The 72089-nt window shown below is 36.3% G+C and overlaps 1 pseudogene; it reads left to right on the top strand.

Annotated features, from left to right (window-relative positions):
* Window positions 1-11539: 11539 nt before the first annotated feature.
* On the top strand, window positions 11540-35638 carry LOC119039048 (general vesicular transport factor p115-like; annotated as a pseudogene).
* Window positions 35639-72089: the final 36451 nt, after the last annotated feature.

Raw genomic sequence — 72089 nt, forward strand, 5'->3', positions numbered from 1 at the left:
CCATGGGGGGGTTATAGCTTCTGAAACCAGGCAGGGCAGTTCTCAACATACTTATAGTAAAATGATTTCAATAAATGTTTATTAAATCATTTATATATGCAGTAATATGTAGTAATAATGCAAACCAACCAAGGTTTGCATATTGCATTCAGCTATTAGATCTTTTTTAGTCTTTTCATCTAGAATAATACTCGACCATTTGTTCTTTTTTGGTTTTGGCCATAACTAATTTTTTGGTTTTATTATATATTAAAAATCTATGAGAGAAAATTACTTCAAAATGACACACATACTGTATTTTTTCAGATACTGGCCATGTTTTCCATTAACTTTCGGTAAACTATTAACTCTAAATTGATATTTAGAGGCTTGATAAAATTCAAGTTAATTCATGGCAAGAATAATTCTTAGGTAAATGCTTGAAGGCATTTTATTGCTTTACTTTAAAAAGCACACAATTTGAGGTTGATGTGTGAATTAATAATGCTATGTTTGATTATTTGGTTTACTTTGATAATTTGGTTTAATTCAAAGATTTTTAATTTATTGAGATAGATTTTTGTAACTTTATTTTTCTGAGAAAATCATTTAATTAATCAAACTTATTTTAAAAATACAGATATAGTTATGTTTCATTAATCTATGTGTCTGTTTTTATGCCAGTACCTGGATGCATTGATTACCGTGGTCTCACAGTATATTTTGATATCAGGTAATGTGATTCCTCCAATTTTGTTCTTTCTCAGGATTACTTTTGCTATGTGGGGCCTTTTGTGGTTCCATTAAAATTTTGGAAATATTTGTTCTAGTTCTTTGAAATGCATCATTGGAATTTGGATAGGAATTGCGTTGAAAATATAGTTGCTTTGGGTAGCATGAATATTTTAGTGATGCTAATTCTTCTTATTCATGAACACAGTATGTGCTTCCACTCATTTGTATTTTATTCAATTTCTTTCTTTATTATCATAATTTCCTGAGCACAGATATTTTATATCCTTGGTTAGATTCATTCCTAGCTATTTATTCTTTTTGAAGCAACTGTGAATGGGATTGTTTTTTTAATGTTTCTTTCTGATAGTTCATTAAGACTACAAAAAAATTATAGACCAATATCCCTGATGAAAATAGTTGCTAAAATCCTCAACAAAATAATAGCAAACCAAATACAGCAATACATAAAAAAGATCACACACCATGATCAAGTGGGAGTTATTCCAGGAATGCAAGGTTGGTACAACACTCACAAATCAATAAATGCATATAGCACATTGACAAAATAAAGGATAAACAAACACATGATCATAGCAATAGATGTAGAAAAAATTGATAAAATGCAGCATCTATTTATAATCAAAACTCTCAGCAAAGTGGAAATATAAGGAACATATCTAAAAATAGTAAAGGCCATATAAAACAAATCTACTACCAGCCTCATACTCAACAAACAAAAACTACAAGTGTTTCCCTTAAGATAAGGAACAAGAAGAGAAGGGTGTCTGCTTTTTACTTTTCTTACTCAACCTAGTACTGGTAGTCCTAGCCACAGCATTCAGACAAAAATGAATAAAAACATCCAAATTGCAAAGAAGGAAGTAAAATTATATTTGCAGATGACATGGTACTGTATATAGAGGATCCTTAAGGTAATAAAACAGAATATAGAGCCTACCTCTAGTCCACTACCTCCTCTGCCAACAGAGGAGGCAAGCATACACAAGGGGCTAACCATAGTTTATTTAATAAATGGTGTTGGGGAATTGGACAAATACATGCAGAAAGATGAAGCTAGACCATCTTCTTATGCCATACACACAAATAATTTCAAGATGAATTAAAGACACAACTATTAGACCTGATACCATAAAAATCTTAGAAGAAAGCAAGGCAGCAAAATCTTGATCAAGGCTTTTAGCAATATTTTATCTGACATATCACTTCAGGCAAGGGAACAAAAGAAAAAAACAAATGGGACCACATTGAACTAATTTTTTTGCACAGCAAAGCAAACCATCAACAAAATAAAAGCACAACCCACAGAATGGGAGAACATATTCGCCAATACATCTGATAAGGGGTTAACTTACAAATTTCATGAACAACTTACAAAACTCAACACCAAAAAAACAAACAATCCAATTAAGAAATGGGCAAAGTACTTAAATAGACAGCTCTCCAAAGAGGACATACAGATGACCAATACACATATGAAAAGATGCTCAACATCCCTAAAAATTAGAGAAATGCAAATGAAAACCAAAATAAGATGTCACCTCACACATGTCAGAGTGGCTATCATCAATAAATCAGCAAACAAGTGCTAGTGAGGATGTGGAGAAAAGGGAACCTTTTTTCACATTTGATGGGAATGCAGATTGGTGCAGCCTCTGTGGAAAACAGAATGGAGATACCTCAAAATTTAAAAACAGAGCTGCTTTTTGAACCAGTGATCCCACTGCCAAGAATATATCTAAAGAAATCCAAAACACTAATTCAATGAACATAAGCACCCCCGTGTTCATTGCAGCAGTATTTACAATCACCAAGATATGGAAGCAGCCCAATTGTCCATCAGTATTTGAGTGAGTAAAACAACTATGGGACATTTACACAAATGGAATACTACTCAGCCACAAAAAAGAAGAAAAACTTACCCTTTGCAACAGTGTGAATGAACCAGGAGAACATTATGGTAAGTGAAGTAAGTCAGTCAGAGAAAGATAAATAACACATGATTTCACTTACATGTGGAATCTAATGAACAAACTAAACTAACAAGCAACATAGAGATAGACTCATAGATACAGAACAGGCTAACCATTATAGAGGGTTAAGGAATGGAGGGATTGAGGAAAAAGGAAAAAGGATTCATGGACATGGTCAACAATGTGATGAATGCAGGCAGGAAGAGGGTATAAGGTGGATAAGTGGTAATGCAAAACACACAATAAAAAACTAGAAGAAATACATGCATAGTTATTCACATTTGTGTAATAAATAACTTAAATATCTCATGTCTCGTTAGCTAATACTTCCTTGCCATGTCTAATTTGGTATTTCGGGGGTATTTTCTTTTTTGTTAATTAGGTTCACAATTATTTTACTTGGATAAATATCTTTCAGAAAAATCATTTATAACTAATTATTTCCAGTATTTCCACTAATTAATTTTTGTTTTATCTTTGTTACTTTTTCTTTCTGCTTTCTTTCAGTTTATTATGTTTTATGTTTTATACATTTTCATGTTGAGACTTCAGTTTAATCATCTTTATACTATTATATATTTACATATAAATATTTAAAGTTATCTTAACCTGGCCTGGCCCAGGCATAGGTTTAAAACATCCATTACACTAAAAGTTCATGGGTTCTATTCCTAATCAAGGCACATACCTAAGTTACTGGTTTGATCCCCATTTGAGGCGCACTTGGGAGAAAACTGATAAATATTTCTCCATTACATTGATGTTTCTCTCTTCCCCTACCCTCTCAAATCAATAAACATATCCTCAAATAAGGTATTAAAAAGAGTTTTCCTATCTCATTGATAATAATTTTAATTAAAACCCATAGGTGTTAAATATTCAGTGATTTTATTATTAGTGTGCTTTAGAAATTCTGCAATTTGGTTAATTTTAGAATTTGTCCCAAGGATTATATGATACAGTAATAAAATTTTCAATGAAGTTATTTAATAAAATACTTTAATTATCATAAATTACTTTAAGCAATATAATTTTAGACAAACATTTTCTAGAATAGAATTACATTAACAAAAAAAGTTGTGATGATAGTACAGAGAATCTCTATATATACAACACACAGTCCCCCCATTTTTAACATCTTTCATTGCATAGTGCATCTGTTTCAATTAAGGCAGCAATATTAATACATTTATTAGACTTTAAGTATTTCTCACTCTAAAATATTTACAATGCTATCTTTTTTTCTTCCTAGAAAATTAGGTACTTTTATTAGCATAGGAAAGGTAATCAATATTTTACCAGTATGTTCCTTCTCTCCATAATGAGACAGGAAATATTTTCCTACGTTCAAAGGAAAATGAAAATCAAGGATGTTCCCTAAATAAGTCAGACCCCCTATTTGGAAAATAGATCATCAATGTGCTTTTTTTTAAGGAATGAACGTATCTATATGTAACAAGTCTCTGATGACATAAATTGAGGCAGTCCTGCTTCACTAAATATAAAATTTAGGAAACCTTTAAAATATGAGAAAATATAAGCAATAAATATAGGAATGACAAATGCTTGAAATTTCTCAAATTTTTTTCAATTATTTATCTTGGATTTTTTGTGTGTTTGTGAAGAGTTCTTGAATATGAGACTCCAAAACCTGTAAGCCTTTTGTTCTGTTACCTGTTTGGCTATTTACCCATATGATAGAATATGACAAAAAAGTTTTTCTTCTAGACATACTTAACTTTGTTGGATATTCACAGAACATAATTTTCTTTTCTCTATGGGCAGCAATGTGAGCCTTCTTATCAGAATTCTACCAGATCACAAGGCCTTACTTTAAGTAAAATGTATTTGCTTCCCCTGCTTCTCTATCAAGTTTAATTATGCCAACACTATGGAACGAAACTAGACTTGTAGACTCCCTAGGAGACTCCTAGACTCCATAGAAAAATGTTCTAAATATTCTTGTGGAAATATTTAGACAACAGTAAAACATCTTTAAAAAATAATTAGAAACTCTTTCTACCTAAGAAGAGTTTACTAAGTGTGCTATATGCCTATCCCTGTTCCTCGTACTATATAGTAATTAAAAATATTTCTGACTTGAACACTTTGCCTTTGAGTACTTTCAATATTTATACAAAAGAAATAAAATATCCAGATATGTGTTTCAGATTATAAACATTAAGAGCACCAGAAAGGGCCCTGGCTGGTATAGCTCAATGGATTGAGCACAGGCCTGTGAACCACACAATCGAGGTTCGATTCCCAGTCAGGGCACATGCCTGGGTTGCAGGCCAGTTCCCAGCAGGGGACTCATGAGAGGCAACCACACATTGATATTTCTCTCCTTCTCTCCTTCCCTTCCTCTCTAAAGATAAATAAATAAAATCTTTTTAAAAAGTTTTAAAAAAGAACAACAGAAAGGAACATAATTAGAAAACAATCATTAAAAACATGGACTCTCATCAGTTGTCAGTCACTGCATACATCATATGATTAAAACAATGTAATAAACTTGAGAGAGACACCAATACTATTTACTATATAATAATTTGGATTTAAATATATTGTATAATTGAGGTATAACATATGAGCTTTGGGAAATGGATTAAAAAATCAGTGTAAAATTTAAATTTTTACAGGCTTGTAGGAGAAATGCAACTATGACAGATGAGTACGATTTTGATTGTTGAAAAAAATAAGAAGTGACATATAGAGATTAAAATGACATGGCTTAAGGGTTTAAGATGCCACTAGGGGACTGTTTTATGGTAATAGTTTGCTACAACTAAAACTTTAGGAAAGTTATACATGATAAAGTATATTGAATATAGACTGCAGCACTCATCATTGTAGTCTGAATGAATATTAAATTAAGTATACCTTAAACTAAAGTATACAGACCCATTTTGATAGTGTTATTTTGATTTGTTTTTCCAGAAAATTAAAATTAGAAGCCAGCTCTGAAAATAGTATAAAACATAAACTGGAGAGACAAGAGTCAATGGACACCATGCTAATCTGTTACTCATACATACGTTTTTTGTACAATACTTAAAGTGTTTAAGGAAGTGCTAATTTCTTGATATCCTAATAAGTGCTATATTAGATGGAAACAAAATGAGATAGATTATAAGGATATTGAGGATTACATAACAAAATAAATAACATTTGTGTGCTCAAGTAAATTTGGTTGAAATACTTAGCTCCAAAAAGTTAGCAAAATTCTTCACTAGAATATAAATTAGAGTATATGTATTTTTCAAATTGAGATTATTTCCCTGGCAGGTGTGCTTTAGTTGGTTGAAGTATCATCCCTCTTTATCAAAGTTATGAGAAAAATGTCTTTGGGTGAAGAGTTCAAAAAAATTCAAAAGAAGATTATTTTATGCAGAATTCCTGAAATGTTTATGTTTCCAAATATATTTTTGGAAAAGCAATTCAAGGAAATAATCATATGAAGCTTCTGTCCTACCTTTTACACAACTCTAGCATATCACAAGGAGCTATCTTAATTCCTCTGAATTTTCAGAAACTTCAGCAGTCACTTTGCTTTAACTCTCAAGACCTTCTCCACAGTCTGAGAAATTCTACTCTATTTATGTCATTTACTGACTTATCTGCAAAAACTAGGAGCTACTGTTGCCTACAAATTGTTGGTGGTGTAAAAACATATTGAGTATGATAGAATAGAGAATCCATTAAATTCCTTCTCACTCAAAGTGGGTTTATGTGTGTCTCTTCCTTATTTTTTCTTTTATTACAATATACTTGACATTAAATGTACTGAACACATTTATTGCATATAATTTGATTAATTTGGGCATGTGAAAACATTTCATGTAATCAGCACCACAATGAAAGTATTAAATATATTCAGCACATCCCCCAATTTCCTTCTGCCCCCACCATTTGTAGTAAGAACACTTGACAAAAAATCTGAAGTACACAATACTGTATGGTTAATTGTAGGCATCATATTCTATATCATATTTCCAGGAGTTAATTCACCTAACACAACTAAAATTAACACCTATTGAGAAATAACTACCCATTTCTCTCTCCCCTATCTCAAGGCAACCACTGTGGTATTTATTTCTACTTTATGAGCTTGATTATTTCAAATACCTCATGTAAGTGACATTATACACTATTTGTCCTCTGTTACTGGTTTATTTCCCTTAGCATAATATCTTCAAGGTTCATCCATGTTATTACAAATGGCCAAATTTTCTTATTTTGTTAAGGCTGAGAAGTATCCATAGTATCTATATGTCACATTTTTTATCCACTCATTTGTTGATGAAAATTTGTGTTATTTCCATATCTTGGCTATTGTTTAAAATCCTGGCAAGAAATATTCAAAGTGGTGAAAAACAAGGACCCACAACCTAGATTACTCTATCCAGCAAAGTTATCATTTAGAATGGAAGGGCAGATAAAGTGCTTACTAGACAAGGTAAAGCTAAAGGAGTTCATCATCACTAAGCCATTATTATAAATTAAAAGTACATATATTAAATTGCCTTATTTAAGAAAATTTTAAAGGGATTTATCTAAGAAGAAGATTAAAACTATGAACATTAAAATAGCAACAAGTTCACAACTATCAATAACTGAGTCTGAAAAATAAACTAAGCAAAGAGCCAGAACAGAAACAGAATCATAGATATGGAGATCACTTGTAGGGTTATCAGCTGGGAGGAGGAAAGGGGAGAAGGGGGAGAAAAGGTACAGGGATTAAAAAGCATAAACTGGTATATACAAAATAGACAGGGGGATATTAAGAATATAGGAAATGGAAAGGCCAAAGAACTTGTATGCATGGCCCATGGACATGAAATAAGGGGGAGGAATTGCAGGAGAGAATGGGGGTACCAGGTAGATGGGAGCAAAGGGGGAAAGATTGGGGCAACTGTAATAACATAATCAGTAAAATATATTAAGAAAAAATATATTGTGAATATTAATTAAAAACACCACGATAAACTTGAGAGTGCTAATTTCTCTTCAATATTCTGATTTCAATTATTCTGTATATATACACAGAAGTGGGAATCAGAACAAATTGAAACCCTTGTACTTTTGGTGGGAATGTAAAATGGTGCAACAACTATGGAAAACAGTATGTAGGTTCCTTAAAACATTAAATTTAGAACTGTCATATGTCCCTCTCTTATTGATGAACACTAAATATGGCAAAGGAAACAAGAGGAAAAAATAACAAGGACAGAGGGCATTAAGAAAAAAATAGAGTAATTGGATAATTACACAGATCAACATGTGTGAAGCAGAGTCCAAAATTTGAAGAGCATAATAAGTATGAGGGAGCTAAAACATTATCCATACAAATTGAATGATAGAGATGATGTATTGAAAGATTACTCTTCTTGTCCTACAATGCCCTAAATATCCAATATTTCTTTCCTCTCTGTATCACTGCATATAGTCCCCTGTGCTAAACAAATCTGACCTATTGGGGCAAATTTGTAAGTAAGAATCACCTTTTCCAGAATACTGCATCAATGAATATGATTCCTGTTTTTGTGTACTATAATTTACCATAAAGAGAATTTGATCAACTGGCTGGGATAAACTAGATAACCCTTGGATGAGTAAATGTTTTATGAATGAATGTTCATTAGGAAATGCACATAAGCCAAAATACAGTTGCTTTGACATTTTTTCAAAGTCAAAGTTATGACTTTGGAATCAGAGTTACTAATGTTTTACTTAGGTTATAAAAAGCATATATTATTTATTTACTTACAAATATTTATTTTATTTGTATCTGAGTTTGAATATCTTCACATATTCTGAGGAAGAGTTCTATTTTTCTACTCACACAAGCTACATTGGAGTACAGAAAAATCAGCTCCAGTAAGTCACTCTGGGGGGAGAAATTGTGCTCATTATAATTCACCCATACTGGGCTTTTCACTCTCTAAAGAATCTTAACTGAATGTTAAATTTGAGAAAGTGGAATGAGTTTTTGAAAAACAAAATTATCTTAAAAGCAGACAGAATTAATGCTTCAGGGACACACAGAGGATAATATGAAACAATGTGGCAAAAATGTCAATGGCAGGGTGAAAGAGCAGAACACTGGTGTAGGGGAAATGGAGGCAGTCAGGCTCCCTCACCAGCAGATAAGCAGTATTCCCATACCCATGAGAATGGGTCTGCATGTGCAGAATCATACTTTGTTATAATGTCTTTGCACCCTGCCAGCTTTGTGTGCATTTAGTATATAAGGGAATTTGGACTTCCTGCTGTGCAACACAGGATTTGCAGTATGCGTGGATCACCCCACCCTTGAATAAAGGCATGTCAGGCATTCCCATGCCCCATGGTTTTTTTTCCCACTTGCCAGAATCCCAGCTCATAGTGATACCCCTCCCTGGTCGTAGAGGATGAGGACAGAGAGGTGGAATGGAGTTCCCTGTCAGCCTGTCTGGTACTGCTATAGAAAATGAAGTCCTAGCAGCCCCTGGCACCTGGGGAAGATCTGGCTGTCCCCACCCAGACAGTTGAACATACAACCTATTGTCCTTATAAGGCTGAATGAACTGATTGATCTCCTGAATCGGTTCCACCAGTCACTGGGGGGGGAGGGGGGGGCTTAGCAGAATGGCTCTTACACCTTTGGGATTTTGGGGTGGATAGCATCATGCATACTGATAATGAGATGGAAAAGTTAGCTTCCACCATGACTCACCTCTCACTGCACCAACAGCTGCAGAATAGCTGGAAGCATGGACAGGAGCAGAGATCAAATTCTCTGTTGGAGTGGGTCATGGCAGATATTCATACAATCTGGGCAGATGCAGGAGAGTGCCAGGCACTGTGAGAAAATGACAGTCATTTGAGGACTTAGTGAAAACTCTGTGGGAGTTGGGCATGAACCAAGCTATGTTCAATCGCAATACCCAGGGCCCTGAAGATGAATGCTTTATGGCAGGGATTAAGGATCCAATGTTGCAACATACCCCTACCACCTCTTTTGGGCCCCTATGTAGGTGGTGGCATTAATGACATCACCACAGTGGTGGCAAGTATGAGGGCGGAAAAGACTAGCTGACAGCAAAAAGGAGTGTGGATAGTGGCCTGCACTTCCTCTGTCTCTCAATCAGCTCCCCTCTGGGGGTGACCAAGATACAGATGTGGTCAGACCTTTTACTGGCTGGAGTAGCTCCCACTAAGATTGATAGGAAGCCAAACACTTACTTATTTGAACTTTGGAAACACTTGATGGCTGACCAATGTTTCCTGTGGCCCCAGAAGAAGAAGGAGGTGAAGAGGAAGCCTGGGGAAGAGACTGAAGAGGTCTGTCGAGTCCAGTTGGAAGACCACCTGGCTGTACCAACCTCCTGAGAAGAGGGAGGATATTCTTTGGATATTTCAATAGGGAGATGGCTGAAGCACCTGTCAACAGGGGACAGATGGGGACCAGAGGCTGCATGGGAATTGGCTATCCATTGGTCCCCTACAAATTTCCAGAAGGTCCTGGCTCTAGCTGAAACAGGAGCTAAGTGTATCCTCCTACATGGAAACCCTGAGAAGTTTCCAGGGCCTGAGACCTCTATTGATGGTTATGGGGAGGCATAGTGTAAAGATGAAGGCTTTGCACATCTCTCTGTGTATCAGGCGTTTGCTCCATGTGCCATGAGTATACTGTTTATGTATCCCCTATTCCTAAGTATATCCTGGGTATTGATGTACTCCAAGGACTATGGCTATACGCCACTGCAGGAAAGTTCGGCCTGAGGGTGTGAGTAGTAAAAGTGATTCTGTTGGGATATATAGAGCAATCTCCTATTCAGTTGATGCCTTCATGATGGGTAATAGCCGTGAAGCAATATCAGTTACCTAAGGGACATGAAAAAAATTACAGCAAATATAGGAGAGTTGGAAAAAGTGGGGATAATTAGGACTACCTAACACCCTCATATAGCCAGTGAGAAAGCCAGATGGCACAGGGAGAATGATGCTAGATTACCAGGATCTCAATAAGGTCATTCCTCCAATACATGCAGCAGTCCACTATGGTGGACTTGATGGACCAGTTAACCAGTGAGCAGGGAACTGACCACTTTGTAGGTGACCTAGTAAATGCCTTTTTCTCCATTGATATTGCTCCAGAGAGTCAAGATCAGTTTGCCTTCACATGGGAGAGCTGACACTGGGCCTTTACAGTGCTCCCTCAAGGGTACTAGCAAAGCCCGACCATCTCTCATGGGATTGTGATGGAAGACCTGGCTAAGTGGCCATGTGTGGAGGTGACTTTGCCCGCAAGTCCCCTCATCTGCCACAGATGAAAATAACACTACAAAGACATGATCTGTTTGGGGAGGACAGGTGGCCAGTCTCTCAAAGGAGAAAGGCCAAGAGCCCCTTCCTCAATGGCTTAAATTGGGTCTACACCACCTCCCCCATCACAGGTTTTCAGGCTTAAGTGGATTAGAGCCAGGAAACGCTTCTTCCACAGGACATGGGGACTGTGGCTATGTCAAAATAGCCAGGGGGTAGGAGTCCATTGCTCCCTCTTTGTTGCAGCCCCCTGAGTCCTTCCATTATGGCCTCCCAAGTGATTGGGTCTGGCTTAGGTTGCCCCTCCTCTGAGGAGTCATACCAGTCTCTGACTATTCGACCATGCATTGGGGGCAGGGGAGTGAGCAGAGGCAGCATTTGTTACCAGAGACAAGCTTTGTCTCCTTGTGGCTCACATTTCAGAGGTCGTTCACTCATCCATAGCCATGGTAGGCAGTTACAAACCAGGCAGAGCAGTTCCCAACAGCAATGACCTGCAAAAGTGTGTCTTTTCCATTATATTGATGACATTCCTGAAACCAGACAGAGAGGTTCCCAACAGCCATGACCTGCAAAAGTGTCTTTACCATTATATTGATGACATTTTACTAACCAGTGATTCTCTTGAAGAGTTAGAGAAAGCAGTGGTGCAAGTGTCGTCACACCTGAAGTCATGTGGCTGGGCAGTCAATGAAGCCAAGCTGCAAGGGCTTGGGTTCTCTGTCAGATTCTTGGAGATTGTCTGGTCAGGTAAGACAAAAGTCATCCTTGATGTGGTGATAGATAAAATTCAGGCATATCAGAGCCCTACCACTGTGAAACAGCTCCAGACATCTTGGGACCTGCTGGGTTATTTGAGAGTGTCCCTGCCCCACCTTGCTCAAGTTATCCACCCCTTGTATGCTTTGATAAGAAAAGGAATGAACTGGAACTGGACCTCGACCTTGGAATAAGCATTCCAAAGAGTGAAGGGCATCATTAAATGTGCTTTACATGCTCTGGATCCTGCCAGATCTGTGAGCTAGATGTGCATGTAGCACAGGAAGGCTTTGGGTGGGGTCTGTGCCAGTGATCAGAACTGCTACGTCAACCTCTGGGTTTATAGTACTCCCTGATTGAAAAGCAGCTGCCTGCAGTGTATGCTGCCCCGTTGGCCATGAAGGCTATACCAGGGACTACCCCAATGAGAGTAAGGACCACTTATTCCATTGAAAGCCTCGCAGTGGGAGAGTTCAGATGTCCGTGTTGGCTAAGTGGGGCACTTATCTGCAACAAAGGAGTACTCCATCAACTAGCCCCCTACAGGCTGACTTGCAGGAATTGCTGGGTAATGTTACCTATGTAGATAAAAAAATCTACTGCTCCTGCTCTTATAGCCCCCTCCATGAACGGCAAGCACCTATTCCCTTAGACGCATGGTATACTGATCTGTCCAGCAGGGGTCAGCTTGCCATGTGAACTGCTGTGGCCAGTCAGCTAGAAACAGATACTACCTGGTTTAACATTGGAGTAGGTCAGAGTAGCCACTGGGCATAACTTCAAGTTTCATGGTTAATGGCTGCCAGTGAAGTACTGCCCCTGATGATTTGCACAGAGAGTTGGGCAGTGTGCCAGGGGCTAACATTATGGATCTGCACGCGGCATGCAAATAAATGGATGGTTATGCATAGGTCATTATGGTGGTAGGCCTTGTGGCAAGACCTCTGGGAATTAGACCACCAGAAACAAATAACTATGTATCATGTGACTGGCCATGAACCCCTTACTTCCCTTGGGAATGATGAGGCTGACACTCTAGCCAAGGTGTGCTGGCCAGAAATGGTGCCTGTCAGACTATAAGGAACAGAAGTTGCCTAGCAGCTGTACCATCATTTCTTACATGCTGGACAGAAGACCTTGTGGTCCACTGTAAAAACTTGGGGATTACATGTTACCTTAGCAGAGGTACAGGAAGTGTGTGAGACCTGTGTTGTCTGCTCGTGAGAGCATCTCTGAAGGCCTGTGGGAACTACTGGGCAAGTGGTATAGGGGTGGGGGTGTACCTCTGACCTGGTTGCAGGTTGACATAATTGGACCCTCACCTAGTTCAGAGGGGTGTAAGTATGCAATCACATGTGCGGATATGGCTACTGGACATTTAGCTTCTTACCCCGCATGGCACAGAGATCAGAAAGTGGTAATCACTGCACTGGAGCACTTATTCGCTGCTTATGGGCCACCCTTGATCATTGAAAGTGATCAGGGGATGCATCTTACAGGGGCCTTGTGCCACCAATGGGCCTGAGACCTACAGTTGACTGGAAGTTTCATGTGGCCTATCACCCCCAAGCTGCCAGGATGATCAAACAGTACAAAGGTCTCTTAAAGCTGGGCCTGTGAGCCTCAGCTGCCACCCCTACACTGGGGGTTTAGACAAAATGCTGTGGACTCTCCTATGAACTCTTAATGAGAGGAATCGAAGGGGAGGCCCAGCTCCATTGGAGGTGTTATTACACTGGACCGCTGCTCCAGTTCAACTGCAGGTACAGACTAAGGATGTTTTGCTGAAACCAGGCATAGGGAAACAAGAAAATATTATCTTGCCAGCTCCCAAGGGCCTGGAGAGAGGGCAAACTTGGACGCTTGGACATGGCCTTGGGAAATAAAAGCCTCCCACTTGTGTTGGGTGGCTCTTGTTGCCCCTTGGGGACAAAGGGTGGAGAAAAACTTGCAAATAGTGTTCTGGGTAATTGAGATATGGCCCCCAATCTTAAAGGTGGCATACCCAGGGTAAGCAGACCACAGAGTCCTTCTCTGTGGCACCTTCATGATAACCTTATGGTTCATTATGAGTTCTCCACTGTTGTTACAAGTAGATGCTGAACCTACAGCAAAAGATATGGTATTTGTACCCAGGAAGCCTCTCTCCATCAGTCACTCTCTTATCAGTGACCAGAAACTTGCTTGTATATTTTCTGAAGGTCATGATTTGCCATTGTTAGTTCCAATAACTTCTTTGTCTTTTCACCCCTAGGTGCAAAGTAACACCTTAGTGGACTGGGTACATTCCTATGCCTCAGTGGCTAACCAATAGGCATACTGGCTCTATACTGAACTCCCCCTGAGTGTGTCTGCCAGCCTCCCATGTCACATCTCTCCAGCTTCTGTCTCAAATTGGACTTGGTTACAGCACCAGTGGAATAGTGCACATCGCTTGTGGAATACAACCTAGACTGACATCCACTCTTGGGTGAAACAGCATTATGACTGGCCTTGGCTATTAGGCACCTACTTTGTATGGGATGGCGCAGGGTGGCTCACAGCTGAGGCCATGGAGCTGGCTAGACTAGTTGCCCTTTGCATTGGAAATCTTCAAGGACAAGCCCAGGTGGGCTGGATTCTGACAGGTCTTTGTCTCAGACTCTAAAGCATTCCTGGGAGGCACAGACTGATGCATGGGCTGCAGTTCCCACTGGGGCCCTCTGGGTATGTGGCTCACATGAGTGGCCTTACCTGCCTGGAAATTGAACTGGCTGTTGTACCTGGGGATGACCCTATTTGCCTGTTTGAGTTCATAAAACTCTTGCAATGTGGCCAACCAATTGGGAAGTGTTTAAGGCATCACACTGAGTAATGTGTACTTCCTGGTGGTATTATCCATTAGATGTTTTTTCTCCTCAAGTTGCTTTTAGAGTCACTGAGACTGAAATAACTGTTTTGACTTGGTACAGTGCTTGTGCAACACATGATTCCTTAAGCCTCTTAAGTGTGGAAGTGTATCAATTAAAGAAAGTAGCCTTGCAAAATTGTATGGACTTAGATATGCTTGCTGCATCCCAAGATGGGGTGTGTGCCCTGGTAGAGGATGAATGTTGTGTATACATTCCTAATGTCCATCACAATGTGAGTCAAGCTTTGTGGGCATTAGCTTCTGATATCTGTGCTATTGAATGCCTGAGAGATGATCCCTTGCAGGAATGGTGGGCATTCCTAACCAATGAATGGTGGCAAGTCCTTGCTGTCTTGGGCAGCAGTGCTTGTGTTTTGGTTGCTTGTTGCTGTAGTTTATAGTACTAACTACATAGGTACGTATATAGGGTCAGGGCTCTGCCTTCCTTGCCTATGGACCTTTGTGGAAGACACCTTCAAATAAATTGTATAGTGAGGAACCCAGAAGTGATGAATTGTAGGGTAAACAAAGTCAGTCTGACTCCCTCACCCAGATGTCCAAGCAGTATTCCCATAGACTTGGGAATGGGCCTGTATGTGTAGAATCATGCTTCGTTATATAATATCTTGGCATTCTGTCATCTCTGTGTGCATTTAGTATATAAGGGAGTTGGGACTTCCGGTAGTGCAACACATGGCTTATAGCATGTATGCATCTTCCCACCCTTGAATAAAGGCATGGGTGGCTCCATGAATTTTTTTCCATCTGCCCAAATCCTGAGTGAACCTGCCTGGCCTTGAAAGGCTGCAAGACAACTGGGATGGATAAAAGCAAGCCATAGCAGCATGGCTATGTTTTAAGGAAAACACTGTGCCTGCAAGGGTCAGAAGAATTTCTGCAGACTGACACAGGAGCTCCTGGCAGAGTCTAAAATAATAATTTTTCAAACGGGTTACAAGTATGTCAGAACAAAAGGCACCTGGTCACTGTGTATTTTATCACAGTCATACATATAGGACATAATAATAGCAATTGAAACTGTCAGTAGAAAGACAAGTATACAATTAAAACATAAATAAAATCATAGATTCATATAAAGGTACATTAAATCAGCCTTAGCTATCCCAGTTAATTTTTGTTTAGATTTTTTACTCTCTACCATATATGTGTGCAACATGATATGCTTAACATGTTAAATAACATAATTGTGATATAATGTTATCTTGCACTAGATGGAAACTCCAAAAGTTCCAGGGCCCATGACTATTTGCCTGAAATAGTTCAGAAATGTTCAATTACTGTTTATTGAATGAGTGAATATTGACTCACCTATTCCAGCTCTCATACAATTTTCCTCCATGTTCAGGGGTTAGAAGAAAATTAAGAACAAATAATTTAATCATTCTCATAATTTAATCTTCACATAATTTAATCATTCTCCCCAACTACTTTTAATTAATTTTATATATAAAATTAAATAATGATTATAGAACATATTTGGAATATAATGAGAGGTTAGTTTCCTGTCACTTTAAACAAAGATACAGTTTAGTCTTAGAAGGTCTCAATAGCCGGAGATTCAAGCAAGTTTCTCTGAAGGTAGAGCCAGGAGCAGCATGTTGGAGCCCCAAGCAGCTGGCATGGCCCTAAGCAGCCAGGTGGCACCTTGCTGGCAGGCAGCAAGGCTCTTAGCATGGGGGCATCCTGGGAGCTGTCAATCAAGAGTGCCAGGAGGGACCATGGGTGAGGGCACAGCAGGAAGGGATCCCATGGAGGAGCCTGTGAAGAAGCACTGCTGACCCGAGGCCAAGAAGCAAAGAAGCTCCTGTCAAAGGGTCCCAAAGCACAGGTCACTGCTATGTGAATGATCGTCTTCAGCAGATATACAGGTGGCACCTGTAGATTTTGCCCTTTTATGAGATCATCAAGATCCTGGGCAAACTACAGCCTGTGGGGAAGCAGTAGTACCTGAAAGCCAATGGGAGAAGCAGCAGTACTTGAAGGAACTGAGAGCATACCAGCAGTTGGAGGTCTTCAAGATGTGGACAAAGAAGATCCATGAAAAGAACGTAAAGAAAAACCACTCAGGCTCCATGCTCATGAATACTCTCTTGAATGGACAAGAGGTTTGGGGACTGTGATGACATCTCTGCCTTTGACACCCGCATTTTCACTGAAGAGTTGTTGGACTAAACAAAGAGCAAGAGGCAGACCTGCTGTGTGCCTCCGAAAAGATGAAGCTTCCCCTCAGAGGAGCAAAAGGCAGAAAGTGGTGCTGCAGAGACACTCACAGAACAGGAGGGTCAAGCAAGGGCCCAGACAAAGCAGGAACTGCTGCTGGAGGACCAACAGATGCAGCAGCTCCATGCCCTGTGCCAGGCACTCACTGCCAACTTTTCGCCACTGACCTGGATGGGCACCTGTGAGAAGGCCACTATTCAACAGGCTGAGCTTACATGTGGGCAGGTGGCAAGAAGTCTGTGGAATGTGGCCCAACCACGCACCAGAAGCTCATTATCCACATCAGGAAGATTTGGGCCCAAGTCCTCCACCCAACACCCCCCATACAGAAAACACCAAACTCTGATTATGGCCTCTTTCCCCACTACCACCCCATGGAGAAGGGGTAGGGGTCCACCCACTAGAGCCAGGCTGAATCCCAAGCCTTGGAGGCTTCACCCCTCCTAAAATTAAATCTCTCTAGCATCTCTCTAGCTTTCAACATCCCTTGAGAAAAAATCTCAAACCCAGAAAAGCCATTCACCATGCACAATACACATAGAAACTAAGACCTCACAGAGATGTCACACTGTAAGGACATGGGGACACTACACCTGAATAGCATAACCTCGGACAGGGGGGCATTCACAGGAGCACACACACCATGTGGGGAGGATGACACAGGCTACAGTAATCTTCAGAATCCCTCCCCCACCTCATGACACAGAGCAGAGAAAACCTACACCTGACACACTTGGAGGGACTCCCAGAAGTTGCTGACCACAATGCCACACACAAGCAGGCATAGTGAAGGACAGCTCTCATGCTCTCATGCTTGGGTGAAGGTCCTCTACCTGTGACCCTGAAATTCCTGCAATCCAGAATGGTGAGGGGGCTGGTGCTGACCCCATTGCCCTTCTTCAGTGGGACCCTCATGGAAGTAACTTCTATGCTACCACTTAATTTGGATTTTTTAAGCTAAAATAGTAGAATTTGAATTTCAAAGGAAATTAAAAATGAAAATAAAAAATAATTAAAAACATCTCCATGTTACTTTTGTTTATGAATATGATACAGTCTATTGAGCACTATGCAAGTGTTCCTAGAGGGAAAAAAAGACCAATGTTCCTAGGGGAAAAAAAAGACTGAAAACTAGGCAAAATATAAGGACTAGAAGAAAAAATAACTTTTTTTTAATCAATATCAGAGAGGTGCTGAAGCAACTATACTAGGAGATCTAAGAGTCCTTAGGGAGGGCAAATATAGGTATGTTAGTTTATAATCAACAATCACAATATTCTAGGCATAGGGCAAGAAGTTTGTAATCCAGGCTTTGTTAGTTCACAGAAAAACAGAGAGCTCCTAGTGATGTCCTGGGATTGGAGATAAAAATTTGATTTAAAGGGCAAGATGCTAACTACTTAGAAACTAAAAGTAAAAACAACAACAATAACAAAAAGGAAACAAAAAAACTAAGATTGACACACTGCTATTTTTCCATATAAGGGAAGCCATATAATTTAGAAAGTTAAACATAAATAGAATGTACATAAATATGTAAATGAGCAGATGTAAAGATGTTATGTAAAGAATTTACATGAATATTTCAATGAGTAGATCAGTATATTCAGCAATTCCATTATACTAAGAAAAGAATTATATTTCAGGACTTACCAGAAATACCATAGGGTTACACCCAGAATCTGGACCAAAAAAATATTGACAAAATTTTTTTCACATTTTTAAAATTTTGTTCAAATACAGTTGTCTCCATTTTCCCCCTACCACTCTCCTCACCCCAGCCATCCCCATTTCCCATCATTGATCTTATCCAACTACATGCTCCTGAAAATCCTTCTCCTTTTCCCACCCATTATCTCCTCCCGTCTCCCCTCTGGTTACTGTCAGTTTGTTTTCAATTTCAATGTTTATGGTTATATTTTGCTTGCTTGTCAGAATTTTACAAACAGTTCACATTAAGATAATTGGTCCCTAATGTGTCTGAGTAGAATATAATATAGTAAACTCTCAAAATGGAAGATTTGTCTTTAGGCATATGAATGTAACAGAAATAAGAGCTCTTTTAAATTACTAACATTAATATGGTCAATAAAATGGAGAGCAAGGTACATATAAAAATATCAGAAAGACAGAAAATCTCTCCAAAAAACAATATCCTATAAAATAATCAAATGGGTATTATAGAATTATAAACTCAAAAGCTGAAATTAAGCACTAAATAAACTTAACAACTGAAGACAGGGTAGTAAAAATCAGTAGAAAATCAGATTGTCAGATTAACAGAAACCATCCAAGCTGAAGCATTAAAAAAGGAAAAATCATCACAGTAAAATGATCTAACATGAGGATAACTGGGGTTCCAGGAGGGGAGGTGGAGAAGAAATATTCAAAGATGTAAGAATTCTAAATATTCACAAATTAGTGAGAATGTTTAACCTACAGCTTCTAAAGACTCAACCCTTTCCAGATAGAATATTAGGAAAAGTGAATTGCACATTGGAGAGATTTGCTTTATGTGAAAGTAATAAGCCAGTAAGACATTTAAATAACAAATTTAAAGTTCTGCAGAAAGTAATTCACAACACAAATTCATCTATTTAGTCAATGAAATCCCAAACACCCAGAAGATGTTTTGTGAAAATATGCTGATTGTAAATTGTGTGTGTAAATATAAACCTAAAATATGCAAGCTGAGTTCAACTTAAAGAAACAAAAATAGGGAACTTACATGACCAATTATCTCAACTTGGAATGATAATTGGTATAGCGTGGTGTGGCACAGCAAACAAATGGACCAATGGAGCATAACTGGTCCCAGAAACAAATCCGATTACATATGCATCATTTCGTTTAAAACTAAGGAACTACAGAATTCAAAGGAAAAAATACAATATTTTTTATACATGGACTGGAGACCAGAACCAGAACTCAACATGAACATTATGTAAACCCTGGCCACTCATAGAAAAATACAGCTGGATACAGAAGCTACTTCAGAATTCCTCAATTAACCCAGAGGGCAAGGGAACACAACATTCCACTTGGACCACCTTTTAGAGTCAGATTCTCAGGTCTGGCATTCTTGAGCTGGTCTCACAGAGACTTGGTAATTTTTTCATCAGGGCACAAAAAACTTCTCCCATGCACTTAGGAAACTTTGCAACAACCAAATATCAGAGCTGTCATCTCTGATTACACATATTAGCCACCTATCATCTACATTTTGAGTCTGAAAAACTTTGAACATAGCCACTGATTCACTCTCAGCATACCTTCCTTATACCAGGAAGGTACGAGGGTCTGGGACAAGGAGAACTGTCCAAAATCAACCACTAACTATTCCTCATGCCAACTAAGACAATTAAATACCCACATACTAAAAAAATGGTGTTGAGTAAAAGGCAGAAAACTGTACTTGAACAACAATTAAAAAAATGATGTTAATATTCTGTCTCTATCATACGATAAAATCAATTCAGGCAAATAATGGTTTCATAGGTCTCATTTTGCAAAAATCAGTTAATTGATATGTTTATAATTTGTATAATTTTCCATTGGCATCAATATTAATCTTAAAATGTTTGCATATTTCCTCCCAGTTCTTTTACTGTATACAAATTTTCATATTTTCCCAGATTATACAAAATGTACCTATAACATGTAAATTCATACTTTCTGATTATAAAATTATTGCTCAGTCATTATAGAAAATTATTTTCAGTATATGTATATACATTGTATGCTTAATTATATAATTGAGTTAAAAACGTAGGTCGATCAGCCCTAGCCAGGTAGCTCATTTGGCCCAGTGAGCCTCATTCTGAAATGCTAGGGTTGCGGATTAAGATCCCCGGTCAGGACACATATAAGAATCAACAAATGAGCCCTGAGCTTGGTAGTCCTCATGAATCACCAAGATTGTGTGTTTGAGTGTCAGTCAAGACACATACAAGGGGCAACCAGTGAATTCATGGATAAGTGAAACAAAAAACTGATGTTTCTCTCTCTCTCTCCCTCTTCCTCTCTTTCCCTTAAACCAACTTAAAAAGTGCAGGCTGACTTTTTTGTATTTTAAATGACATTTTATTTAGGTTCAGTTGATATACAACATTAAATTAGGTAGTGATTAGGCATTCACATACATCAGGAAATGATCACCTTGATAAATCTGATACCTTCTGAAGACACTATAATTTTTACAATATTATTGACTATATTCCCTATTATATATTTATATCCCCAAGACTATTTTCTAAATCCAATCTGTACTTCTTCATTTCTTCCCCTTTTTTATTAAATCTTCCTTGCATCTAGCAACCATCAAAATGTTCTCTGTATCTGTGAGTTTGTTTCAGTTTTATTTGTCTGTTATTTTGTCTTTTAGATTCCATATAAAAGTAAAATTATATGGTATTTGTCTTTCATTTTTCTCCCTTATTTCACTTATAACCAGTATAATACCCTCCATACACACTGCTGCAGATGGCAATCTTTAATTCTTTTTTTTTTTTTATGGTTGGGTTATATTCCACTGTATGTACATACTACCTTTTCTTTATCTATTTATCTATTAATGGATACTTAGGTTGCTTCCATATCTTGGCTAATGTAAATAGTGCTCCAGTGAACATCTGGATGTATATGTCTATTTGATTTAGTATTTTGTGCTTCTTTGAATAAACACACAGAAGTGAAATTGCTGTGTCCTTCTTTGTCTCTTATAACCTTTGTTTACAAGCCTATTTTATCAGGTGTAAAAAATGCTACCTCGCCTTTTTTGTTTGTTTGTTTCTATGTTCATGAAATATGTTTTCCATCCCTTTAAATTGTCTGCATGTGTCTTTTGATCTGAAGTGAGTCTCTATCTTGTAGATATCTTGTAGATAACATATGTAAAAGTATTGTCTTCTTATCCATTAATGTCTTTTAACTGGAGCATTTAATTAATTTACATTTAAAGTTATTTCTGATATGTATGCAGATATTGCCATTTATTATTCATATTTTTGAACTTTGTCTTTTATTAAAATAAGTTTCTTTAACATTTCTTGTAATGGTTTCATAGTGATGAACACTGTTAGCTTTTTCTAGTTTGGGAAATTTTTGTCTGTCCTTTGATTCTATCTTTTCTTTCTTTCTTTCTTTCTTTCTTTCTTTCTTTCTTTCTTTCTTTCTTCTTCTTTTTTATTAAATACTTTTGAATTTTATTATTGTTCAAGCACAGTTTTCTTCCCTTTTCCCCAACCCATCCCCACCACCCCAGCCATCCCCACCTCCCTCCCCTGTTTCCATTCCCCTTGTTTTTGTCTATGTGTCCTTTAGAATTAGTCCTATAAATGCTTCACCCTTTTCCCCCCGATTAACCCCTCCCACCTCCCCTCTGGTTACTGCCAGTTTGTTCTTAATCCCAATGTCTTTGGTTATATTTTACTTGCTTGTTTGTTTTCTTGTTTATGTTCCAGTTGAAGGTGAGATCATATGGTATTTGCCTTTCACTGCCTGGCTTATTCATGTAGCATAATGCTCTCCAGTTCCATCCATGCTGTTGAAAGGGTAGGAGCTCTTTCTTTCTTTCTTTCTTTCTTTCTCTCTCTCTCTCTTTCTTTCTTTCTTTCTTTCTTTCTTTCTTTCTTTCTTTCTTTCTTTTTCTTTCTATAGAATTCTGTTTTATAAATACACCACTCATTTACTGATGGGCACTTAGGTTGCTTGTAGCACTTGGCTATTGTAAATTGTGCTTCTATGAACATTGGGGTGCATGCATTCTTGGGGGGCAGCAACATAAAATGTAGCAAAAATAGTATCTTCAACAAATGGTGTTGGGAGAGCTGGACAGCTATACGTAACAAAATGAAACTTGATCACCAACTTACACTGTACACAAAAATAAATTCAAGATAGATAAAATACTTAAATATAAGTTGTACTAGAGGAAAACATCAGCAGGAAAATCTCAGATATTCCACACAGTAATATTTTCACTGATATGTCCCCTAGAGCAAGAGACATAAAGGAAAGAATAAAGAAATAAGATCTCATTAAAATGAAAAGCTTCTGTATGGCTAAAGAGAAGAGCATTAAGTTAAAAAGACAACCAACTGTATGGGAAAACATATTTGCCAATGATACCTCAGACAAGGGGTTAATCTCCAAAATATACAAAGAACTTACACAACTCCAGTCTAAGAAGACAACCAACCCAATTAAAAAATGGGAAAAGGACTTGAACAGACACTTCTCCAAGGAAGACATACAGAGGGTCCAGAGACATATAAAAAGATGCTCATTATCACTAGCCATCAGAGAGATGCAAATTAAAACCACAGTGAGATACCACTTCACACCAGTGAGAGTGGCCACCATAAACGAAGCAGCAAACAAGTGTTGGAGAGGTTGTGGGGAAAAGGGAACCCTAGTGCTCTGTTAGTAGGATTACAGACTGGTGCAACCAGATTGAGAAACAGTATGGAATTTCCTCACAAAACTAAAAATGGTACTGCCTTTTGACCTGGCAATTCCACTGCTAGGATTATATCCTAAGAACCCTGTCCTTTGATTCTAAATGATAGCTTTGCTGGATAGAATAATCTTAGTTGTAGGTCATCACTTTTCATCACTTTGAATATTTCATGCCAGTCCCATCTGGCCTGCAAAGTTTCTGTTGAGAAATTAGGTGGCAGTCTTATAGGAGATTACTAACTGTTTTTCTCTTGTTGCTAAGATTATTTGGTTTTAACCTTTGACATTTTAATTATGATATGTCTTGGTACGAGCCTCTTTGGTATCATCTACTTTGAGACACTCTGGTCTTCCTAGACTCTCTTGTCTTTCTGCTCTTGTATCTCTATTTCAGTCACCAGGTTAGAAGAGTTTTCTGTCATTTTTTTAAAATACATTTTCAATTTCTTGCTGTCTCTCTGCTTCCGGTACTTCTATATGTGAATATTAGTATGCCTGATGCTGTCCCAGAGTTACCTTAAACTATCCTGTTTTAGGATTAATTTTTCTTTTTGCTGTTCTAATTGGGTGTTTTCTGCTCCCTTATCTTCTAAATCTCTGAGTAAATCCTCTGCTTCATCTAATCTAATGTTAATTTTCTCTAATGTATTCTTCGTTTCAATTTTTGTATTATTCATTTATGATTTGTTTTTTTTTTGTTTTCTATCTCCATTTTATACTTCCTATCTCTTTGTTCAAGTTCTCATTGACATCACTAAGCATCCTGATAACCAGTGTTTTTAACTATGTGTGTGGTATATTACTTCTCTCCATTTTCTTTATTTTTTTTTTCTGGAGTTTTGTTCTGACCTTTCCTTTTGGTAATATTTCTTTTCCACTTATTCCAGCTGTGTCCCTGCATTTGTCTCTATGTATTATGTAGAGCTCGTACTTCTCTTGGCCTTTGTAGAGTGGCCTTATGTAATATGTGTCCTGTAGGGCTCAATGGCACAATCGCCCTGGTCACTTGAGTCCTGTGCTCCAAATAAACTTTTTTTTTCAAAATTTTATTGTATTATTTTCAATTACCATTTAGTCTCCTTATACCTCATTATCCCCACAATCACCACACTGCTGGCAATGTCCACATGTCCCTTTTCTTTTTCATCAATCCCTCCACTTCCTACCCTGGCTGCCTTTTCTGTCATTCTGCCCTCTAACTACGAGTCTGTTTCTATTTTGCTTGTTAGTTAATTTTGTTCATTAGATTCCACATATCAGTAAAATCACATGGTATTTGTCTTTCCCGGACTGGCTTATTTCACTTAGCAATGTTCTCCAGGTCCGTCCATACTACTGCTAAAGGTAAAAGTTTCTTATTTTTGATTGCTGAGTAGTATTCCATTATGTAAATGTTCCATGGTTGTTTTATACACTCATCTATTGATGGGCACTTGGGCTGTTAGTTAGTTCCATATCTTGGCAGTTGTATATAACACTGCAATGAACATAGGGGAGCTTATGTTCTTTGGAATTAATATTTTGGGTGCATTTGGGCATAGTCTCAGAAGTGGAATTGCTGGGCCAAAAGGCAGATTCATTTTTAATTTTTTGAGCTATCCACAGTGGCTGCACCAGTTTGTATTCCCACCAACAATAGAAAAGAGTTCTCCTTTTTCCATATTCTTGCCAGCGCTTGTTGTTTGCTGATTTATTGATGATAGCTATTCTGATAGGTGTGAGATGATATCTCATTGTGGTTTTAATTTGCATTTCTCTGATTAGTGATGTTGAGAATCTTTCCACATGTCCATTGGCCATCTGTATGTCCTCCTTGGAGAAATGTCTATTCAGATCTTGCAGTCATTTTTCAATTTGGTTATTTGTTTTCTTTGTTGTTTTATAAATTCTTCATAAATTTTGGATATTAACCCCTTACCAGATGTATCAGCAAATATCTTCTCCCATTCTGTGAGTTGTCTTTTTATTTTGTTGATATTTTCTTTTGCTGTGTAAAAACTTTTTTAGTATGATATAATCCCATATGTTAATTTTTAATTGTTTCCCTTGCCTGAAGAGATATGTCTGATAAAATACTGCTATGAACAATGTCTGAACTTTTACTATGTTTTTTCTAAGATGGTTTCATGTCTATCACTATCTAGTTCTATTTTTCTGCACATTTCTGTTCAGTTTTTCCAACAACTTTTATTGAGTAAACTCTCTTTAGCTTGTTGTGTGTGCTTGCTTCTTCACTTGAATATTAATTGACTATTAAGGTGTGAGTTTACTTCAGGGCTCTCCATTCTGTTCCACTGATCTATTTGTCTAGTTGATGCTGGTACCATGCTGTTTTAATTAGTATGGCCTTATAATATAGTTTGATATTAGGTATCATGACTCCTCCAACTTTATTCTTTCTCAGGATCACTATTGTTATGTGGGACCTTTTGTGGTTCCATATAAATTATTGAAATATTTGTTCTAATTCTGTGAAATACCTCACTGATATTTTGATAGTAATAGCATTGAATCTCTAGATTGTTTGGGGTCATATGGACATTTTAGTGATATTAACTCTTCCTATCCATGAACAGAGTATGTGCTTCCACTTATTTTTACCTTCTTCAATTTCTTTCATAACTGTCTTATAATTTATTGAGTATAGGTCTTTTACATTCTTGGCTAGGTTTATTCCTAGGTATTTTATCATTTTTTGAAGCAATTGCAAATGGGATTACTTTATTAATTTCCCTTTCTGTTAGTTGATTGTTGGCATATAAAAATGCAATTGATTTATTAATATTGCTTTTATATTCTGCTACTTTGCTGAATTCATTTATCAGTTCTAGTAGTTCCTTTGTGGAATCTTTAGAGTTCTCTAGTATAGTATTATGTAACATTCAAGTAAAGACAGTTTTACTTCTTCATTTCTAATTTTGTTGCCTTTTATTTCTTCTTTTTATCTGATTGTTGTGGTAAGAATCCCAGTACTATGGTGAATAAGGGAGGTGAAAGCATACATCATTGTTTTGTTCTTGTAAATAAGGGGAATACATGTAGTTTTTTACCATTGAGTATTTGCCAATACATCTGATAAGGGGTTAATATTTAAAATGTATGAAGTACTTACAAAACTCAACACTACAAAAACAAGCAATCCAATTAAAAAATGGGCAAAGGACCTGAATAGACACTTCTCCAAAGAGGACATACAGATGACCTGTAGACATATGAAAAGATGCTCAACATCACTAATCATCAAAGAAATGAGAATTAAAACTACAATGAAATACCATCACATACCTGTCAGAAACACACAAGTCATTAATAAATCAAGGAACAACAAGTGCTGAAGATGATGTGGAGAAACGGGAACCCTCTTGCACTACTGGTGGGAATGCAGGCTTGTGCAGCCATGGTGGATAGCAGTATGTAGATACCTCAAAAGTTGAAAATGAATTTACCTTTTGGCCCAGTAATTCCACTTTGGGAATATATCCAAAGGAAACCAAAGTACTAATTCAAAAGAATATAAGCATCCCTATGTTCATTGCAGTGTTATATACAATCAAGGCATGGAAGCAGCAGAAGTGCCCAGCACAAGATGAGTGAATAACACCCATGAGATGTTTGCACAATACAACACTACTCGACCATAAAAAAAGAAGAAAGTGTTACCCTTCACAACAGTATGGGTAGACCTAGAAAACATTATGCTAAGTGAAATAAGCCAGTCAGAGAAAGACAAGTACCATGTGATTTCACTCATAAATTGAATATAATGAACAAAATGAACTAAAAAGCAAAACAGAGATAAAACTCATGGATGGAAAGCTGACAGTTAGTAGGACCGGGAAGGATAGGGGTTGGAGGGATTGAGCAAAAGGGAGAAGGATTCACGGACAACAATGTGGAGTTTTCTGGGAAGAGGATTGCGTAAGGTGACTAAATGGCATTGGAAATAAAATACAATAAAGATTAAATACAAACAAATGAATAAAAGTAGCATACCCTTACAAACAACTATAGGACAATGAACTTGACAATCTGGAAAAAATGCATGAATTCCTAAAAACATACTCTTCCAATACTGAGTTAGTAACAGACCAATTTCAAGCACAAAATTGAAGCAGTAATCAAAAAAACCCCAACAAAGAAGGAGCTACTACCCTTTGCAACAACGTGGATGGAACTGGAAAGCATTATGCTGAGTGAAATAGGCCAGGTGCTGAAAGACAAATACCATATGGTCTCACCTTTAACAGGAAGCTAAACAACAAAACAAACAAGCAAGCAGAAAAAAAAAACAAAGACACTGAAATAGAGAACAAGGGGACAGTGACCAGAGGGGAGAGGGAAGGGAAGTTAAGGGGAAAGAGGGGGAGGGATTTGGAGGAACAAATAGGAAGGACACAGGAATGAGAACTAAGGGGGGTGGAAATGGGAGGGAGGTGGGGAGCAAGGGGCAGGGGAGGCTGGGATGGGATAAATAGACAAAAAATTGTACTTGAAAAATAACTAAATTAAAAAAAAAGAAAAGTCTAGAACAGATGGCTTCATAGGTGAATTTTGCCAAACATTGAAAGAAGACCTAACATTTATTCTTCTCACTGTTTCAAAAAATTCACTCAAAACCATAAAAGTCGTAGAGGAAAATATAGGCAATAAAAATCTCTAACACTTCTTACAGAAACATTTTTCTGTGACATATCTCCTGTGCAAGGGAATCAAAAGAATATATACACAAATGGAACTACATCAAACTAAAAAAGTTTTTGAAGAGCAAAGGAAACCATGAATAAAACAAAAAGATAACCTAGTTAATGAAAGAAGAAATTCACCAATGATACATCTGATTATGTGATTAATATCCAAAACTTGTAAACAACCCATACAATTCAACACCAGTTAAAAATGGGAAGAGGACCTGCCTACACTTTATCCAAAGAGGACATACATATGACTAATACACATATGAAAATGTGCTGAAGGTCAATAATTATCAGAGAAGTTCAAATTAAAACCACAATGAAATATCACCTCACACCTGTCATCATGGCTGCAATCAAGAAATCAACAAATTGTCCTGGCTCATATAGCTTAGTGGATTGAGCACTGGACTATGCACCAAAAGGTTGCTGGACTGATTCCCAGTCAGGTCATATGCCTGGGTTGCAAGTCAGGCCCCCAGTAGGGGGCACGAGAGATACAATCACACAGCAATGTTTCTCTCCTTCTATTTCCACCTCCCTTCCCCTCTGTCTAAAAATAAAATCTAAAAAAAAAAGAGAAATCAACAAACAAAAACAACAAGGGTTGGCAAAGATGTGGAGAAAAGAGACCCCTGTGTGCTGTTGGTGAAGATTCAGATTGGTGCAGTCACTATAGAAAAAATATATAGGTTCTTCAAACAATTAAAAATGAAGCTGTCTTTTGGCCCAACAATTCTACTTCTGGATGGAAACAGACACGCACACTCACTCATACACATATAATCCCAAACCACTGACAAATGAATAAGGAAGCATGGTACATATATAGAATGGAATATTACTTGACCATAATAAGAATAGAATATTACTATTTATGACAGCATGGATGAACCTAAGGAGTAATATACTAAGTGAAAGTCAAGTCAGACAGAGAAAAATATATAGCATATAATTACACTTATATTTGCAAACTAAAGAGCGAAATAAATGGATAGCAAATTATACACAGACTCATAGATACAGACTTAAAATAAAAAGAGGGAGGGCAGTTAGGAGACTAGGTGAAAAAGCTGAAGCAATGAAGAAGTTCCAATTAGCAGTCATAAAGTTGTCATGGGATGTAACATACAGCATAGGGAATATTGTCAATAATATTTTAATAAATATGTGTGGTGCCAGCTGGGTCCTTGAAAGATTAGAGGAAAACCAATTTCTAAAATATAATTGTCTATCCACTATGTTGTATAACTGAAACTAATAGAATTTTACATTTAATGTAAATGGCAGTTGAAAAGTAAAAAATAAAGATAATGATAACAAATAGGATGACCCGTCAATTAGTTAAATAGACATGCCACAATCCATTCCTAAATAACAGTCATATTTAAACAGTAGACTTTTGCATGTGGATAAAAGTAAATAAATCTTTATCCATTACATAAATATCCATAAAGACTGAACTTGATTTTATTTTTTAACATTCCAAGCCCATAAGATGGTGCTTGCAGCAGTATACATGTTCACATGTTGTTTAAAATTATTTTATTCCTTCATTTTCCTTGTTAGTCCCATAGGTTATACTTGAGCTTGCTATGATACTCACCATTCTTTCTGTCTCACTCAGCCATTTTAAATTTAATGCTTCCAAGGTGTCACTGATAACTGCTAGCATTACCAGTGGTGACTATAAATTTGGTCATTGTACCCGCTTTTAAAAATTTCCTCTCTAAAATCTTTGTTCTAACTATCCTGAGATCCAAAAGATATAAAATATAGTTGTCAAATTTCCTCAATAATAGGGGATGCCTATTTATGACTCTTGCAGTCCTGGTAGGCAGCATCTTACTCAGCACAAATACAAATATTCACATGTTTATATGTTTTATATTTAAATAACTTTTAATATGTAAGAGCATTAGCCAGGTAAGAACATATGGTTCCTTTGTGGAAAGTATAATAACAGATGATTTTATATTTTCATTTCTCTCATGGCAACAATTTGGATTCTGTCCTGAGAGACTGACAATAGCCAGGTGATATAAGACAATAGAACACTGATCTAAAACATCTGCAGCAACCAACCCAGGAAGGCAAACAAGAACCTCTGCAATAATTGGCCCAGAACAATCAGAATTTGGCCAATGACCACCAGCTTCCCTAACTTTTGCCTCTGCTTCCAACTCAGGACCACCTAGAAAAAGACAAATAATAATGCTCTCAAAATCAGTTACATAAATGTTGTTAATCTAGTTTGCCTTCCTTCTACTTCCCATGTCAATTACCTCTAATCAGAGGTTAACTGAGACCTTCCTTTTTTTTTTTTTTTTTCACTATAAAATAGCATTTCTACACCCTGGCTGCCTTTGAGTCTTTGATGGCAAGTAATGATTTCTGAGACCCATGGTATAGCAAGCTCTGAATAAACAGCTTCTATCCCTTTTAAGGTTGTTTCCATTTATTTCTACAGTCCTAAAGCTGTTCTATTTTTTTCAATGTCTCATGGCAGACCGAGAATTAAGATTAATGACAGAGTGGCTTTGTTTTTACAGAAAAGAATTATCAAAGGGGTTTTTATCCACTTTAATTTACTGTTTTAACTCTTCCCAGCATCACACTGTTTATAAAGTAACGATGTAATGATATAGTATGATAGTTTCAGTAATTGATTTAATGTGCATGGCATTAATATGAAACAATTATTTGTATTCCAGATATTCTAATCGTTAGGACAACTGCAAGAAGCAAAATTTTCTCCAATAAACCTGATCAAAAAATTTTTTTTAAATTATATAATGAAACTTTGGCAAAATCTTTTGTAAAACATAGACTAGAACAAGAAAAACACCAGGTAAAAATCTGAGCAAAATTATTTTTCCTACAATTAATGGCTTCAGATAATTATAATTTATATTCCATACCTGATCTCATTTAACAGAAAAACAATTAAAAGAAAAGTGAAAATGTGAAATTTATTTCTATTTAAAACTATTCATAAACTTCAATTACATGGAACTGTATCTTTGCTTTTTTAATGTAGTTTGGATAGAAGAAAAACTCCCCTCAATTAAGGAACATTTTCTTCTGCTTAAAGCTTCACCTTAATTTTCTGTCTTAACTTCCTGCTTCCTCAGTACTGACAATGAACATGAGTAAAATGACTCCCAGATTGTAACTGAATATTAAACCACAAAGTTCATTACAATTCTGCAGCAATTAAAATGTGTTTATTTAGAAATCAAAGCAGATGTACTTGATGAAATAATACAAGAAAGAACCATATAAAATGGCTAAACAAGGCCATGCGCATTTTAACAGGCATACAAGTTTGCCCCAGAGATCTTGTTAAAATGCTGATTCTGAATCAGCAGGTCTTCGATACTGCTGGAGAGCCTGCATTCCCAGCAAGCCTCCAGGCGATGCCAAGGCTGCAGATTGCATTGTGAGTATCAAGGCTCTTAGTGGCATTCAATTAGGGAGTGGGAAATAACATGCAGATATGTCTTGCAAATGTTTTAGATGGACAAAGTGAAAACTCTAGTCTCAGTTTCCTTCTCCACATATGTGGAAACTCTTACTACTTACAGGGTCCATTGTAAAAAATTACACAAAAACAATTAAAGTGCCTAACTCAATATCTGGTATATACTAAGTACATTTTGAATGCTGGTCATTGCTGTGACCCCGCTTTTGGATTGAGTTTTAATAAAATTCCTGATATAAAGTACAAGTTCACTATGTTAAGACATTGTTGTACATTTTACATGCATTATTTAACAATTCAAACTATTATTAATCCCTATTTAATGGGTAGGAATGAGAATCACTGAGAGGTTATCTAGGATAGAAATTGAGAGGACAGGGGTTCAAATCCAGATAGTCCCATTCTAGAGCCAAAAATCCTGAACTAATATAAAACACTAAACCATTACATTAGATTCACGTGGCTCAGAGATTTAACCGTGGTCAAGCTTTACTAAACAATGTCAAGAACACAAACAATTAGAAGACTCACACAAAGCAAAGATGTCAATAACTCCTCCCAAGTTTCTTCTCATGTTGGTTAAGCCTCCCTGGCCCTGAATACATGAAGTTTCTAAACAAGTTCACAGGCTCACCTCACAAAAGGCCACAACATAAAATATCTCCATTTAGTACTCCAGAGGGTTATTATAACAACACCAGCACAACACTTTCCAGGGAGTCATGCTGATGGATTCTGAGTAACCCTTCAGGGACATCCTGCTTAGGGACATCTGTCACCAGTTCAAAGATAAATTCTCTTTCTCCTGGGCAAATATCATGTGTTCGCGTACAAAAAGGTAAAGTTAAAAAGAAGATTGGTATAGGTGACATGTTTATCGCCCATCCACTCACCTCCTCAAATTCAGCTCACCAACCAACGGTGAAAGGAAGGAATGGTTCAGAGACCAGATGCTTTAAAACAGTTTTCAAACCTTTAACTAAATAGGCAACAGAACCACTCAAGAGTATACAGCATATGTGGTTTGAAAAGCTAGCCCCTTAATAAATGACGGTGACAATACAATTCATAAACACAGCAGCAGGGTGTTTAAGGGCTTAGAGGGCTAGAGTGGCTTATGAGTAAGAGGCAGTCGTGGCCGCAGAGTACAGAGTTTAGGCTTGGGGACTGACTCATGTGGGGGGTGGGGAAAATTTTCTTTTCTTACTGAGCTTGTATACCAGTGGGTGAATGGCAAAATAAATTTCTTCTGTGGGGTAATGAGAGATCAGAGCACCAGACCCCAGAATACAGAAGACTGACAGAGCAACTTCATCTACTTTACTGGATAATGGGAGAAATGCCATGTGTGTTCTCAAATCAGTATCTAAGAAATATCACTTGGAAGTAGTTATTCAAAATATAGAACATTGTATCCATGTTCTACAAAAGATCATTTGAATTCTGAAATAATATTTTATGACTTGGACACACTATATGATAGCTTATGATGACTAAGAAGAATTAGAAGAAAATTCCACAAGACAGAGTGTAGATTTGGGAAGCCAGTTTATAGAAATTTTCATTAAGCATCAAGAAAATGTTTCTTATTATCTTTATGGGAGGAGTTTGATTTCCACATCCGTAGCCCTGGTGTGAACTTCTTACTTCTCTTTAAAACACTTAGGTGCAGCATATTATTTTAGTTAGTCGGAAGGATATTTCATGATTGATGGACTTATTAGCAGATTCAGTTACATGTTACAGGAAGTTATATGTAATGATGGTGCCTTACTGCTACAGACACTGACAAGAAGTAATGGAGCAATCCAGGGAGTTGTTGCTTTTGAAAATGCTTCTAAGAGACAACTGAACACCATTACAAAGGAGGGCAAGAGTGATGAAGGTATAGTAATAGAAGATTGCCTGATTTTGCTCCAAAATTTATTTTAAAAAACATCAATTTCAGTCAAAACTTTCTTTATTGTTGGTCAAGTACATTTGTCTCCATTTTCACTCCACCTTAGCCCTCCCACCCCACCCATCTCCACCTTCCACCCTGGAACCTACCCCCTTTGGCTTTGTCCATGTGCCCTTTATTCACGTTCCTTGATGGGCCTTCCCTTATCTTCCCCCATTATCCCTCTTCCTCACTCCTCTCTGGTTACTCTCAGTTAGTTCTTTATTTTAATGTTTCTGGGAATATTTTCTTTGCTTCTTTGTTGTGTTGATTAGGTTCCACTTATAGGTAAGATCATATAGTATTTGTCTTTCACCACCTGGTTTATTTCACTTAGCATAATGTTCTCCAGTTCCATCCATGCTATCATGAAGGGTAGGAGCTCCTTTTTTCTTTCTGGTGCATAGTATTCCAAAATTTTCTTAAGGAAGGCTCATATAGTCAGTGTATGAAACATTGGTTTGAAAATGGTGATGAAAATTCTGACTGGTCTGAACAGAAAATAATGGGTCTACAACTAATGCTACATCTCTGTTCATGTCCTGGTATCTCCCACCAACCCTCCTAGGACTACCAGTAGCTGCCACAAAGCCATGTTCCAGTGTTAGCATATTGCAGCAGTTTTCCACCATTCTATTGGCTACTGGAGTTCCTGCTGAAGAGAAGAAGAAGTAAACATTAGAACAGCATGATAGTGTTGTGACTCCCTACAAAAATATAATTCAAGAGAAAGGTCTGCAATTTGAGGAATTAAAGCAGCAGATTTCTACATCAAAATGTCAAAACAAACAGCTCCAGACAAACAGTCACACAGCAGGTATCTCAGATTCTGCAGCACAAGGATCAGCACAATCTTCCTAAAGTTCAGTGAGGAAAAGACAATCAGCATCAAGGTTCTTACAGTGATGGGACTCAGGTAAATGTCATTCAACTGCAAGAAAATGATAGATAGTGAGAGGAAACAGAAGGATTAAACTAAGTAAGAGTTAGGAACTCTTCTATTACAGATATGAATATACTACTGTTAAATACTATACTGATTTAGAATGTAAAAGAATGAGATGGATCTTTGGAAGTATTCATAGAAAAGGGATAACAGTGATTAGATGTGATGAAAGTTTGAGGAAGGGGAGGAGAATTATATTCAAGGGGGACATACATGTAATTAGTTTATGGGTATTTTTTAAAAATTTAATAAGACTATATTCCTACATTTATGAGTTACTTGTAGAATCAAAAATAAATTTAAAAAATTTTCAATGATAGGAGAAAAAAGTAATTAGGAACTTTTACAAAGTTAATTGATTGTTAAGAACTCTTCGATTTAAAAAAAAAATTGAAATCTTCCCTGGCTGGTATGGCTCAGTGGGTTGAGGGCCCCAGCCCGAGAACCAAAAAGTTGCCAGTTTGACTCCCAGTCAGAGCACATGCCAGGGCTGCATGCTTACAGACAACCCATTAATGTTTCTGTTTCTTTCACACATTGCTGTTTCTCTTCGTCTCTTTTTTTGTCCCTTATGCTGCCTCTAAAAATTAACAAATAAAATCTTTAAGAATTAAAAAAAATTAAAACCTTCCGAAACATTCCTAGATAGAAATGAAGCAACAGCTTCAGCTAGAGATTCTGAAACAAATTGCAGAATTAAAACAAGAGCTGGCAACATTAATGTCTCAGCTAAATTCACAATTTGTGGAGATCACCAAACTACAGAAAAGCAGGAGCTGTTACAGAAAATAGAAGCACTTGCACAATCTGTTCCTCTACCAGGAAAGAATAAACTATAATAGCTACAAAAACTACTGATGTAGAGGAAGACTGCCGGCATTATTACAGGATACTGAAGAATTATAGAATGAAATAAAAGCTTTGTGTGAGGAAAGAACTGCCATTAAAGAGCAGCCAAACTCATTTAACAGTATCCCTGTCATTTTACAAAATGAGAAAAACCAGCTCAAGGTGAACATTACAGAATGTAAAAAAAGAAGGTCATCTCCTTGTGCAGTTGGCTGATCGGGATGAGAAAACATTGTCATTAAAGAATAAACTCAAGGAATTCTGTAAACCAGAGGAAGAAGAGGATGAACTTAAATCTACAGCCAAGATGATAGGATAATGAAGAGAAAGATGATGACAAGGACCGGGGTAATGTCCAGCTTTAAAATCTGTAGGAATAATATAGAATATTTTGTACTTTTGAACATGGAGTCTCAAGACAGTGCTTTGGTTTACCTCCACAAAAAAAAATTAATAAGCCAAGTGGAAACATTCACCATAAGACCAAATTTTACACATGTTGAAAACTGATAAAACTCTAACTTTGTGCAGAACATGAATTTTTATTGAAATTCATGTGAACCATCTCAAGTATAAAGTATAAATTTTAAAGATCTCCAGACACCAAAAATATACCAGTTTAAGGCTCGTGGTGGCAGTGCTATTTGCCTTAATTCACTTGTTGACATAAGTCCATAATAATAAAATGAAAGGTTATTATTTTCACTTTTCAGATTTTGTAACTTTAAGTACTAACACTGTAGGAGACCATTCTGCGTGGCGTGGCTTCAGCTCCCACTCAGAGATGCACAGGAGCCACACCCACGGATAGGTTCTCCCATGGGGAATCATGCCTGAAATGTGCCTAGGCCACTTTGAGTCTTGCTTTTTGCTAAAAACACTCCCTCACCCGGATTTGTGGCAAATATTTACTGCAAAGTAACTTCCTAAAATCCATGCTAAACCTTCCAAGGATGAGTGTAACCAGTTCAACCACTTTTCCCTTTTCATTTGCAAATATCCTCCTTCTGTGATGTGATTAGGCTACTTTGTTGTCTGTAAAAGGTAACCACCTAAAGCGAACCTGTGCATAGTAAATGAGGACCTTCAGGTATGTGCCAAGGAACCCAATAAAGGTCGGGTCACAGCAAGGGCCGCGGCTTTTGTTCCCCTTGAGAGAAAAAGCCATGCCCGCCCTTTTCCTCCACCGGACTTGGTAGTCTGTGTGAATGTCTCATTTCATCCCTAAAGACGCGGACACTGTGAGTCAGAGTCTGCATTATAACACGTTTGATTTGATGTGTCTTGGAATCATTGTTTCTAAATTCAGTATTCCAGTTCTTACCTAACATTTACTTTTAAAGAAATGCAGTTATTTAATGCAAGATAGCACGGGCAAGAGGTAGGTGGGCCGGATATACATCATCAGCCCTCCACCCAGTGTTGCTCCTGATATGGCAGGATAGGACAGTTTATAATAAGTGCCTTGACACCTGATATGACTGTATTCAGTGCCTCAGCTAAGAACAGGAGGATGTTGACACAGTGTTAAGGAAAGTTTCTGAAAAACTTATGCAACAGTGTGGTTGGTTTTGGTTTTAAGCTAAATGTTAAAACAAAATACTAATTAACCAGCCATGCTACTCAGATTTAGTTCTGTTGTTTAATTATCATACAGCATACTATGTTCCTAGTTTTTAACAGACCCAAACTACAGCCCAGGGTGATGTAGCTCAGTGGATTGAGAACCTGCAAACCAAAGGATCGCCAGTTCAATTCCCAGTCAGGGCACGTGCCTGGGTTGCAGGCCAGGTCCCCAGTAGGGGGCACATGAGAGGCAGTCACACATTGATGTTTCTCTACTTTTTCACTCTCCCTTCCTCTCTCTAAAAATAAATAAATAAAATCTTTTTTTAAAAGGTCCAAACTATGATTTATATAATTTATTGACATTTTGCTGAATAGGTTTAAGTCAGATAATAGATTTATTAAAAGCAAATGAAACGATGTAAAAATGTAATGTTTTTATAATAAAAATAAGTATTTCATAAAAAAGAAAATGCAGCTGCAATATTGAGAATTATTTATTTGTCTGAGAGTTCTAATTTACAGATAAGGTCAGAAATTAGTCAAATGGACAATGAAACCAAGGAGGCAATCACCAGAGTGCAGGCAAGGCGCAGGGTCTACAACCAGGGAGAGTGGGGACACACACATGCACCTAGATCACAAAGTTGGGATTCAAAAGTGTAGGGGAGAAGTCAGCAGCCAGAGCGATCACACAGAAGAGCAGAAAACAGCCCTGGCTGGTATAGCTCAGTGGACTGAGCAAGGGCCTGTGAAGCAAAGAAGAGCAGAAAACAGTCACAGACTGGAAATAAAGACCAGACACACAATAATACTACAGTTTCAGCAGCTATCTGAGTCAGCTGCAGGCTTCCTAAGTGATTTATGATCAATGCAATGGCTAAACCCAGTGCACCTTGCCTGGGGGAAGGACCTAATTGTTGGCAGCTATCTAAAAGCAAGACGCCGAAACTGGGGAAAGCAGCAGTTCCAGGATGACAGATTAGACCCAGCAGATCTGAGAGAAACTTAAATTGGAGCCATTCCTGAGACTAATAAAAATTGCATAATTTAAAAAAATTCTATAAAGTCATTTGTATTGTGATTTAAATATATAATATCACTATATCAACCAATGGCTTTATTGAGACATTTTAATCTTTCCTAAAATTTTGCCTCTAATTATAAATCTTGTTTCATCTTCACTTCATCTTACCCAAAGTGTATCTATAAATGCTCATTTGCCAGAGTAGAAGTGTGCACTCGTTCATCCAAAATAAAACCCTTGAGCTGAAGAACACAGAATGACATAAAATTGCTCTCCTGTGTGGTTATTAATTTAAATTTAAGATTTCCAGTGTCTTATAATATTTATAATCATAATCTTTAACACCAAAAAATGCACAACACTTCCGTGACTCTTATTTGTTCTAAGTTGATGAGAAATGAATGACATGGGATTGATTTTAAAGGCTAAGTGTATCTGGAAATTTGTCAGGAACCAGCATTAGGGGAGATATATTTTACTGAGATTAAAGAAGAGTGAAATTTAACATTTTCAAGAACTACACAAATACATTTTTCAACTGTGTAAATGAACAAAAATATGTTTAACAATGTGAGTTGTTTCGAAAGAACTCAGCATCCTGTAGCAAATGTCATATTAAAATATACAGAATGTTATCTTCTGCAAATAAACTGTCATCTCTATTGTCACTGGATGATGGATGGAAAAAACATGCAGTTACTGTTGATCTAGTACACTGTACTGCCTTCCAGATCTTTCAACATTTTGTGATAAATTGTACCTACCAGCTCTCTTCTGAATCATTCAATTTTTTTGAGGCCATAATCCTATCAGATATCTGAAGAGTTTATACTGTCTTGACTGAGATTACAATTAATTGGTACAAACTGAGTCTGCCTTGCAGATCACCCATTTCTCTCCTTATGATTTTGTGCAAGAAACTTTGCTCAGTGTTAGTTTCCAGTGGAGGACACTATTCCTTGTTTTGCAAAACTCACAAATGTGTGAGGCACAAAAAGGCAACTGACTGCAAAAATATTACTGAAAAAGTTAAAGCAATATGAACATTACACTACAGGTATACATTGTTTCTTGTGTTTCACTGTATTGCACTTCACAGATGTGCTTTATTACAAATTTGAAGGCAAGACCCTCCTTCAGCAAAGAGATATCTACTCCCTTTATTATGCTATTCACTTTACTGCAGCAGTCTGGAATAGAACCTGCAATATCTCTGAGGTATGCCTGTATATAATGATGAAATGTGTTTGGTCCTTCACTATTTTTAACATTATCTAGACATTTTTACCAATTATATTTCTCAGTACCCTCACTCCAACCTAGCTTTCTATGCCACTAAGCTAAGAGAAAATAATTAGTGCTTTATGTATGTGTACCATCTAGACTTCCAGTGATATACAAACAGCAGAAGGCAAAAGTGGGAGAGTCTGTGAATTCTTCCAATCTTATCTCTTTTCATTTGTCATTGTTCACAGGTTTCATTTTAGTGCCTATGCATGCCAACCCATGTTTCTTTTACTGGAAGTTCTAATGCTATTCACACTCTTATGTATCCCCAGAAAGCTTACATCATGCTATGATTTCTTACCTTTCTCTTGAATTCTAAGATTTTAAAAGAGAAGTCTGAGGCAGACCAAAAGCAAACACATTTTTTCTCAGGGATGTGAGTAGACAACATGAGACCAATGCAAGGGTTTTCCCCCAAATTCTCTGGCCTCAAATTCATTACTGGCTCATGTGAAGAGAACTGTGCCAGCATTTTCAGTAAGTAAACAATATCTTTTTGCTGAACTACTGACACCTAGATACCTGGTCCCTTGTCTGAACCAGGTACCATAATCAGTAGAGAAAAATAAGAAACCATTGTTTATTTCAAGGAAACACAATGAATTGCAAAGATGCTGCATAATTGCTCAGAAAAAAAGAATGCCTGCTTATGCTACCTGATATATGACAGAGGAAGAATGAACAAATCATGGGGGGCATTGAGGCAGTGACTCCAAATTCTGGGTCCACCATAGAATCTCCAGAAATTATTGTTAAAAATAAAGGCCTTCCCCACCCTCAAGTCCCTCTTCTCCCACTGAATTGGGAATTCAGGGCAGAGACCAAGAAACCATATATTAAAATTGACTCCATGGCAGCTACTTTACAGCCCAAAGAGTCCTGCAAAACCATATAGTTCAAACTATTTATATTAATGGATAATGTTAAAACTCAGAGACTAATTGAACTGCTCAGATCCCCTCAACACACCATAGCTAACAAGAACCCAATTTCCTAGCCCCAACTTTTTCCTCCCCATTTGCTGTTTGCATATGATCAAGATGGTTATGTTAGATGCCATATTTCCCAACATACCTGTCCTTGGAAAAATCAATATATCAAGGAAGTCTACTTTAGGCTTCTTTTTTATTCCCCCAAACCTAACACAAAATTATTTATCAGGAAACCCCTTTTGCCTATTTCTGGTTTGTAAAAATAAACAAAGAAGCAGATCTTACCTCAACAAAAGACCCAGGGCATATAAACTACTACAGACATCTGGATTTATTAGCATGAATAGTCTGACCAATCCTCTCCCTAAATGAAAAAATAAATAACATTGTTCAAAATTGTCACTAACAAGCATTTTTGGGAACTGTGTAAATCAGTCAAAGGAGAACTAGAGATTAAGAAGCAATTTACTCTTACAAACTGATACAGTTTTGCATAGTAACAGTGAAAATATGAGGCCTTTTTTGCTAAGTTGCTGTCCTCCCAAATGGGCTGGTGAGAACTGATTTTACAAGTGGGGGAAGGATGGAAAAACTAGCAACATTGTTGCTAAAGATGGTGGAATTTATTTTAACAAAGTGGTATAAACCAGTGGAGATATTGTCAGTAAATGCAACAAATTGAGTAGGAAACAATTGGGAAAACCTTCTGATCTTCTAGCCTAACCTTTTCATCTGAAATGAATCATTCATTGGTTTCTTTTTTAAAATTAATTTTATTTAGTTATTTTTCAAGTACAGTTTTTTTGTCTATTTTTCCCATCCCAGCCTCCCCCGCCCCTTGCTCCCCACCTCCCTCCCATTTCCACCCCCTTTAGTTCTCCTCCCTGTGTCCTTCCTATTTGTTCCTCCAAATCCCTCCCCATTTTTCCCCTTAACTTCCCTTCCTTCTCCCCTCTGGTCACTATCCCCTTGTTCTCTATTTCAGTGTCTTTGTTTTTTTTTTTTTTTTTTCTGCTTGCTTGTTTGTTTTGTTGTTTAGCTTCCTGTTAAAGGTGAGATCATATGGTATTTGTCTTTCAGCACCTGGCCTATTTCACTCAGCATAATGCTTTCCACTTCCATCCATGTTGTTGCAAAAGGTAGTAGCACTCCAAACCCCTGTGACGACCCTGGGCGGCAGAGGAGTCATTGGTTTCTAAAGAAGAATTTAGCATGAAGATTTCTTTATTTATTTATTTTTTAAATTTACCACAACAGGCATATTGGGACAATGCTCTAACCAACTGAACTACCCAGCCAGGGCTAGCATGAAGATTCTTTTTTTGAAAAGAGCCAGAAGGCCAATGGCAAGCTCTCCATACTTTTCTAGCTGACTGGGTTGTATTTAGACTTGAAGGGAGGCACAGCAATCCCAGCTGTAAGAGAAAGCTAAATAAAGCTTAAATATCAGCCGAACTTTCAATGTGTTTCAGTGGAAGATATGAGAGGTTGCAATTGTGGAAAGAAAATAAAGGAGGGGTGCATTTTCCATAGTTTGAGTCCACACTTGCTACAATAAAATAAAGAACAAAGAGACAGGGGAGAAACCATGGGAGAGAGAGAGAAAAAAGTAAGAATTCAATTTTGCTACAATATTATATCTAAAATTTACATTTCCAACAACAAGAAAAGTTGAGACAGGCAAAGAAATAGAAAAGTGTGACCAATTATCAGGAACAACACAGTTAATAGAAACTGTGAATTGTGATTGTGGCAGGGTAGTGGATTTAATCTTATTTTTTTGTGTGTGTGGATATACACACACAGATATACAGGGATCTGAACTAAAACTAAAATGAACATTCACTAATTCATTAGAAAAGTTCAGCATCATATTTGAGAACAAATCCATAGATGAAGATAAATCAACAGAGATTATGAAATCAGAGTCAATTAAAATATGAAGAAAATATGCAGAACCTGATTGAAGGGCTTCTTCAAGTATATCAATGAAAATTAGCTGTAAATCATTAACCTGACCATTCCAGAAACTCAGTGTACTCCAAGTAGAATCACACAAAAAGGTCAATATCTAATAGAAAATGCTTCAGCTGCTGAAAGACAAAACAAAACAAAAATCTGAAAAGCAATGAGACAAAGTGGTCCACTGGGATATGTCAAAGTCCAAGTCTAACAATTTTTTTATCACAGAAAAAAACCTATGAACCAGGTAATAACTATCTAAAGAAATACTTGTCAGAAACTTACAAAATTTTATGGAAGACACAAATCTGTACATTCAAGAATCTCCTTTTTTCAGTATAATTTATTGATTGTGCTATTACAGTTGTCCCATTTCTTTCTTCCCTTTATTCCCCTCTGCCCTTCACCCTCCCCACCAGCATTCCCACTTAGTTCATATCTGTGGGTCAAACATACAAGTTCCTTGACTTCTCCATTCCCTCTACTATTCTTAACCTCCCCCTGTCTAGTTTGTACCTTCAATTTATGTTTCTTATTCTCTGTACCTTTTCCCCATTCTCCTCCTCCCACCTCTCCACTGATAACACTCCATATGATCTCCATTTCTGTAATTCTATTCCTATTGTAAGTTTTTGCTTAGTTCATTTTTTCTTAGGTTCAGTTGTTAATAGTTGTGAGTTTGTTGTCATTTTACTGTCCACAGTTTTGATCATCTTCTTTTTCTTAGATGAGTCCCTTAAACATTTCATATAATAAGGGCTTGGTAATGATGAACTCTTTTAACTTGACCTTATCTGGGAAGCACTTTATCTGCCCTTGCACTCTAAATGAAAGCTTTGCTGGATAAAGTAATTGTAGATGGAGGTCCTTGCCTTTCATGACTTCCAATACTTCTTTCTAGCCCCTTCTTGCCTGTAAGGTTTCTTTTGAGAAATCAGCTGGTTGTCTTAAGGGAATTTCTTGGTAGGTAATTGTCTCATTTTTTCTTACTTCTTTTAAGGTCGTCTCTTTATCTTTAACTTGGGTAATGTAATTATAATGTGCCTTGGTGTGTGCAGCCTTGGATCTAACTTCTATGAGACTCTCTGAGCTTCCTGAGCTTTCTGGAAGTCTGTTTCCTTTGCATGCAAATGTGGGACTTCCCAATCTGCCAGCCACTGCCTTGCCATGCATCCTCTCTGCCCCAGGTGCCCATCTCTGCTCCTCCTACCAGTCTGGATGAATTTTTCTTCTTTAATAACTCCTTGGTTGTCAGATTCAATATGTTTCAATTATCTGGCAGTTCTGGTTGGTTTTGTTTTTAAATTTGCTGTTGTTTTCCTTTTTGTTGTTCAAGGAGGCAAATTGTATCTACCTATACTTTCATCTTGGCTGGAAGTCCTTTTAAATTCAAGAATCTCAACAAATTATAAGCAAATACATTCAAAAAGGTCCAAATGGACTCCCATTATAATCAATGAATAAATAAATGAACAAATTATGGTATACATACAAAATACCATACCTGGTATGGTATTTATTCAGTCATAAAAATAAAATTACTGATAAATATTAATAATTAGATAACAAGGAAAACATTATGCTTATCAAAAGAAGCCATATAAAAGTTCACATATTACATAAATTGTCTTATAGGATTTATCCAGCATATACAAATTTATAGAGACATGAAATTTACCATGAAATAGGGGAACAGCGAATGAAGACTGATTACATACTAGGTAGAATGTGTTTTGTTGGGTGATGATTTTATTGCACAACAAGGTAAACAGACTAAATATCACATTAGATTTGATCAGGCAAGATATATAGGTCACACTCTTTTTATATGTCTCAAAATTTTTGTTGAAAAACTAAACAATAATTAAATAATAATTACATAATCTGTATCATATAGAAATGTTATATATAAAATGATGATTTCACTTCACTATAGCTAATTGAGTCAAATGTGGTATATTTCATCAGAAGTAAGTTAGTATTAATTTGAAGATGATTGTCATAAACTAAAATTTACATTTTAATACCTAAAGCAACCAGTAAATGAAAAACTAAAAATATAAATATCAAGTAAGAGTTAAAAGTGTATACTGAAATAATTGTATGCCACAAAAATATAAAATTACAAACACAATAGGTGTAGAAAATAAATAGTATATTTTCACAAATCCAACCATTACATTATTCACTTTAAATAAAATGGGCTTCACTCTTTAAACAGAAGCCAAGGACTTTCAGACTCTAAAAAGCAAGATCCAACTATATGCTGCTTACAAGAAGAGAGCATGATGACAGCTTGGGGGTAGGGGTATTTAGTGTGTGAAGGATTTGAGCAAAAAAGGAAAGGACTCATGGACATAGACAACAGTGTGGTGATTGAGGGGGAAGGGGAATAAATGCTAATGGAAAAAATACAATAAAATTTTTAAAGGCATATTTTGTATTAAAGTAGAAAGTTGAAATTAAACATTAAAAATTTATAATATACAAACATTAACCAGGAGAAAACCAGAGTGTCTAAACCAGCAATTTTCAATTATTTCTTTTTTTTTTGTCCAAGTACAGTTGTCTCCATTTCCCCCCAACATGCCTCCCCACTCCAGCCATCCCCACCTTCTTTCCTCAATTCTACCCTCCTTTGGGTAGGATTTGTTCATGTGTCCTTTATACACGTTTCTTGACAACCCTTCCCCCTTTTCTCTCAATTATCTCATCCCACATACCCCTGATTACCATCAGATTGTTCTTGACTTCAAGGTCTCTGGTTATATTTTGCTTCCTTAATTGCTTTGTTGATTAGGTTCCACTTATAGGTGAGATTATAAAGTATTTGTCTTTCACTGCTTGGCCTATTTCACTTAGCATAATGCTCTCCAGATCCATTCAAGCTGTCACAGAGGGTAGAAGCTCCTTCTTTCTTTCTGCGGGAAAGTATTCCATCATCTAAATATACCACAGTTATTTGATCCACTCATTTACTGATGGGCACTTAGGTTGCTGCCAGAACTTGGGTATTGTAAATTGTGCTGCTATGAACATTGGGGCGCATAGGTTCTTTTGAATTGGTGCTTCAGGGTTTTTTGGGTTATCTCATGGCACACATAAACTAATTACTAAAATTCTGTGGTACACCCAAAAAATTTTTGCCATTCTGACAAAAATAAGTATAATTTTGATTGCTTCACACCAGACAGTTTTTGTTGTACTGGCTGTTGTCACTTTATTATTTGATACTCTAAGAGAAAAAAAGAAGCTAGTGTCCCTAACAAAATAGTCAAATACTGCAGTTTTGAAAAATTCTTGTGGCCCACTGGTTGAAAGTCACTGGTCTAAACTAATATCAGACAAAAGAAATTTAAAGCAAGGCAAAAATATCAAAAACACATTTTAAACATGAGTTCTATAACATGAAAGGGTTAATGCAATAGGAAGATATTAAATCTGTATATGTATATACACATAACAGTGTCTCAAAATATATAGCACAATTAATTACTAATTGATTACCTATTAATTACCAATTAAATATTACAATTGTAGATAATATTCTTTCACTAATTGATAAAAATAAATATAACTTAAAAATATGTGTTGAATAAAACTATTAATTAAATTGTTTATATATAATACACAACACATAGCTATTTATAATGTATAAACTATATTAGTTTCTAAAACTATAGTAATACATATAGTTATTTATAATATACTATATATTAGTTTATAATATACATAACATATATGTTTATAATATATAAACAACTATGTGTGTTACGACTTTTGCCAGTTTCTCCAGGAAAAGTCCAGCCATTGTTAACATAATGATAATGTTAGACATTGATGCAAGAAATTGATGTAAACTGGCAGCCAAGGAGAGTAGTCTGGAATACACATGTGTGAACACTGATGACTTCACTGTACTTATCAGTGGGGGGTAGATGCCATTGAGTGACCATGTGTATACTGTGTGGCCATCACACTCAAAATGACTGAGCAAGTAAAGCAACATATCTGCATCAAAATTTGCTTTAAGCTTGGAAATTCCTCTGTGGAAACTATTTGGATGATTCAGAAGGCAGCAGCTATGGGCAAGTGGTGATTGACAGCTTCATCACAACATGTCTGCTGTTGTATCATGTCTCATGAACAGTTTTTGGTAAAACATCAAAATCACCCAGGTGATTCAGACCCTATATAGCCCAGCAATTTCTGGCTTTTCCCCAACCTAAAATTAGCTTTGAAAGGGAAGAAATTTCAGACCATCAGTGAGATTCAAGAAATACGACAGGGCAGCTGATGGTGATTGGGAGAACTGTGTGAGGACCCAAGGTGCCTACTTTGAAGGGGACTGAGGCATTATTGTCCTCTGTGCAATATTTCTTGTTTCTGGTATCTGCTACAACAAATGTCTCTCTTTTTCTCATTACGTGGTTGGATACCTTCTGGATAGACCTTGTAATATACACATGCACTGTACCCCAAAATATCATTAGCTTGAAAATAATTAACTTGCTATTGTTGTTAGATATAGTATATATGTGTATGCATATGTACAAATAAGCCTTATTTTTACTAAAAAAATAAAGATCTGAAATCTCAAACTGAACTATTTATCTCTAGAGATCTAACAAATACTAATAAAAGGAAGAAAATAAGAAAATGCAGTAAAAAATGAATAAAGTAGAAAACTCAAATGAGTAGAAAAATGAATTAAAGCTAGAGTTACTTCTCTTGAAAATATCATCAAAATTGACACACTTTTTTTTAAAGTGGCCAAGAAAAAAAAGAGAGAGAAAAGAGGCATATTATCAAAATCAGGAATACAACACAACAGATATTACAGAAAATACAGGTGGTAAAATCTTGAACATTTCTCTTAGCAATGTTTTTTCTGATATATGTTCATGGGCAAGGGCAAAACAAAACAAAAATCAACAAATGGTAGTTCATCAAACTGAAAGTTTTACCCAACAAAACTATCAACAAAATGAAAAGACAACCCACAGATAGGAAGAAGATATTCACCAATGTTATATCTGATAAGAAGCCCTGGTAATCAAAATGCTCACAGAACTGATTGAACTCAATCAAAAAATAAAAGATATTCAAAATGAAATAAAGCAAAATATTAGGGAACCAACAGTGACAGGAAGGAAACCAGGAGTCAAAGCAATGATTTGGAACAAAAGGAAGAAATAAACATCCAACCAGAACAGAATGAAGAAACAAGAACCCCAAAAAATGAAGAGAGAATTTGAACCTCTGGGACAACTTGAAATGTTCCAATATCCGAATAATAGGGGTGTTAGATGGAGAAGAACAGTAAGAAATTGAAAACTTATTTGAACAAATAATTAAGGAAAACTTCCCCAATCTGGTGAAGAAAATTGAAGTCCAGGAAGCCCAGCAAGTCCTAAAGAAGATGGACCCAAAGAGGAACACACTGAGGCACATCAAGTTACCCAGGATTAAAGACAAAGAGAAGATCTTAAAAGCAGCAAGAGGAAAGGAGTTACCAACAAAGGAGTTTCCATAAGATTATCAGCTGATTTCTCAAAAGAAAACTTGCAGGCAAGAAGGGGCTAGAAAGAAGTATTCCAGGTCATGAAAGGCAAGGACCTACATCCAAGAATACTCTATCCAATAAAGACTATCATTTATTTGGAAGGGAAGAGCAGGTAAAGTGCTTCCCAGATAAGGTCAAGTTAAAGGAGTTCATCATCACCAAGCCATTATTATTTGAAATGTTAAAGGGACTTAACTAAGAAAAAGCAGATAAAAAATGTGAACAGTAAAACGACAAGAAACTTCAACTACCAACAAATGAATTTAAAAAAAGAAATACAACAAAAATTAAGCAAACAATTAGAACAGGAGCAGAATCAGAGAAATAGACATCACATGAATTGTTTTCAGTGTGAAGGGGGAAAAGAAGAATAGAAGGGAAAAGGTACAGGGAATAAGAAGCATAATTGGTAGGCATTATATAGATGAGGAGAGATCAAAAATGGTATAGGAAACAACTCAAAGAACTTATATGTACAACTCATGGACATGGACTAAGAGGGAATGCTGGAGGGTTGGGGGATACAGGGTGGAGAGAGGATAAAGGGAAGGGAGTTGGGAAAACTTTAATAGCATAAGCAATAAAATATACTTAAAAATTTAATATCCAAAATTTATAAATAACTCATACAATTTAATACCAAAAATACCTAAATAAAAAGTGTGAAACAGACCTGCATAGACATTTCCCCATTGAAGACATACAGGTGGCTAAAAGACATGTGAAAAGGTGCTCAGTATCACTAATCATCAAAGAAATGCAAACTAAAATGATTTAAATGCAAACTAAAATGACAATGGGACATCACCTCACACCTGTCATAATGGCTATCAATAAATCAACAAACAAGTGTTGGCGAGGATGTGGAAAAAAGAGAATCCTTGTGCACTGTTTGTGGGAATATATATTGGTGCAGCCACTATGGAAAACAGAAGATTCCTCAAAGGAAAATTGCAAATGGAACTGCCTTATAACCTAGCGATTTAACCTCTGCATATATAAATATATATGAAGAAACCCAAAGCACTAATTCAAAAGAATATATGTCCCTGTATGTTCACTGCAGCATTATTTACAATAGGTAGGACATGGAACAATTCAAGTTCCCATCAGTAATCTATTGCATAAAGACAGGTAAATATATACATTGAAATATTACTCAGCAATAAGACAAAATGAATCTTCACCATTTGTGACAGCATTGGTGGACTTAGGGGGTTTTATGCTAAGTGAAATAAGTCAGAGAAAGACAAATACTTTACGATTTAATTTATATGTGCAATCTCAAGAACAATATAAATAAACAAATAACACATAAACACTAATTCATACAGAGAACAGATAGATGGTTGACAGAGGGAACCATGGACAGGAGACTGGTTGAAAAAGGTAAAGAAATTGAGAAGTATGGATTGGTAGTTACAAAATAGTCATGGAGAAATACAGTACAGCATAAGAAACATTGTCAAAAACATTGTAATTGTTATGTTTTTTGTCAGGTGGGTACTAAAAATATTGCAGGTAACACTATGCTGTGCACCTAAAACAAATACAAAATATTATTGAATTTAACTTATAACTGGAAAAAATTAAAATGTTTAATAAATAATCCAGATGGCAAAAGGCAAATACTATACACTCTTACCTATAAGTGGAACCTAATCAACAAAACAAACAAATGAGAAAAATAGAAGCAGAAACATGGAAATAAAGAAAAACTGACAGTGACCAGAGGGGAGAAAGAAGGGGGGTAATGGGGGAAAGAACGGGAAGAAGTAAGCAAAAGAACATGAATAGAGGACACATGGACATGGATAATTGGGGGGAATTGACTGTGAGAGTTGGGGGACAGAGGAGAAAAATGGGGGAAAAGTGGGACAACTCTAACTGAACAATAATAAATAAATATTCAAAAGAAAGAAGACATATTCATCAAGGCCAGCTCATCTGCCCCAAGAATATTCTTTTATTTTAGTAGTTAATAATATATAAATAATTATGGTTATTAGTAAAATATTTTAATATTATTATTATAAATGTATAATTTACAGTACCATATTAAAAGAACAATTACACACTTCTTTTTTTGTTAGTTTACTTGTTTATTTTGTCACTTTTATTTATTGTTGTTCAAGTACAATTGTCTCCATTTCCCCCCACAACTGGCCCCCACCCCAGGCATCCCCACTTCCCACCCTCAATCCTACCCCACTTTGATTTTGTCCATGTGTCCTTTATACATGTTCTGGATTACCTTTCCCATTTTTCCCTCCATTATTCCTTCCCACCTCCCCTCTGGTTACTGTCAGTTTGTTCTTAATTTCAATGTCTCTAGTTATATCTTGCTTGGTTTTTCTTTTGTTTATTAGGTTCCAGTTAAAGGTGAGATCATATGGTATTTGTCCCTCACTCTCTGGCTTACTTCACTTAGCATAATGCTCTCCAGTTCCCCCCATGCTATTGTAAAGAGTAGGAGCTCCTTCTTTCTCTCTGCTGAGTAGTATTCAATTGTGTAAGTGTACCATAGTGTTTTCATCTATTCATTCACTCATGGGCACTTAGGTTGCTTCCAGCACTTGGCTACTGTGACTTGTGCTGATATTAACATTGGGGTGCATAGGTACTTTTGAATTGGTGTTTCAAACTTCTTAGGGTATAATTATAACAGTAGAATTGCCAGGTCAAAAGGTAGTTCCATTTTTAGTTTTCTAAGAAAACTCCATACTGTTTTACACAGGGGTTGAACCAGTCTGAATTCCCATCAGCAGTGTACTAGAGTACCCTTTTCTTCACAACCCCACCAGAACTTGTTTGTTGATTTGTTTATGATGGCCATTCTGACCAGTGTGAAGAAATATCTCATTGTGGTTTGAATTTGTATCTCTAAGAGGGCTAGTGATTCTGAACTTCCTATCATATATCTCTGAGCCCTCTGTATGTCCTCCTTGGAGAAATGTCTGTTCAGGTCCTCTGCCCATTTTTTTTTTTTTACTGGATTGTTTGTCTTTCTGGAGTGGAGCCCTGTGAGTTCTTTATATATTTCAGAGATCAAACCCTTGTCTGATGTATCGCATGCAAATATATTTTCCTATATGTTTGGTTCCCTTTCCATTTTGCTGATGTTTCTTTAGCCATGCAGAAGCTTTTTATTTTCATGAAGTTCAATTTGTTTATTCTTTCCTTTATATCCCTTGCTCTGGGGCATATATTGGTGAAAATATCACTGCATGGAATATTTAAGATTTTGCTCCCTGTGTTCTCCTCTAGGACTTTTATGATGTCATGACTTATATTAAAGCTTTTTACTTATCTTGAGTTTATATTTGTATATGGTGTAAGTTGGTAGTCAAGTTTCACTTTTTGGCATGAAGCTCTCCAGCTCTCCCAACACCATTTGTTGAAGATGCTATATTTACTACATTTTATGCTTCTGCCCCCTTTGTCAAATATTAGCTGACCATCAAGGATTGAGTTTATTTCTGGGCTCTTTATTCTGTTCCATTGATTTATATGTCTGTTTTCATGCCAGTACAAGACTGTTTGATTTACACTGGCTTTGTGAAACATTTTGACGTTAGGTATTATGATCCCTCCTACTTTGTTCTTCCTTCTCAGAATTGTTATGACTGTTTGGGATTGTTTATGATTCCACATAAATTTTTTAAAATTTTGTTCTATATCTGTGAAGTATGTCATTGGTATTTTTAGGGATTGTGCTAAATTTATAACTTGCTTTGGGTAGAATGGACATTTTGATTATGTTAATTTTAATCCATGAACACAGTACATGCTCCCATTTATTTGTGTCTTTCTTAATTTCTTTCTTCAGTGTTGTGTAGTTTTCTGAGTAATTGTCTTTTACCTCCTTGATTAGGTTTATTCCTAGGTACTTTGTTGTTCTTGTTGCTATATCCAATGGGACTTTTTTCCTGATTTCTGTTTCTGCTATTTCGTTGTTTATGTACAAAAATGACTTTGACATATGAATGTTGGCTTTGTATCATGCTGTTTTGTCAAAATCACTTATTGGGTCAAGTAGGTTTTTTATAGAATCTATAGAATTTTTTTATGTACACTACCATGTAATCTGCAGACAATGACAATTTTGCTTCCTCCTCTCCAATTGGAATGTCTTTTATTTCTTGTTCTTGTTTGATTGTTGTGGCTAGGATTTCCAATACTATGTTGAATAGAAGTGGTGAAAATGGACATCCTTGTCTTGTTCCTGATTTTAATGGGAAAGCTTTTAGGTTTTGTTCATTTATTTGAGTGTGATGTTGGCTATAGGTCTCTTATATATAGCCTTTATTTCACTGAGGTATTCCCTCTCTAATCCCACTTTGCTGAGTGTTTTTTTATCATAAATAGGTGCTGTATCTTATCAAATGCTTTTTCTGCATCTATTGAAATGATCATGTGACAATTATCTTTGCTTTTGTGTATTTGATGTATTACATTTATTGATTTGAGAAAACTGTGCCATCTTTGTATTCCTGGAATGAATTCCTTTGTAAAAATATCATGGTCTATGATATTTTTAATTATTGTTGGATGCAGTTTGCCAATATTTTGTTGAGAATCCATCATCAGCAATATTAGCCTGAAGTTTTTTGTTGTTGTTGTTGTGTCTTTATCTGGTTTGGGTGTTAGGATGATGCTGACTTCATAAAAAGAGTTTGGGAGTCTCGTCTCATTTTTAATTTTTTGGAATAGTATGTGAAGGATAGGGGTTAGCTTTTCCTTAAATGTTTGGTAAAATTCTTCTGTGAAACTGTCAGGTCTGAGGCTTGGGTGTGCCAGGAGTTTTTTGATTACTGCTTTGATTTAGTCAGCTGTTATTTTTCTGTTCAGGCTTTCTGTTTCTTCTTCAGTGAGTTTTGGGAAATTATATTTTTCTAGTAATTTGTCCATTTCACCTAGGTTTTCAAATTTCTTGGCATATAGTTCTTCACAGTAATTTTTATATTTCTTTGTATCTCTGTGTTATCCATTGTAATCTTTCTTCTTTCATTTATGATTTTGTTTATTTTGGTACTCTCTCTTTTTTCTTGATGAGTCTGTTTAAAGGCTTGTCAATTTTATTTATCTTTTCCAAGAACCAGCTCCTGGATTTATTGATCCTTAGAATTGCACTTTTAGTCTCTATGTCATTTAATTCTGCTCTGATTATGGTTATTTTCTTTCTTATACTTTCTCTGAGGTTTTGTTGTTGGTCTTGCTGTTCTTATAGATGTAGGGTTAGGTTGTTTGTTTGAAATGTTTCTATCTTTGTTAGGTAGGCCTGCATTGCTATGAACTTTCCTCTCAGGGCTGTTTTCATTGTGTCTCATAAGAGTTTGACTACTGTGAGTTCACTTTCATTTGTTTCTGGAAACTTTTTGATTTCTTTCTTAATCTCCTTCTTAACCCATTCATTGAATAATAGCATGATATTCAATTTCCATGAGGCTGAGGGTTTTGGAGTTTTTTCCTGAGGTTGGTTTCTAGTTTCAGTCCCTTGTGGTTGGAGAAAATGCTTGATATGATTTCAAGTTTTTTCAATTTGTGGAGGCTTGTTTTGTGTCCTATCATGTGGTCTATCTTTGAAACTGTTCCATATGCATTTGAAAAGAATGTGTATTTTGCTTCTTTGGGATGAAAGGCTCTATATATACATCATTTAAGTACATTTGATATAGTGCATTGTTCAATGCCACAATATCTTTGTTGATATTTTGTTTAGAAGATCTGTCCATTTTTGACAGTGAGTTGTTAAAATTTCCTACTATAATTGTGTTGCTGTCAATATATTTCTTGAAGTCCTCCAAGATTTTTCTTATGCATATGGGTGTTTCTATGTGGGATGCATATATATTTATAATGTTTATGTCTTCTTGATGGATTCTTCCCTTGGGTATTATGCATTGACCTTCTAGATCTCTTTTTATGGTCCTTGTTTTGAAGTCTGTTTTTTCTGATGAGTATATCTACCATGCCTTCTCTTTCCTGTCACTTGCTTGGGTTATTTTTTCCCAACCCTTCACTTTCAGTCTATGTAGGTATTTTGTTCTACGTGGGTCTCTTGTAAGGCAGCATATGTGTGGGTCATGTTATCTCATCCATTCAGGTCCTCTGTCTTTTGATTGGAGCATAACCCAGTAACATACAAGGTTATTATTGATAGGTACTTATTCATTGTCATTTCATTCCCTTTGTACTTTTGTTTCTTTCTCTCTCACTGTTTTTCTTGCTCTTCTTAAAGTAGTCCCTTTAGCATATCTTGCAGTACTGGTTTGGTGGAGGTGTATTCTTTCAACCTTCTTTTGCCCAGGAAGTCCCTTATTTCTCCTTCAATTTTAATTGAGAGCCTTGGTGGATAGATTAGTCTTGGTTACAGGCCTTTGTTTTTCATTACTTGGTATATTTCTTGCCATTCCCTTCTGGCTTTTAATGTCTTTGTTGAGAAGTCAGTTGCTAGCCTTATAGGGGCGCCCTTATATGCAACTCCCTGTTTCTCCCTTGCTGCCTTCAAGATTCTCTCATTGTCTTGGGATTTTGCCATTTTAATTATTATGTATCTTGAAGTGGGCCTCTTTGGGTTCTTCTGATTAGGACCCTCTGTGCTTCTTGGATTTGAGTGACTTTTTCTCTCATAAAATAAAGGAAGGCTCCCATTATTACTTTTTCAAACAGGTTTTCTACCCCCTTGGTCTTCTTATTCTCAAATCCCTATTTCATGTTGTCCTGCAGTTCCCTTAACATCTCTTCACTCTTTCTGAGTCTTTTTTCCTTTTCTTGCTCTTTCTAGGATTTTTTTCTACCTTATCCTCCAGCTCACTGATCCAATCCTCTGCTTCATCTAGTCTGATTTTGATTACTTCTACTATGTTCTTCTATTCAGAAATTGTATTCTTTATTTCTTCTTGGTTCTTGTTGATTGATAGTTTCTATTTCTTTTTTGATGTTGATGTAGTTTGAAGTGAGTTTATTATAGTTTCCCTGTAGTTTTTGGTAACTCTGTGTGAGCTTATTGAGGTTCCTGATAACCATTGCTTTGAAGTCAATAACTAAGAGTTGCCTTGCCTCTATTTCATTTAGCATTTTTTTCTGAGGTTGTCTCATTTTCTTCCATTTAGAGTTTATTTCTTTGTATTTCCATTGTTTGTGAGACTCTTCTTGTTAGCTTCTTCTTAAAGTGATCTGTTCTGATTCCCTGAATTTGTGGTGTGAACTTCTATAATAGGATACCTATGGGAAACTATTGTGCAGTCTCCTTGATCTTCTGAACTTTATGCTCTTGGGATGTCATTTATGCTGGTTCTCTGTATGCCTTTGAGTTTTTATTGTTGTTGAGCTGTCCTTCGGTGGGGCCTTCCCTTCAGCTGGTTGATTGAAATTTACCCCATGCACCACATTTTGTATGCTGTTACACAGGTGCTGCCAGAAGAAAACCACAAAACTCAATGAACAAACCCACATCTGCAAAAATATCTCCCCCCTACAATCTTAGTATCAACAGCAAATGAACCAGTATTAATAAGGGTATAAAGGCATTAAGAATATTATAAGGAAGGACAGAAATAAATCATAGTATAAATTCTAGTGACTTAATAATGTGCACAAACTTGTTGGACAAGAAATGAATGTTAAAAAGCTATGAAGGAATGAAAATATCACCAATCATGGGACACAGTGGATTTTATCTCAGTAGCCACTTTTTTTTTCTTTCTGTATCTGCTTCAGAATATGTCAGAGGTTGATCCCATCTTACATTAGGCAGCTTGCTCTGAGACTGCCAGGGATTTACTGACATGGTTGTCTCCTTTAGTTGTTAAATCTAGTTACTCTGAACTCAGCAGTCAGGCTTAAGTGACACAGAGCCTGGGCAGAGTCTCTCTTGGGGTCAGGGCTATTGTTTCCTCTTCAGGCTGTTGCGGCTCAGAGGGGAATGGTCTCCCTGAGCAGGAGAGCTGATGTATAGGGGATGACTCAGCACCAGGATTCCAGTGGCTCCTCTCTCAGGTCTTTCCCCAAGCTTCCATCCCTAGTCTCTCCCCAGATGTCTCTAGCCCACTGTGCTCCCACCTTTGCCATAACCCCTGGTAAGTGACAGTGAATGGAAATTTGTGTGTTGGCCTTTTAAACAGTTCTTTGCATCTCCAGGTATTCATCTCTGGCAGAGAGCAACCCTGTCACTTTTTTGCTGCCACTTGTTATCCGTGTACTTTTTGGACTCTAGTGTTCTAGTCTGGGGATCCCAGGTTAGGGTTTGGACCCCATTCTTCTCAGAGGGATTCAACCAGAAACTTAATCAGTGCTGCCACCTGTGGATGACCAGCCAGCCCTCTCAAGTTTCCACTGCACTCCTTACCAGACAGGTTATCCTGAAGCTGATTATTCTGTCTGTCCAAGGTTATGAGGCTTGCTATCTTGCTATTGTTCAGTTGTTTGTTCTGGGTGATTTCTCCACCATTTAACTGTAATTACACAATGGTCCTGAAATGAGGTTAGTGTGGTTTCCATCCACTACTCTGCCATTTTGCAGAAATCATAACTCCATAGTGATTTCTTATTTAAGCTTGAAATCCTTGTCAACAAATATTTCAAAATCCTTTGCCAACTTCAAAGTTCACATTATTAAATCTAAACATGTTACATCGCTTCTATTGCTCAATTGTAAACTATATCTCATGCATGTGTAGGGGAGGTAGCCAATCATGTTTTCCTTTCACATTAGTGTTCCTCTTTCCCTCCCACCCTTCCCACTCTCTCTCTCTTTCTCCCTATTCCCTGCCACTTCCTCTGCCTCTCAATTACACAATTCTTAAACTTATTGAAATGGGAAAAGATATGGGATATTCAAAGATATGGGAAAGGATATGGGATATTCAAAGATATGGGAAATTGCCTTTGAAACTAGGAAAAGCTAGAATGTATTTCTTATTTGAAACTCTTGATTTTCATTAAAATTGTGTCCTTGAATGTACTGGTCACAGGCACTTTATCATATTTCATTCACACATATTTGATATACATATTTTGTGATTTATTAATGGTGGCAGAAATTGAAAAAAGTATTCCTATAGCTCAACATTATATGATAAAATATTAAAACTTTGTTAGAGGAAGCAGTTGAAGGACTTTTGGGGTTTTTAACAGTTTTTAAATTTGACTTTTATATTCTAAAAATTGAAAAATCCAGTGACTCATGTATAGACTAGCTAGGAGAATACATGGGATTTGTTTTAGCAAGAAACTGAAACCACACTAACCTATGTTTAATGTTCAGTTGTCTACTTGGTGTTTTGGGTTATTTTATATGTTTAAATTGTTTTTATTTTAAAACTGAGTTTGCAATTTCATAGAGCTGATTCTTCAACATTGTCAAATATGGATAAAGTTCAAATCACTAAATCTAATGTATTTTATCATTGTAAAACACTTGGTACTTAATCATGCATTAATCATATGGGATTAATGATTCTATAGATCTATCATACAGCATGAACACTATGGTTAACATTACTATTTTGAATACAAAAGTTTGCTGAGATATTTCAGATGTTCTCACCACACATACAAAAATAATAACTATGGGAGATATGTTAATTAGCCTGACTGTATTAATCATTTCACCATATGTGTGTGGTTTATATATATACATATAAAATCATCATGTTATACATCTTAAACATATACAATTTTTACTAGAAAGAAAAAATCCAAAATCCATAAAACAAACAAAAAGCAGAAATACTACATGAGGTTAAATTCCTATGAGATTCAGACTCACATGTTCCAATATTATATTAGTACTAAAAGAAAAGAAGTTTTTTTAAGTTATTTGATCTAATTTCAAAGAAAACTGCTTCAAGTAGGAAGTGTGCTCAAATAAATTATCTGAGACCACCTGGGACTTTGGATTCTGATAATTTAACTTATATAAATTGTTCAAAGAAAGTATTTTAATTTCATCTGAAATAAAATTCACATTAAAATATACTATGCAAAATAAAGAACACTCACTCTATCCACCTCCACCATGAAGCCCCTTTTAGAGAATCTAACACATTTGTTCTTTTTATCTCATAGTAAGCAACACATGAAACACAAAGATCAAAATTGCTTTTATAATAAACTGTGAAGGGATTCTATTTCCCAAGTGGTCCTCATGGTCTCAATCTCATCTGCAAAATAGTTCAGGCACAATGTACATGGAATAGCTATGTAGGCAGCATATTAAAGATCCCTCACAACAGACAAAATAAAAAAGAAATGTTGTTTGCAGTGTCTATTTCCACATCTCCCAAAGGATTCTATGAATTACTTGTCACTCTTCATATTCATGTAAGAAACAAGTATTTTTTTAGATAATAGCCATCATAATACAAATTTTATCCATAATAGCAATTGATAATTCTGCTATATATTCTCTAAGCTCTTTTAATACTACTAGCTACCAACAAGCCAGTATTATTATTGTTTCTTCACAGATAAGAAATTGAGGACAGATTTAGTGGCTTGTTTAAGCTCATACAATTGACCAAAAGAACAACCAGAATTTGAGCCATGGCATGTGTCTCATCAGTCTGTGCTTTTAAAGATTTCATATTTCTGTTGAGAAAGTAACAAGTAGTTAAGGACTAACTCCCAATTTCCATTAGGTAATACACTTTACCGATCTACATGTCTACTCACTGGCAGGCCGAAAACCACAAACATAACAAGTAATTTTTTTTTATTTTAATTGTTGTTCAAGTACAGTTTTCTGCCTTTTACCCCCATCTCAGCCCACTCCCCAGCCCTCCCCACTTCTTTCCAGTTTCCACACCCCCAGTTGTTATTGTCCATGTGTTCTCAATACTTGTTCCTACAAACCCTTCCCCTTTCCCCTGAAATTCCCTTCCCTCTCCTTTTTGGTCACTGTCATTAATATTTTTAAATAAAACACTAAAGACCTAGGCAGGCCTCAATTATGAATTATCAGGTGAAGGGAACATAATTGAAAATAGATAGGAAAATTTTTGGTTTGATGTTCAAAATATGCATTAGCTATTGCACAAGTAATATGGATTGTTTATATTTTCAAGACAGAAAAATAGTACATGTGACAATTCTCAATACATGTTTTTGAAAGGCTTTCAACTACATGAATGAAATGTCTTTAACTATGTGAATGAAATTAGTATTTCTATGATCATTTCTTCTGTGTATATTTTGGTATTTTATTTACTGGTTTGTTTTTTGCAAAAATGACATACAAACAGATGGTTGATTTTAAAAGTTTTACCTCCTGCAATAAATATATCTCTGTGCAGATGGACATTAAGCTTCAGTACCAATATTGGACATTTGACATATGGACAAGAAGATCTATGGCAGAAGACACTATGTCCAGCTTTGTACCTCAGCACAAATCATGTTTGACTAATTGTTATCTGTATTTAGTTTGTGTGGTCAGAGATTCAGGAAGCAACAGACCTTTTAAGTAAAATACTGAAAACACTGTCTTCAAGATATCTATCTATCTATCATCTATCTATCTATCTATCATCTACCTATCTATCTATCATCTATCAATTATCTATCATCTATGTATTTGGCAAAAATTATACATTATGAATTTTAAGATGACAGAAGTAACTATTTAGTCAAATTTAGTGAGCTGCAATTCACTTAGAGTAAATTGTACCCTTTTTAGGGATATGGTTCTATGAGTTTTGACAAAGTTATACAGTCATGTAACCACCACCACCATGAAGACATAGAACATTTCCATCACACAAAATGGTTTGCTCCTGCCATTTGTTAAAATAATAATTATATCATTTGATTTTTGTATGTTATACCAACATTTTTTTAGGGATGAGTCTCACCTGGTTTAGAGTTATACTTTCTTTTATAATGAAATATGTATTTAATTTACTGAAATTTTGTTCAGAATTTCTGTATCTTATGTTAGACAGATATTAGTCTATAGTTTTATTTTCTTTCAGTTTCTTAGTCTGATTTCAGGATCATCCTAATCCTGGTCTCATAGACTAAGTTGGAGATGTCCCTTTTTTTTTTTTTCAATTTTGGGGAATGGTTTGTGTAGAAATGGGAATTAATTTTCCCTTAAATATTTAGTAGTGTTCACCACTGAAGCCACATTTCCTGAACTTTTCTATGTGGAAAATTTTCTGCTTATATGTGTAACTACTTTAAGAGAAAAAAACTATTTAGTTCATTTGTTTTTAGTTAGCTTTGATAAATTATTTGTGGAAATTTTAATATTTTATCAAAGCAGTAAAATTTATTAGCACAAATATTTTATAACAATCCTTATTATCCTCCAAGTACTGGTAAAATTTGGATTTATGTCACCTCTCCTATTCTACATATTGGTTATTTGTATTTTCACTATTTTCCCATCATCTGACTGCATAGAGTTTTATCAATTTTGTTAATTTTAAAACCCAGCTTTTGGTGTCATTGATTTTCTATACTATAGTTTGTTTTCTGCTTCAGTTTCAATGATTTCTGCACTGATCTTTTTTCTCTCTTTTCCTTATATTTTAAGTGTAAGTTGAGGTCTTTGATTAGAGAGCTTTCTTATTTTCTAAAATAGGCACTAAGAGCAAGAAGTGTCTTCCTAACTATTGCAGAAGTTAGGGCATCCTAACATTTTGATATGCTGTGATTTCATTAAAATTCAATTTGAAATAGTTTCTAATTTTTCTTCTGAGTTTTTTGACCCCAAACTTATTTAAAACCCTGCTATTTAGTTCCCAATATCTACAGCTTTTCCAAATATCTTTTTGCTATTGATTTCTTTTATTTAATTATTTTTATTGTTGTTCAAGTAGAGTTGTCTTCATTTTCACCCCACCCATCTCCTCCTCCCACCCTCAAACCTATCCTCTTTTATTTTGTCCATGTGTCCTTTACACATGTTCCTTGATGGACCTTGCCTTATTATCCCTCTCTCCCTACTCTCTGTCAGTTTGTTCTTTATTTCAATGTCTCTGGCTATAATTCAATATCACTGTGGTCAGAGATAGTAGTTTATGTGATTTAAACTCTTGAAAATTCATTGAAAATTGTTTTATAATCCAAAAAAATGATTTTTCACCAAAGTGCTGCAAGAATTTTTAAAACATGCAATATCAACTGTTTAGTCAGGGGCATTGACCTCTTTTCCCTTAGCTTGTCAAAGGAAAAAGACAAGAGCCAATAGAACAATAACCATCCAGTGTGAATAAATCAAAACTATATCTACTTCTTGTCAGATTGGCAAAAAATATATTGTTTCAATGTGCCACAGAATTTTAGTAATTAGTTACGTGTTCCATGAGCTAAAAATGGTTGAAAATTGCTGGCCTAGAATATAGATATTCTTGTGCACTACAAAACATGCATTTGGCTGTTATTGCATGATGTGTTTTATAAACATCAGTTGGGTAAAATTGGTTAATATTGGTGTTCAAATCTTCTCTATTCAGTTATTTTTGTCTACATGTTTTACCAATTATTTAAAGAAGAGAACTTAAATTTCAAACAATTTTAATCAATAGTGGGTTTAACTCTTTTTCCTTGAATTTCTATCAATTTTTGCCTCACATACTTATATTTTAAAGATCTGTCATTAGGTGCAAAAATGTTAGGGTCATTCTGTACTCTCCATGAACCACCTCAGCATAACAATAAAATGATCATCTCTATTCCCAATAATAGCATTTGTTCTGAAATTTAATCTCTCTGACACCAAAATAGCTATCCTCTTTTAATACAATAACTCTCTTTTGTTTAGTGGTATCATGCTATATTTTTCCATTCTGTATTATTAAATTTTATGTCTTTATAATTGAACTGCTTTTCTTCTAGGGAGAACCTAATTAGCTCTTACTTAGTAATTTAATCTGACAACCTTTGCCTTTCAATTAGAGTTTTTAATTTGATTATTAATATGGTTGTTCCATTTGAAATCAGTACTGAATTTGTACATTTATATTAGGGAGAGTGTATATTCTTTAAAAGTATAGCCCAAAACAGTAATTCTACCAAAGTCATTTTTATACATAAGACATTTACCAAAGTTTGGTTAAAATAAAAGGACATTTTAAATTCTCTCAAATACTCAAGGGAGTAGAAGTTCTAAAAATACTGGGAATGTAGCCCTGCATATAAAGGCAGAGTGTGACTGAACAATTGTGTTTAAAAGAAATTCATAGGCTAAAACCAAAATCAAACCAAGTATAAAACCAAGAAAAAATTTAAAATGATCACTTATGTATAGCATTTTATTGGCGATAATGTCACCTTTACTTTAGACAATCTTCTCTCCTTTTCTATGACTCTCATTGTGTTCAGACTGGCCCTACTGAAAGTCTAGTTTTGCTGAGAGTCAGAATCTACACAGGCCATTATCTGTATTATATGACAACATCACTTATCCACTATCACCCAGGGATCCAGAGGTCTCAAAGTTAAATTCACTAAAAAGCCCCAACAAAGTTTAAATAACCACATACATGTATTTCAAAGATGTTTTGCACACATATTACATCCATGCAAATGCATACAGATGGATATGTATGTATATGCACATATACAACCATATGTGTGTATGTATATGTGTGTGGCACATATATGTGTATATATAGCACACATATATTATATATTATATATATAATTTCCCCTAAAACTTAGAAAAACTTCAGAATCATTTTTGTTTTTGTAATGTGGTACCAATTTTGGAAAAGTGAAGCACTTTTGCCAGTTGCTATACTGAAGCAGTATGCTGTTCTTTCTTTAAAATATTCTTATTTCCTCTTTTCTCCTCTGTTAAGCTGTCATTACTAACTCTGGTTAATTGTTACAGGTCAGAAATAAGTTAAGTAAATAGTTTTATGAAAATTTCTAAAATGCATATCTGATTACATGGGCTTTGATGGTTTATTTGTAATAAAATTCATGGAGTTTTTATATGAACTTTGAAATTTCTGTTTTAGTTTTTTTAAAGACTACTAAAACTATTGCCACCTATTTCTAAATCCTTTTGTGAGCCCTGGCTGGCATAGCTCAGTGGATTGAGCGCGGGCCTGCGAACCAGAGTATCGCGGTTCGATTCCCAGTCAGGGCACATGCCTGGGTTGCAGGCCAGTTCCCGGCAGGGGACGCATGAAAGGCAACCACACATTGATGTTTCTCTCCCACTCTTTCTCCTTCCCTTCCCCTCTCTCGAAAAATAAATAAAGAAAATATTTTAAAAATTTTTAAAAAATCCTTTTGTTATGGTAAGTTGAGGATAATGAAATGTTTTTTTAATAAATACAATGTTAAATAAATAAGTGGAACCTAATCAACAAAACAAAAAAAGCAAACAAAATATAACCAGAGACATTGAAGTAAAGAACAAAGTGACAGTAACCAGAGAGGAGAAGGGAAAGGGATAACGGGGGAGAATAGGGGAAGGTGCATCAAGGAACCTGTATAAAGGACTCATGGACAGAGCATCAGGGGGTAGGTTCGAAGTTGGGAGATGGGGATGAGTGGGGTGGGGGACCATGGTGTGGGGAAAATGGAGACAACTGTACTTGAACTTGTTGTTCAAGTATTGTTGTTCAACTGTACTTGAACAACAACAACAACAACAAAAAGATTTCAAAAGCCTCTAAGTCAGTCACACAAACACATCCCAGATATTTCAGGCATATTCTAGGGGCAATCAAATTTTAAATACAAGTAAATTATTAAGTGCTTTCTAAATTGGATAAATTACTATATTCTAAAATTTTAAATTCATCTATGACACAAACAGAGGTTAAATTAGATATATGCATAAACTAGTATAAAGAAGTAGAAATTCTGTATATTCATAGCATGTTATTTCTCCTTCAATTCCCTTTAAAGGACAGCTGAAAAAATTGTATATGATATTTCTCTGGAGTTTGAGAAGCAGACATTTTATTTACCAAGAATAAATAACTTAGCCTGGGATACAGACTAACTAAAAGACTCAGAGCTAATTTTAGGATTCTAGAATGCTTCCCCTACCCTGGAACCTTACCACTGCCTCAATAGAGAGCCTATACTTCCTACTCAACCTTTCTTTGCTGGAAAGTCCTAAAAAAATAAAATAGGTATATTAATTTTATCTAAAAAGTAACAACTACATACACTTTAATCCAAACATGATTGGGAAGGCTGAATTAGGATCTAAATGAAAGCACAGTTGTGAACATACCCAATATACATATTAACATTATAACATTTAGAGAGAGTGCTACACATGACACATTTTGAATACTTTATTTTAACTCTCTCCCTGGAATATAAGCATAATGATTAGATTTTAACTTGTCAAGAATATAAGTAACTTGCCTATGTTCATTCAGCTGTGAAGTGACAAAATTGAAAATTGACTTAAACTTTGTCTTACTTGAAATTCCAGGGTTCTTTTTTTTTTTACAATACTTCCCCAGATTTCAAAAAGACTCAATATCTAAAGCTTCACCGAAACATGTTCAGATATGTCCAGTTCAAAACCCAAGTGGGTAGTCCTAAGTGAATACATGCCCACAAATGTGCAAATACACATTAAATTTGAATAAATATTACCAAAATACTTAAATTTTGTGCTAAAAATATTTGTAATACAACATACTTCTTCAAGAGTCACCACTATTTTCAGATTTTAAAACTGCTGTATTTACTGAGGCAGGAAAAAGAAAATGGTACAGAATACAAACCAAAAAAAGAATCCCCAGATCCTCAATTTGGCACAAAGAACTCTTTCAGCTGTGTGGGGATATTATATCCATTCATTACCAGAAAATAAAATTGGTTCTTTAGAAAAAATGAATTGTGCTCAAAGCCTTGAGAGTTCTATTTAACACAATGAAAACCTATTTATTAGAACAGCCTGGGTCTTTCCAATAGAAAACTAGGATGAATAGTATGAAATCTTAAGTATTTCTTTGTCGTACTGAAGGAAAGGGGAGAGGACACTTGCTGATCACAGTCAGAATAAAGTATTTTTCTTAGCACAGCTGTAAATTAAATAAAATAATTACTGAGTAGAAAATATTCCACAGAAGCCACTGGAATGCACGTAAGATATAGCCTTGTGGGAAAAGTAGGACACCTTCCAATGTAGACAGTTTAAATCAGCAGAACATTGGGCCAATCAAGTAGTAAATTAGAGTATTAATCTAAATATTTGTAAAACCAAAGTTAATTCTAGAATTTCATAGTCCAGAAAAAATAAAATTTCATTCATATTCTATGTAATATGGGCTTGGTGGGCTCTGATTCAGCTTCTCAAAAACAACTAAAAATATCTTCACTTATTTCTAGATTATGCTCTTTGTCTTGAAAAGTTGAAGGTACTAGTAGGAAGATGGTGGTGAGATAGGTGGGAGTAGAGTCTACTTCTCCCTTTGCACAGGTGGAACAGAGTGAACAGGGTATCCTAGCATATATGAAGACCGGAGGGCAAAACTGTAGAAGACGACAATCAGGTAGTAAGGAGAGTGATTTGGGACAATAAGGTCCCAAGGACCAGTGCAAGGACCAGGACAGCTACAGTGCCAGGCCTGGCACCCGTGGGTCTGCTGCAGGATTCTTGGGAGAGAGCCAGGTCAACAGCTCCCTACCTTGTCAAATAAGGTTTGAACAGCACCAGGATGGATCTGGATGCTTGAAAGCACTGAGGGAAATAAGGACAAAGTGCCAAACACACAGGGTGGTGTGCACCCACTGAGACTGTGGACACAGACTGAGAAGAGTTGGGCCATGATGGATCATGTCTTGGACAGCCCCTGGTCTGATTGGAGAGTTGGGCTGTGTGAGAGGCCAGACACTTGTTTGGAGCTGTAGGCTTGAACAGGAGGAATTTTTCAAAAAGAAAATGAGGTACTCAGCAGCTGTTTAGGAAATTCTTCCACAGCAGCCACTCCCACCTTCCCCTGCTGTGATTGTGCATCCTCCAGTGAGGGCCCACCACTGCTGCCAGGACCATGGATGCACCCCTACCCCTGGCCACAGTTGCAGAGTGGGTCCATCCATGCCCACGACCCCAGTGATGCTCCACAGACCCAGCTACCAGCTACCTTGCCTCAGCTGCCACTGCAGCAGCAGAGGCCAGCATGCACCTGACACTGCCTCCTGGTCAGCAGAGCCCAAGTGCTCATGTCCACAGCCCTGGGGGCAGGAAGCACCTGACCCAGCAGCCCCAGCCATGGCAGCAACAGGAGAGGCTGAGTGCTCACACCTGAAGCCCTGGGGTGGAGTGGTCCTGACCCTACTACCCAGGGCACCTCATGCCCAACCACATCACCCCAGTGGGTGCAGCAGTAGAGGAGGCACACCTGCATTCTGCATCCACCACGCAGCAGCCACAGTGGTGACCCCATGCTGGAGGGCCAACTGGCTCTGTAAGAGGAAGACAGAGACACCCCCACAGAAAAGAGCAGCTGGGCTCAGAAAGTCAGCAATCTCCAGAAAGACTAGTTCAGTGGAAGTCTGAACTACCCTGAAGAGACTCTGAGAGTCCATAGTATCTAGGACAGTCCATAGTATCTGAGAGTCCACAGTATCTAAGAAGGTGGTATGTGAGTTGCCCCTAATTGGGGCACCTCAAGAACAGCACAACTGATGGACTGATGGCATAGTTGGGGAACAGAAGGTCACTGGGAGCCTGACAGCAAACTTTTAAACTTGGCTGGAGGCTGGGCAACTGTGAAGAGTGCAGCTCAGACATGGCCCCCATCCTCACAAAACTACAGGAAGGAAGAAAAGCAAAACCAACCCCCCCTCAGCCTACTGCAGCCAGAAAACAGCAAAATTGCCTTGGCTTGTTTAAAGCCAGCAGAAGGCCTTTTTTTCTTTTTCTTTTTCTTTTTTTTTCGAGAGAGGGGAAGGGAAGGAGAAAGAGTGGGAGAGAAATATCAATATATGGTTGCCTCTCATATGTCCCCTGATGGGAACTGGCCTGCAACCCATGTATGTGCCCTGACTGGGAATCGAACCGCAATACTCTGGTTCGCAGGCCCATGCTCAATCCACTGAGCTATGCCAGCCAGGGCTCTTTGTCTATTTTTTAATTCTTCTTCCTTTCCTTCCTTTTTTAAAAATTTCTTTTTCCTTCTTTCCTTTCTTATTACTTCTACCTTCCTTCCTTTTCTTTCTTTTTAATTACAACAAGTGAGACAATAAAACCTTTTCACAATAAGCTGTGAAAAGACCACAGTTAGACCCAAAGAGGGGGTCATCCCAATAACTGAGACAGTGAGATGAGATAATTTCATTTTGCTACTCCAGAGAACTGGAGTTGCAAGTAATTATATATTTGTATTATCATTATTTTTACATATTTTATTTTATTAATATTTTTTAAATTTCTCTTATCTCTCTTTAGTAATCTTCACTTGGTTTGTTAAATTGCATTGTTTGACTGGTTTCCCTGGTTCTCTTTCATAGTGTTTTTTTTTTCTATCTATCTTTCACTTCACTTGTGTTCCAATAGCATACCACTCTAGGTTCTGTACTTCCTATTCTTGTTATTCAGATCGCATAGATTCTGTCATATAATTGTTGGTCCATTACTATTGTAAACAATTGCTGTTCCATATAATTGTAAATACTACACAGCACCCCTCCCAGATCTTAGCTCACTTCACTGTTGCCAGAACTTTATAATTGTTGTGGTTAACTCTAGTCTCTCACACATTACACCTATTTTCTATTCTTTACTCTTGCTGTACCTCATGATCTGATCTCCCACAAGCTCACTGCTTTCTAGATCCAACTTACAATTCACTTCCACCCCTAATAAGAGCCTTATGTTTTTTCCACACTTTCTAAAACGTGGCTATTTGGATGAAATATCACAGTTAACACTATACACATCCAAAGGATCTCCTGTCTCTTCTCTATGGGTTGGTACTTTACATAACATAGAATACACTTCCACTGTCTTAATCTATTTTTCCTGCCCCTCCAACAGATCATTAAAAAAAGAGTACATTGGAGCTGTGAGCACCAGGATACCTGCTGGAAGAAGAAACCCACCAAGAAAGAAACCACCAACAGATAACAACAGAAGAAGGTGAAGGGGAGAGTAGAAGCCACACTTACCTCCACCCAGGACCAATCTTGAAATACAACCAAATTGTTGAGAAATTACCCAGAACGTATAATGAACAATAGGGATAGAGAAGCCTCAAAACCTCATACAGACAGAAGAACCAACTTCAACACAATCTGTCCACACCTGCCCAACAGAATACAAGAGGTGGTGGATGGAGTGACTCTCAGTTAACCAGCTGGAGGGAAGGACCCACCAAAGAAAGACCCAACAGCAATCAAAACACAAGGACATACACAGAGACAACATAGATGACAGCCCAAGACCAGTGAGCAGGAGACTAAGAAGACATATCTTCTACTATAGAAGTTCACACTATAAACCCAGAGAGTCAAAACAGATCAATTTAAGAAGCAGAGGCTAATGAGAAGAGTCTCACAAACAATGAGAAAACAAAGAAACAATTCCCAAATGAAAAGAAAGGAGGAAGTCTCAGAAAGAATGCTAAATGAAATAGAGGCAAATCCACTATCAGATATAGAGTTCAAAGCAATTGAACTTTATAGTTATCAGGAAAAAATTATAAGGAAGCTCAATGAGCTCACAGAGAATTACCAAAAACTACAGGGAAACTAAAAATGAAAGCTATATCAACATGAAAAAGAAAATAGGAACTATCAACAAGGACCAAGAGAAAATAAAGAATACAATTTTTTAATTGAAGAACACAGTGGAAGGAATCAAAAGCAGTATAGATGAAGCAGAGGATCAGATCAGCAAGTTGGAAACAAGGTATGAAGAAACACCCAGAAAGAGCAAGACAAGGAAAAAGGCTCAGAATGAATGAAGAGGTGTTAAGGGAACTGCAAGAGAACATGAAATGTAATAATATTTGTATAATAGGGATACCAGAAGGAGAAGAAGAAGACAAAGGGATTTAAAACCTGTTTCAGAAAGTAATGATGGAAAACTCCCATAATTTGGTGAGAGAAAAAGTCACACAAATCCAGGAAACACAGAAAGTCCCAATCAAGAGGAACCCAAAGAGGTCCACTTCAAGCCACTCCTAATTAAAATGGATAAATTCCAAGACAAAGAGAGAATCCTAAAGGCAGCAAGGGAAAAACAGGAAGTAACATAGAAGAGAGCTCCAATAAGGTTAGCAGCTGACTTCTCAATGGAAATGCTCAAAGCTAGAAGGGAAGTACAAGAAATATTCCAAGTAATGAAAATCAAGCACCTTCAATTGAGACTACTCTATCCAGCAAGGCTTTCGATTAAAATGACAGGCCAAATAAAGAGCTTCCCAGACAAAAGAAGCCTCAAAGAATATACCTCCTCCAAACCAGCTCTGTAAGACACACTATAGGATTTGTTTGAAGAATAGGAAGAAAAATAGTGAAAGAGAGAGAGGAACATGGGTAAAAAAAGGGCAATGAATAAGTATCTATCAATAATAACTGTGAATGTAAATGGATTACATGCCTCAATCAAAAGACATAGAATAGCTGATTGGATAAGAAAACATGGCCCTGAAATTTAGAACAGGCTGACAGTGACCAGAGGAGAGTAGGGAGGGAATTTCAAGGGAAAAATGGAAGGCTTCACAGGAACAAGTATAAAGGACACACAGACATTAACAAGGGGTGGGTAGAAATGAGAGGGAGGTGGGGAGGGTTGGGGGTGGGCTAGGATGGAGGTAAAAGTCAGAAAACTGTACTTGAACAAAAATTAAAATTAAAAAAAGTAAAAGAAAACATGACCCACACATATGCTGCCTATAAGAAACTCACCTCAGAGCAAAAGACTTACACAGTCTGAAAGTGAAGGGCTGGAAACAAATATTCCAAAGAAATGGACAGGAAAAAAATTTATGTAGCAATACTCATATCAGACAAAATAAACTTCAAAAGAGAGCAATAAAAAGCGACCCAGAAGGTCACTTCATAATACTCAAGGGAAGAATCGATCAAGAAGACATAAACATTGTTAATATATATGCACCCAACATAGAAGCACCCAAATACATAAATGAAAATCTTAGAGGACTTCAAGAAATATATTGACATCAACAAATTATACTATGAAATTTAAAACACCCCACTGTTAAAAATAGATAGATCTTCCAAACAAAATATCAACAAAGATATTGTGGCACTGAATAATGACCTAGATGAAATGGACTTAACTGATGTATATAGAGTCACTCATCCCAAAGAAGAAAAATACATATCCTTTTCAAATGCACATGGAACATTTCAAAGATAGACCACATGACAAGACAGAAATAAAGCCTCAAAAAATTGAAGAAAAATGAAATCACATCATGCCTTTTCTATGACCACAAGGGATTAAAACTAGAAACCAACCTCAAGGAAAAAACTCCAAAACACTCAAACTCATGAAGATTGAATATGATGTTATTAAATAATGAATGGGTTAAAATGAGAAAAAGAAAGAAAATAAGTGTTTCCAGAAACAAATGAAATGAACAAACAACAATCCAAAACTTATGGGACACAGCAAAAACAGCCCTTAGAAAGAAGTTCATAGCAATACAAGCCTACCAAAAAATATAGAAACATTTAAACTAACCCAATACGTACATGAACTCAAAGAACAACACAAAGACAGCCCAAAGCAAGAAGAAGAAAGGAAATAACCAAGACCAGAGAATTAAATGACATAGAGACTAAATCATAATTCTAAGGATCAATAAATCCAGGAGTTTATTCTTGGAAAAAAAAATGACAAGACTTTAAGCAGACTCATCAATGAAACAGAGAGAGGACACAAAAAACAACAACAAAAAACCACAATCATAAATGAAAGAGGAGACATTACAACTAATATCACAGAGATACAAAGGATCCTGTGAAATTACTATGATGAACTATATACCAAGAAATTTAAAAACCTAGGTTTAAATTTTTTGAAAAATATAATCTTCCAAAACTGAATGAAGAAGAACAGAAAGCCTGAAAGACCAATAACAGCTGACAAAATTGAAGTGGTAATCAAAAAGCTTATGACACACTAAAGCCCTGGACAAGATGGTTTCACAGGAGAATTGTACAGAGCATTTAAGGAAGAGCCAACGCCCATCCTTTACCAACTCTTCCAAAAAATTCAAGAAGATGGAAGACTCCCAAACTTTTTTTATGAAGCCAGCATCATCTTCATCACAAAAGCAGATAAAGACACAACAAAGAAAGAAAACCTCAGACCAATATCACTAATGAACATGGATGCTAAAATCCTCAACAAAATAATGGCAAACAACATCCAGAAATACATTAAAAAGATCATACACGATGATCAAGTGGGATTCATCCCAGGGATGCAAGTATGGTACAATATTTACAAATCAGTAAATGTAATACATCACATAAACACAAACAAAGACAAAAACCACATGATCATATCAATGGACACGGAAAAAGCTTTTGATAAGGTACACCACCCATTTATGATAAAAACACTCAGCAAAGTGGTAATAGTGGGAGAATTCCTTAAAATAATAAAGGTCACATATGAGAGACCTACATCCAACATCATACTCAATATGCAAGAACTTAGAGCTTCCCCACTAAATCAGAAACAAGATAAGGATGCCCACTTTCATTACTCCTATTCAACATAGTATTGGAAGTCTTAGCCACAGCAATCAGAGAAGAAAAAGAAATAAAAGCCATCTTAATTGGAAAGGAAGAAGCAAAGTTGTCATTGTTTGCATGAACATGATAATGTACCTAGAAAATCTTACAGACTCCACAAAAAAAAACACTGCTCGACCTAACAAGTGAATTTGGCAAAATAGCGGTATACAAAGTCAATATTCAGAAATCAAGGCACTTTTGTACATCAAAATGAAATATCAGAAACAGAAATCAGAAAAATTCCAATTTGATATAGCAACAAGAAAAACAATGTACCTAGTAATAAACCCAACCAAGAAGATAAAATGCCACTACTCAGAAAACTATACAACACTGAAGAAAGAAATTAAGGAAGACACAAACAAATGGAAGTATCATGCTCATGGATTGGAAGAATAACATCACTGAAATGTCCATAATACCCAAAGCCATTTATAGATTCAATGCAATCTTTATTAAAGTACCCCTGACATACTTCACAGGTACAGAACAAACATTTCAGAAATTTCATTTCAGAAATTTATATGGAACTATAAACAACCCTGAATAGCTGCAGCAATTTTAAGAAAGAAGAACAAAGTAGGAGGGATCACAATACCAGATATCAAACTGTATTGCAAGGCAACTGTAATCAAAACAGCCTTGTACTGGCATAAGAACAGACACATGGACCAATGGAACAGAACAGAGAGCCCAGAAATCAACCCAAGTCTCTATGGTCAATTAATATTTTACAAATAGAGAAGAAGCATAAAATGGAATAAAGA

Source organism: Artibeus jamaicensis, unplaced genomic scaffold (genome assembly GCF_021234435.1).
Source record: "Artibeus jamaicensis isolate MK-2021 breed Jamaican fruit bat unplaced genomic scaffold, CSHL_Jam_final contig_476, whole genome shotgun sequence".
Taxonomy (NCBI): domain Eukaryota; kingdom Metazoa; phylum Chordata; class Mammalia; order Chiroptera; family Phyllostomidae; genus Artibeus; species Artibeus jamaicensis.